The sequence below is a fragment of the Pygocentrus nattereri genome, chromosome 7, assembly GCF_015220715.1.
Source record: "Pygocentrus nattereri isolate fPygNat1 chromosome 7, fPygNat1.pri, whole genome shotgun sequence".
Taxonomy (NCBI): domain Eukaryota; kingdom Metazoa; phylum Chordata; class Actinopteri; order Characiformes; family Serrasalmidae; genus Pygocentrus; species Pygocentrus nattereri.
Genome location: NC_051217.1, coordinates 44,539,386 through 44,611,172, shown reverse-complemented (window position 1 = coordinate 44,611,172; position 71,787 = coordinate 44,539,386). Strand labels below are relative to the sequence as shown.

At 41.9% G+C, this 71,787-nt stretch overlaps 4 protein-coding genes and 1 long non-coding RNA gene across 5 annotated transcripts in view; 2 read left to right on the top strand and 3 right to left on the bottom strand.

Annotated features, from left to right (window-relative positions):
• Positions 1-18,006: 18,006 nt before the first annotated feature.
• Positions 18,007-19,890, top strand: LOC108444065 (ecto-ADP-ribosyltransferase 5-like). Its single transcript, XM_017725041.2, has 3 exons — positions 18,007-18,038; positions 18,461-18,542; positions 19,010-19,890. The coding sequence occupies exons 2-3, from the start codon at positions 18,462-18,464 to the stop codon at positions 19,688-19,690; spliced, it is 762 nt and encodes a 253-aa protein (XP_017580530.2). The 5' UTR covers positions 18,007-18,038; position 18,461; the 3' UTR covers positions 19,691-19,890.
• Positions 19,891-43,560: 23,670 nt separating this feature from the next.
• On the top strand, positions 43,561-46,263 carry LOC108444066 (erythroblast NAD(P)(+)--arginine ADP-ribosyltransferase-like). The gene is made up of 5 exons (XM_017725042.2): positions 43,561-43,612; positions 43,781-43,852; positions 44,821-44,917; positions 44,996-45,043; positions 45,280-46,263. The coding sequence occupies exons 3-5, from the start codon at positions 44,828-44,830 to the stop codon at positions 46,102-46,104; spliced, it is 963 nt and encodes a 320-aa protein (XP_017580531.2). The 5' UTR covers positions 43,561-43,612; positions 43,781-43,852; positions 44,821-44,827; the 3' UTR covers positions 46,105-46,263.
• Positions 46,264-49,520: 3,257 nt separating this feature from the next.
• On the bottom strand, positions 49,521-50,273 carry LOC108413871 (T-cell ecto-ADP-ribosyltransferase 1-like). The gene has a single exon (XM_017686571.2). The coding sequence runs from the start codon at positions 50,271-50,273 to the stop codon at positions 49,521-49,523; it is 753 nt and encodes a 250-aa protein (XP_017542060.2).
• Positions 50,274-50,702: 429 nt separating this feature from the next.
• On the bottom strand, positions 50,703-53,599 carry LOC119263669. The gene is made up of 3 exons (XR_005130442.1): positions 53,462-53,599; positions 52,666-52,774; positions 50,703-50,908 (listed from the first exon to the last, which is right to left on the bottom strand). It is a non-coding gene; the product is annotated as an uncharacterized LOC119263669 (long non-coding RNA).
• A 15,801-nt stretch (positions 53,600-69,400) lies between these two features.
• Positions 69,401-71,787, bottom strand: part of fam214a (family with sequence similarity 214 member A) — a 64,960-nt gene continuing 62,573 nt past the window's right edge. Inside the window, exons 11-12 of the mRNA XM_017725045.2 lie at positions 71,499-71,701; positions 69,401-70,319 (exon numbers count right to left, since the gene is read on the bottom strand). Coding sequence (XP_017580534.1) covers positions 70,166-70,319; positions 71,499-71,701 — 357 coding nt within the window. The 3' untranslated portion in view covers positions 69,401-70,165. The remainder of the gene's footprint in view (positions 70,320-71,498; positions 71,702-71,787) is intronic.

The following is a 71,787-nucleotide window of genomic DNA, read 5'->3' as shown; positions in this document are numbered from 1 at the left end:
TTGAGTTTATTTTATTTATTTATTTTTTACTGAACTATCTTCTTAAAGTTTACTATATTTTATTTATCTATCTCCCCCAATCCCAAAAAAACCCCCAAAAAACAAGAAAAGAAAGATAGAAAAAAAAACTAAGACGAACAATAATAATAATAATAATAATAATAATAATAATAATAATAATGGTGTACTTGATGAAAGGTTTCAATTTAAATTTCATACTCTTACATGAACTTTTACTCCGTTAATTTGCTGCTTAGTGCACTGGTACTGCAAATTCATTTACACAGAGGTTTAGACACTTTATGAGCAGCTTTATTCCAGCTGAAATGTATTCTGTTACGCAACTATAAATGATTTAAACGATAGTGTATTCAATTACACAATCATTGTGTCAGAATGATCAGGAAAATGTGATTGGTTTTAAATGCATTTGCACTCTCACAATATTTTTGAAAGTACATGATCATGGAGAACACCCGGCAGGAACGAGGGAAAAATTCAAACGCAAAAAGGGAAACACCAGCGGGTCAACTGACCCCCACCTGCCATAATCAAACACATACTACATAAAAATACATAACAGAAAGCATGGAAAACAATAGACACATGATAAAAGTCACGAAAAGGTCTTTGCCCACTTTATGAATGCATTTACTGTGATTGGTTTTGCTTGTTTTAAGAAATAATGCATAAAATAAACAAACTTTTCTGCCAATACAAAGACACTGGTTATATACCGAACCACCCAAACACCTTTCACACTTATATGGTTCTTTGCATGGTGAAATGGTTCTTCAGACTGATAGAGAATGTGTTGTAAATGGTTCTACGTAGCATCAAAAATGGTTCTCCTGTTGTTTGACGTTGTAATAATAGCTGAACCCTATTTGCTGCTGTTTAGAACCATAACACATTCTCCATTAACCTGAAGAACCAATGCTGTTCCTCTTCGGCTTTACTGCCTTTCTTTTTGAAGATAACAGGAAAGGCCTTGACCTTATGACAAGGGTTTCTCATGTCAGCACATCTATGAAACACATGCCTGTGTGTGGCTATAAATATATATATTCTGTACATTTACACTTTCGAGAGTGAAGTGAAAGCCAGAATCGATCCTGGGATCGTGATGGAGAAGCTTCAATCAAAACTCACTTGAACTTGTGAGGTTCTGTATTAGCAGAAGGTCCACCACACTAAACACAAGGGTTATGTTTAGGTTTATTTAAAGGCATTCATAGAGATACTGATAAAAACCAGCCATTAGGGGTGAACTTTGTGTACTTCTGGTCCCAAGAGCGGATAAATGGTGAGGCTTGCGTCAGGAAGTGCATCCGGCGTAAAACTTGTGCCAAAACTATCATGCAACTATCATCACAAATATACTTGCCATACCGGATCGGTCGAGGCCCGGGTTAACAACGACCGCCTCCGGTGCTGTTGACCAGCAGCGTGCCGGTGGAAATTGGACTACTGTAGGTCGAAGACCATCAAAGAGGAGAGGAGGAAGGCGGGTTAGACGGCAGCGAGAGAGAAGGAAAGGCAGGAGTGTGGAGGTTAGAGTAGGGACTCTGAACATAGGGACAATGACTGGTAAAGGCAGAGAGCTTGCCGACATGATGGAGAGAAGGAAGGTAGATATTCTATGTGTCCAGGAGACCAGATGGAAAGGAAGCAAGGCCAGAAACATTGGAGGTGGATTCAAACTGTTCTATCATGGTGTAGAGAGGAAGAGAAATGGAGTAGGGATAATCCTAAAGGAACAGCCTGTGAAAAGTGTTCTGGATGTAAAGAGAGTGTCAGACAGGATCATGAGCCTGAAGTTGGAGGTTGATGGTGTGATTTTGAATGTGGTCAGTTCATATGCACCACAGGTTGGTTGTCAGTTAGAGGAGAAAGAGGAATTTTGGAGTAAGATGGATGAAGTGGTAGATGGTGTCCCTAGAGAGGAGAGATTGGTGATTGGTGCAGACTTCAATGGACATGTTGGTGAAGGGAACAGAGGGGATGAAGAGGTGCTGGGTATGTATGGTGTGAAAGACAGAAATGCAGAAGGTCAGATGGCTGTAGATTTTGCAGAGAGAATGGAAATGGCTGTGGTGAACACGTATTTTCAGAAGAGGGAAGAACACAGGGTGACATACAAGAGTGGAGGGAGGTGCACACAGGTGGATTATATCCTTAGCAGGAGATGCCACCTAAAGGAGATTGGAGATTGTAAAGTGGTGCCAGGGGAAAGTGTAGCAAGGCAGCATGGGGTGGTTGTCTGTAGAATGAGATTAGAAACAAAGAAGAGGAAGAGAGTGAAGACAGAGCCAAAGATGGTGGAAGCTGAAGGAGGAGGATGGTTGCAGGCAGTTCAGGGAAAAATTGCAACAGGCCCTTGGGGGCAGTGAGGAGCTACCTGAGGACTGGGAAACTACAGCTAAGGTGGTGAGAGAAACTGGCAAGATAGTGTTGGGTGTTTCGTCTGGTCAGAGGAAAGAAGACAAGGAAAGTTGGTGGTGGAATGAGGAAGTCCAGGAGAGTATTCAGAAGAAGAAGGCAGCTAAGAAAAAGTGGGATAACCAGAGAGATGAAGGAAGTAGGCAGGAGTTCTGTGAGGCAAGTCGCATAGCAAAAAGAATGGTGGCAAAGGCAAAGGCTCAGGCCTGTGATGAGCTGTATGAGAGGCTGGACAGTAAAGAAGGAGTAAAGGACTTGTATCGTTTGACTAAACAGAGAAATAGAGCAGGAAATGATGTACAGCAAGTTAGGCTGATAAAGGATAGAGAGGGAAATGTACTAGTGAGTGAACAGAGAGTGTTGAGTAGATGGAAGGAGGACTTTGAAGAACTAATGAATGAGGAAAACGAGAGAGAGAGGAGGACAACGGGGGGAGAGATAGTGGATCAGGAAGTGCAGAGCATTAGTAAGGTGGAAGTGAGGGCAGCTTTAAAAAGGATGAAGAATGGAAAGGCAGTTGGTCCAGATGACATACCTGTGGAGGTATGGAGATGTTTAGGAGAGAAGGCAGTGGACTTTTTAACCGGGTTGTTTAACAAAATCCTGGAGAGTGAGAGGATGCCTGATGAGTGGAGAAGCAGTGTACTGGTCCCCATTTTTAAGAACAAGGGTGATGTGCAGAGCTGCAGTAACTACAGAGGTATAAAGTTGATGAGCCACACCATGAAGGTATGGGAAAGAGTTGTTGAAGAAAGGCTAAGGCAAGAGGTTCAGATCAGTGAGCGGCAGTTTGGTTTCATGCCCAGAAAAAGTACCACAAATGCAATTTTTGCGTTGAGAGTGTTGGTAAAGAAGTACAGAGAAGGTCAGAAGGAGCTGCATTGTGTCTTTGTGGATCTAGAGAAGGCAGATGATAGGGTGCCAAGAGAGGAACTGTGGTACTGTATGAGGAAGTCAGGTGTAGCTGAAAAGTATGTTAGGGTGGTGCAGGACATGTATGAGGATAGTGAGACAGTGGTGAGGTGTGCAGTTGGAGTGACAAATGGTTTCAAGGTGAAGGTGGGGTTACATCAGGGATCAGCTTTGAGCACCTTCTTGTTTGCAATGGTGATGGACAGGTTGACAGATGAGGTCAGGCAGGAGGCTCCATGGACCATGATGTCTGCAGATGACATTGTACTCTGTGGTGAGAGTAGAGAGCAGGTGGAAGAGAATCTGGAGAGGTGGAGGTTTGCACTGGAGAGGAGAGGAATGAAGGTCATTAGAGACAAGACGGATTACATGTGTGTGAATGAGAGGGAGGCAGGTGGAAAGGTGAAGATGCAAGGAGTAGAGGTCATAAAGGTGGATGACTTCAAATATCTTGGGTCAACCATCCAGAGCAATGGACAGTGCAGAAAAGAGGTGAAGAAGAGGGTGCAGGCAGGATGGAGTGGGTGGAGACGGGTGTCAGGGCTGATGTGTGACAGAAGGATAGCAGCAAGAGTGAAAGGGAAGGTTTACAAGACAGCAGTGCGTCCTGCTATGATGTTTGGTTTGGAGAACCTGTGGCTCTGTCTAAAAGACAGGAGGCTGAGCTGGAGGTGGCGGAGATGAAGATGCTGAGATTTTCGTTGGGAGTGACAAGGATGGACAAGATTAGAAATGAGCAGATCAGAGGGACAGTGAAGGTGGAGCAGTTTGGAGATAAAGCCAGAGAAGCCAGGTTGAGATGGTTTGGACATGTGTTGAGGAGGAATAGTGGATATATTGGGCAAAGAATGTTGGAGATGGAGCTGCCGGGTAGAAGGAGAAGAGGTAGACCTCAGAGAAGGTTTATGGATGTAGTGAAGGTGGACATGGAGATGGTTGGTGTGAAAGTAGAGGAGGCAGTGGATAGGGCAAGATGGAGGCAGATGATCTGCTGTGGTGACCCCTAAAGGGAGCAGCCGAAAGAAGAAGAAGATTAAATATTATCAAACATTGAATATTTTTCTTTTTCTTTTGTAATAGATCATATTTTTACCATCAGTGACTGAAAGCAACATTTCAGCTTTTTGAGAGAAAATTAAAAAAGGGAAACAAAACAAAAGAAAAAAATCATCACGTGACCTCATTTCATGCAAATTCCTGGAACACGTCAAGCTGTCAGTGTCTTATAAAGACCCAGAGAGGTCAGTGGAGCAGAAGCAGCTTCCACCAGAGTAAAAGGTAAGACTGACCATTTCACATGTTTCTTATAGAAATACAGCTGTGTGCGAATGTCTGTCGATGTTGTGTGTGAAAATGAGTTCACACAGTATTTATGACTAAATGATCTGCTGACCAGTAAAGTGATGTGATCAGTATGAAATGTTCCTCTTAGACACCAAATCTCAGCGAAACTGCAGACGATATTAGAGAATCCAGATTCAGGCGCTGTTCATGGGTCACTGTTGATCAGCCCTGTTGTCTTTAACTGAAACCAGTGTGGCCAAGTCCTGTGAGCTCTTATAGGTCCTTATTAGCTTCTTAGGATTTTGTGTTTCTTGTACTTTCATATGTACAAACAACAGTCAAAGCAAGTGCTTAACATCTGAGTTCATCTACACATTTTTTGTTTGTTTGTTTCTTGGACTGTTGATTACAGTGAGCCCACCTGTAAGCCCACCTATATCTGTTCACTTTAGGACAATAATGAAAATGCTGGACTCAACTGCAATGATGCGTCTCTTCATCCTCCTCATCCTCGCTGTACACACAGATTCTGCGGTGAGAAGTGGAATTTATAAATGTCGTCCAAATTATTTATTTTAATGCAAAGATTAATGTTTTTTTTAATTTCAGACTCCAGAGCGAAACAGCAGAGCAAGGCCACAAGAGCAGGTAGGGCTGTTATTCATCGTCTATGTTCCTATAGAAAATTATAACCTGATATTTATTTAATTTGTAGTCTTTAATTTGAGACCACAGTTACTACTGTCAAATTTTTAAACTATAGTGAAAGATGCTTGAAGGGGATTTACACCTTTTATATTTTTGCATAATTAAACAATTTAGATGTAAACTGAGCAGTTCAGAGCGGTTTGGTGTGAAACTGCTCACAGTGGTGGTGATAGGAACCAGACGTCCACCTCTAAAATCTCCTTCACAGACAATTATATGAAATGATTATGAATTTGCTGCCTGATGACTGAGACTCTGTTTTCTGATAGTTTTAACAAAAAATTGACTAAAATGCATTGTTTTTAAAATGAATGGTACAGCGACAGATGCAGAACATAACAGCATCCCATATAAACTCAGAAGACTCGTGTAGGTTCTCTGGTGGTTCTGGATGGTGAATAAAATGTCTATATCTGTGTTGTAGTCATGGCGACGCCTGGTTCCCATCACCACCACTGTAAAGACATCTGAGTTAAATGGTTTTATTTTCATCTCAACGATTTTTAATGGGGGAATTCCACTTTAGAAATGTGTCTTGAAATGACTTGGTAATGACTGGGCATGTAGCAGTTACTATATACATGATTATCATTCAAATTCATAATAAGATGAATGAGTTAATAATGACTTTTGCTTGTTTTCAGATCATTATGGATTTATATCTCAACTCCATTGATGATCAATTTATGGGATGCGAAGCAGAAATGTATTGCCTTGTTACTAAGCAGTTACTGAAAAATGAGTTGAACTCCAGTGAGAACTTCAGGAAGGATTGGAATGCTGCCAGAAAAAAACTTAAGTTAAATACACCGGACTCTGAGTTAACAGAAACAGATATGACAAACATAGCCCTTCAAGCGTACACCAGACAGATTTACAGGGAACTCAATAATAAAATGCGTGAGGGTAGAAGGACCTACAAGACCAGGTTTGGGTTGATCTCTTTACACTTTCTGATAACATATGGTATCCAAACTCGCAACGCTCAGCAATGTCCTAAGCACAGGTGCCGGATCACTTACCGTCGCACCGAGATTCCAATAGAGATAACAGACCCCTTAGTGCGCTTTGGTAGTTTTGCTTCTTCTTCACTCAAGACTACACTGACACAATTTAGAAGTGAGACCTGTTTCAAAATCACTACGTGCTACGGTGCAGGCATATCCGACATATCACAGCTACCAAAAGAGGCTGAAGTGCTGATACCCCCTTATGAAGTGTTTAAAAGTGAACCTGTCACTGAAATTCCAGAAGACTTCAAGGACTGTAAACGTGTTTACACGCTGCGCAGTGTAGGTAAGATTAGTATCATGAATTGTGAATATGTTAACAACGATAACATGTGCTGATTAGCTTTGACTGTCTGATGATTTATGTCCTGAAACAATCACACGATATGAAGATGTGAGAGATGAAGGCTTATACAGACCAGCACACAGGATGAGATGGAATTCTTGCTCCTTTCTGGACTCTCATGTGTAACTTCTACAAAAATGAATAAAAGACTGCAGCATGACTGACGACTGATCTTGTGTGATTATATTTGGTCTTTAGCAGCGTCACCATCTAGTTTTAAAGTTTTTTTTGTTTAAGAAAATGTCATTATAGTTAAAAAGTGGCATTTGACCAATACCCCATCAATTTTTCTGAGATACATCATAGAGAAAATCTCTGCTCTCTCTAAACTACACACCTCTGACTTATAGACAGAAAACTAAAAGATAACTCTGCAGCTGCAGAACCAATCACAGTGTCCATTTCAGCTGGGGGGGCGGGGCTTTTCTCACCCAGTAAAACCATGGTGAGCTGGTGTTCAGTGAGAGGAGCTGCAGCTCACTAATCCAGTAAATAAGCTCTTCCAGCCGTGCACTGACTAACTAAAGCTGATGGACTGTTTCTAACGTCACACCTACATTGTTTGGGTCCAGCTCATCACACTTTCTCTGTAGTTCGGTCCGTTTTGAAGTGTGAACGCTTGACCTGTGTTCAGGTCAAACACCGCAGGTCTTTGTCCGCTTTTTTGGGTTTTGGCGTTTCTTTTTTAAATGGTTCGTTTGGTCTCTCACATGGACAGTGTATATGAACTGGACCCAGTCGTCCCTGTTTTTATACATTTCAACACGTTTGACCTCCAGTTTTAGGACTTCTTATCTTTCTAACAGCACACAGCTAAAGCTCATTACACACATACACACTGAACTAAAGACGCACAACGGAGAGGGACACAAACTCAGACGGCTATGGGCTGAAATGATCCACCATCATGTAAACACTGTAAAATAGAAATGTCTTCCACTGATGATTGAAATGATTCTGATCACAAGGTTTAAAAAAACGTGAATTTATATGAAAAAATCTTTCATTCACTCATTTACTGTGATTGGTTTTGCTTGTTTTAAGAAATAATGCATAAAATAAACAAACTTTTCTGCCAATACAAAAACACTGGTTTTATACGGAACCACCCAAACACCCATTTCACGCTTATATGGTTCTTTGCATGGTGAAATGGTTCTTCAGACTGATGGAGAATGTGTTGTAAATGGTTCTCCTGTTGTTTGACGTTGTAATAATAGCTGAACCCTTTTTGCTGCTGTTTAGAACCATAACACATTCTCCATTAACCTGAAGAACCAATGCTGTTCCTCTTCGGCTTTACTGTCTTTCTTTTTGAAGATAACAGGAAAGGCCTTGACCTTATGGCAAGGGTTTCACTCATGTCAGCACATCTATGAAACACATGCCTGTGTGTGGCTATAAATATATATATTCTGTACATTTACACTTTCGAGAGTGAAGTGAAAGTCAGAATCGATCCTGGGATCGTGATGGAGAAGCTTCAATCAAAACTCACTTGAACTTGTGAGGTTCTGTATTAGCAGAAGGTCCACCACACTAAACACAAGGGTTATGTTTAGATTTATTTAAAGGCATTAATAGAGATACTGATAAGCTAAATATTCATTAAACCACAAGGAGGCGTTTTTCCTAAATTCTGAAAATATTTACATCTTTTTGTTTTCTGTAAAGTAGTGATCTCTTTCCTGTGCATCCTTCTTTTCTTGTTTGACTTTCAGTTTTTAGTCCAGTCGTTTGTAGATTTTGGCTTACTGTTTTTCCCCGTTTGATACTGAACTGTCCCTGGTTTTTGCTGTTTGCCTCATGTTTTCATATTACTGTGTTTGGAACTGATCCTGGCCTGTATCAGTGGTGTGAATTCCGATTTTCCCGTTTATAGTAAAAGTCCTTTCCTCAACTCAGATCAAATCAGATCAGATTTATTGTCACATCACAAGAGTACAGGAGTACAGGTGAGTGAAAAACTTGGGTGCAAGTTCCCACTGAATGCAGCGACAGTATTTACAAGATGGAGTAGAATGGTGAGAGAAAATAGTAATAATAATAATCATAATAATAAGTAGAAGAAGAAGAAAAAGAGAAAAAAAGAGAAAAAAATTATATATATATATATATATATATACATATACATTAAAATAAAAATTATATACATATATATATAAAAATATACAATATACAATATATAATAAACTAACTTAAACAATATACACAGACATACCTTATATACATAGTCTTATTGCACTAAATGTTAGGTAAAAAGTCATAAAATATAGATACTGCAATGCTGTGTACATGTGCAATAATCTATGTATGTGTGTAAGTGCGGAGATAGTCCAGTAGGTGACTTAGAGTAACTTAGAGTAAAGTGCATGGTAGAGAATGAGTCCGAACGTGCAGTATAAAGTAAAGTAAGTGGAGTGCAGGCTAAAGTGCAGAGTGCATTGAGTTCGTATGGGGTGGGTAGGGCAGAACACTGTTCTACTGTCTGTTCCACAGTCTGGTCGCCTGGGGGAAGAAGCTGTCTCGGAACCGGTTAGTTCTGGTCTTCAAGCTTCTAAGCCTCCTTCCATTTGGCAGCTGTGAAAACAGGCAGTGGCTTGGGTGGGAGGGGTCCTTCATAATCCTTCTGGATTTCCTCAGGCAGCGGCTGATGTATAAATCCAGAAGGTTTGGGAGCTGAACTCCGGTGATGTATTGCGCTGTGCGTACTACCCTCTGCAGGGATTTCCTCTCGAGGGTGGTACAGCTCCCGTACCAGGTGGTGATGCTGCCAGTCAGGATACTTTCCACAGTGCAGGTGTAGAAAGTCCTGAGGATGCTGGGGTTCAGACCAAACCTGCTCAGCCGCCTGAGGAAGTAGAGGCGTTGTTGGGCCTTCTTCACCACCCGTGTAGTGTGTTCTGTCCATGTCAGATCCTCGCTGATGTGAACACCAAGGAACTTAAAGCTGCTAACCCTCTCTACCGCAGTCCCATTGATGGAGATCGGGGGGTGTACTCTCTCCTGCTTCCTGAAGTCCACGATCAGCTCCTTAGTCTTACTGACGTTTAGAGAGAGGTTATTCTCCTGGCACCAGTTTTCCAGGATGTTAACCTCCTCTCTGTAGGCCGATTCATCGTTGTTGGAGATCAGGCCTACAATCGTTGTGTCGTCAGCAAACTTGATGATGACATTGGAGCTGTGTCTGGCTGTGCAGTCGTGGGTGTACAGGGAGTACAGGAGCAGACTGAGCACACAGCCCTGAGGGGCTCCAGTGTTGAGGGTCAGAGAGGAGGATGTGATATTGCCCATCCTTACCACCTGCCGTCGACCCGTCAGGAAGTTAAGGATCCAGCTGCACAGTGTCCTGTTCAGACCCAGATCCCAGAGCTTGATGTCGAGCCTTGAGGGAACGATGGTGTTGAATGCTGAACTGTAGTCCACAAACAGCATTCTCACATACGTGTCCTTCTTGTCCAGGTGGGAGAGGGCTGTGTGCAGGGTCAGGGCGATCGCATCGTCCGTAGATCTGTTCCGCCTGTACGCAAACTGGAGTGGGTCCAGGGTGGCAGGCAGTGAGGAGCAGATGATATCCCTGACCAGCCTCTCAAAGCATTTGCTTATGATGGACGTTAGGGCAACAGGTCTTCCTTTGCGTCTGTGTGCGTCTGACCTGATTCATCACACAATACCTGAACTGAATCATGGATTGTGGATGCAGCGGCCTTCCCGAGGGTCATAGCCAACCTTATCCAGCTTCTAGGCCAACACCAGCAGCTGCTAGAGGAGTAGTCCCAATCCCTAAACAACCTGGCTCATCAGCCAGGTGTGCAGGAAGATAGGCTGTCATGGCTGGTTATGAGTATGAAGGCCAAGGTGATAAACCTTTCAGAAGCTCCTCACAGTAGCCACCCTCACCATCAGCTTCAGAAGCAGGAGTTTTTCCAGTCAGAAAGCCTGACAGTACACCTGAAAAATGCTGAGGGGTATTGTTACAGTGCTCTATTATCAGAGAAGTTCATGTGCTAATCTAGTGAGTATTCCCACAAAGCGGCTGGTTCTGACATCTTTCTTTCTGCCTGTAACTATTTAGTGGTAAGAAAAAAGTCCGTCATTTCAGTCTTGATTTCCTGCGGCGATGACGGGAACTTCATTCATGCCAATCTGGTATCCCAGCTATGAATTCCTGTGGAACTCTTGAGGACACCAATACATGTCACTACCATAGATTGGGAACCGGTTGGTGGTGGCCAATCCCCTCACCCAGGAGAAGCAGTCAATGAAGCAGTACAAGAGTCCTTAGCAAAGGGGGTCCTTAGCCAGGCTCATGATGGAGAAGCTTTAATAAAAACTCATTCAGACTCACAGGTGAAAACAGCTGAATCCAGGGCAGTCACCCCAAATTGAAATGGAAGTAATTCCTTGTGCTGAGTGAGACACTCTAACTGGTTCTGGGATACTGACTCACCTCGGTGACAGGGTAGAGTCAGTTTTTACTCATCTGGAGTTTTGAGGCTTGGAACCTCGTTTTGAGGTCTGGTGCCTCAGTAGTATCAGGAACACTAGACAGGTGAGTCAGGGACTCACATTACTGCAGTAAGAGGTATTGGAAACCTAGAAGGGAAGTTCAAGCATATTGTCTGTCTTAGTTTTTCATACTGAGAGAAAGTCCAGGTCCTTTCACAGGTGCTTTCTTCTGTGCTCCAATATATATTCCCCTTTTGTTGTGTTGGCTATATTGTCTTACTGTTGTGTGTCCATTGATGTTTTACCTGTATTGTTCCTGCTGAGGTGTGAACATCTTCACCCTCCCCTGACCCCAGAGCTCCTTCGCCCTCTACCCCAACCTTTTGATTCTTCCCACTTCACCCGCTTCCCCTTCCCCTTTTAGCTTCCTCACCCAACCCACAGTATATCAACGTAAACCAGGTCAGACTGTGTGTTCAGGGGACTTGTGACAGACTGACGACCAAGCTGTACCTGTGCATGATCCTCTGCATGCACATGAATAAAACTCAGGTGACTGTATCTGGTAGAAAAGCGAGGTTTTAGGATCATTTAGGATTTAGTCTTTCATTTGAGAGAGTGGACTCTCCTGGAAGTCTAGTGTATGTAAGGAAACGTAAGATATGGACTGTGTGCATGTCTATTTTCCAATTTAAAAAAAAGAAATCAAACTGTGAAATTGTTTTTCTCAGGAGGAAAGAGAGAGAGAGAGAGAAAGTAACTGAGTCTGCATAATTATAAAAAGCTGCTAAAATGGGAAATGGAAGCTTAGAAAAGGGAAGAAGGAATTCTGGTCCCCCCCATAATAAAGACATGAAAAAGCAGCTGCAACGGGGAGCGAGGAGGCGGACGCACGTGCTGAGATAAGCGAGATTTAGAGTCATAGAGTCAATACGGATAGATCGGGGGGCAGACATGACAGACACCAGAATACAACAGAACAAGCAAAACAGACCATCCAACAAATCAAACAAAGATTCAAACAACAATGCACACAGAGATTCAAGCATCAAAGACCAGCAAACACAAGGGGCAAACACACAGCTTAAATACACAGTGAAAACAAGGGACAGGTGGGAAAACAGGTGGAGACAATCAGAGGCGGAGTCATGAAACAAGGGGGCTAAACCAAAACAACTGCAAAACAAACACATGGACAGGACTGGGAGGGGCCAATCGTGACAGCAGCAGTGGACGAAGTTCACAAACCATGCATTTGAGTTAAAGTTGAGACACCCAAGGTAAAATATTCCTCCAGTAAAAGTAGAAGCTCCTCCCTTTAGACCTCCACTTGAGTAAAAGTACTGAAGTATTTACCTTCAAATGTACTTAAGTATAAAGTAAAAGTACTAAAAGAGTAATTCTGATGCCCTGATATCATTTTTATAACCAGACTGGCTTCATGAACTCATTTTTATGTGAAAATCCTCCAGCGTCTCTCTTGGTAAACCATTGCACTGATGTTAAGCCGTGTGCTGCACTGGGTCAGTATGACCAACAGGTCAAAACAAGCTGGCTAGTACATACGATCCCACTGGACAGAAGTCCATGTCCAACCATCCATATCTATCTTCACTTTATATTCCTGAAATGAAGGCCATGATCAAGAATATTCAAGACCCAAAGACAAACACTGAAGGCTGCGTCAATGACATGAATGCTCTGGATGGCATACATTAACCAATGTGGAATGGACTCACAACAACAGAAAGGCGGACGGCTTGGCGGATCGCTGGACGGCTTGGCGGATCGCCGGTTCCACTTAGTCGAAGCACATTGTGGTATGGCTAACAAAGCCACAAAGGGCCAATATGGTTCACATGTGCTTTAGCAGGTAGGCCCAGTGATGGGACTCATTTTAATTATGGCAAACATGGTCAGAGGGCCAGAGAATGCCCTAATAATCAATAACAGCACCCTAACCTTCGTGTTTTCATTCATACGCCTAAATGGGATGAGACAGGAGAACAGACCAAACAATTACTGAAAGTGATCAACATCTCTACTGATGTTCCTAGTCGACACAGTTGCAACACAATCAGTTCTTAGAAAGGGAGCTGCTCTGAATATCTCCTGACACCTGAGCCTGTTTCCTTCTTTAACTCTTGCTTCCTCTTCTCTGACATACACATTGTTTGCAGATCTGTGCTACGGCTTGATTCCAGCAGGCATTTTCAACCTGTGCCACACAATGTTGTGACTCCTTATTGAACTAAACCCTGCCCAAGTTTTTCCTTGAAGAAAACAAGATGCAGTGGTTGTGGCAAGATGCCTCCTGATGGATGTTCTCCTGAGATGGGAGGTGCCAAGGAAAATTTCTTTGTATAATGGAACCCAAATTTCTTCAAATCACGGTGCCCATTTTGTGAATAGATTTATTTCACATCTTTCGCTCAAATTCAACCTGAGAAAATATTGTGCTTGTTGTTCCTGATCTGGTGCTGCGGTGAAGTCACTGAATCAAACAATCAGACAAAGACGGCCAAAGTTTCCCTTATTACAGGCCAAGAATTAGGGTACAATGTCTGTAGTACTAACGCACACACAAGGGCAGGCTAACCGACAGACAGTCATCCTGCCATATGAAGCGGTCACAGGACTCAAGAACTGATGATTCAGGAAGATTTCAGTTCCAGAGCGAGATCAAAACATCAGAAATTAAAGGGGATTTGGAACCTTGTCTGTAATAAAGGAGATGTTCTGATAAAGCAGGTCTCACTCCTTGAGATTACCCATTAAAGTGTGTCAGCAACACGTTCCCTCCTAAAATGCTGTTAAAGACAGTCTTACATGTACACTCGAATGAAAAGCTGAAACATAACTGAATAAGTAAAAATGAGAAAACACCTCATACACTATATTTCCAAAAGTTTTCACTCACCCATCTAAATCATTGAATTCAGGTGCTCCAGTCACTTCCACGGCCACAGGTGTATAAAGCCGAGCCCCTAGGCCTGCAGACCTGCTTCTACAGACATTAGTGAAAGAATGGGTCGCTCTCAGGAGCTCAGTGAATTCCAGCGTGGTACCGTGATCGGACGCCACCTGTGCAGCAAGTCCAGTCGTGAAATTTCCTCACTACTAAATATTCCACAGTCCACTGTCAGTGGGATTATAACAAAGTGGAAGCGATTGGGAACGACAGCAGCTCAGCCACGAAGTGGTCGGCCACGTAAAATGACAGAGCGGTCAGCGGATGCTGAGGGGCATAGTGCGCAGAGGTCACCGACTTTCTGCAGAGTCAATCACTACAGACCTCCAAACTTCATGTGGCCTTCAGATCAGCTCAAGAACAGCGTAGAGAGCTTCATGGAATGGGTTTCCATGGCCGAGCAGCTGCATCCAAGCTTTACATCACCAAGTGCAATGCAAAGTGTGGAATGCAGTGGAGTAAAGCGCCGCCACTGGACTCTAGAGCAGTGGAGAATTGTACTGCTATCACGCTTCTTCTTCTGGAAATCCGATGGACGAGTCTGGGTTTGGTGGTTGCCAGGAGACGGTACTTGTCTGACTGCACTGTGCCGAGTGTAAAGTTTGGCTTCAGCACCAAAAGATTCTGGACAATTTCATGATCCCAACTTCGTGGGAACATTTTGGGGACGTTGGCCCCTTCCTGTTCCAACATGACGGCACACCAGTGCACAAAGCAGGTCCATAAAGACGTGGATGAGCCAGTTTGGTGTGGAAGAACTTGACTGGCCTGCACAGAGTCCTGACCTCAACCCAATAGTACAGCTTTGGGATGAATTAGAGCAGAGACTGTGAGCCAGGCCTTCTCGTCCAACACCAGCCTCTGATCTCACAAATGCGAATTCCCAAAAATTCCCATAAACACACTCCTAAGCCTTGTAGAAAACCTTCCCAGAAGAGTTGAAGCTGTTATAGCTGCAAAGGGTGGGCCGACATCATATTAAAACCTATGGATTAAGAATGGGATTCACTCATAGTCAAGTTCATATGCGTGTGAAGCCAGACGAGTGAATACTTTTGGAAATATAGTCTATATTTATTTATAGGTTCTTCACAGAAAATGAGCCAAGGCCAAGACGTTTGAGGTTGAAATAATAATTAATCACATAATTTTCTTTTGGTACACATTGAAAACAGGTCCCACAGACCCCAATACCACACAAGAGTTACAATAAAATTAATATAGGGTCAGTTTCCTGGACTAAAATCCAATGCAAATGTGATTTCTCCATCAGAAATACCATTAACCTTAACCAGGCTCTGGGAGAACTGGCTTTATCCATCCATCCATTTTCTAAGCCGCTTCTCCATCAGGGTCGCGGGGGGTGCTGGAGCCTATCCCTGCAGTCTTCGGGCGGAAGGCAGGATACACCCTGGACAGGTCGCCAGTCCATCGCAGGGCAGACAGACAGACACAGACAGTCACTCACACCCAGGGGCAATTTAGCATGTCCAATTGGCCTGACTGCATGTCTTTGGACTGTGGGAGGAAACCAGAGAACCCGGAGGAAACCCACGCAGACACGGGGAGAACATGCAAACTCCACACAGAGAGGACCCTGATCACCCGGCCAGGGAATCAAACCCAGGCCCTCCTCACTGTGAGGCGACAGCGCTACCCACCACGCCACCGTGCCATTTGATATAGAAATTGGCTTTAGATATAGAAATTGTATCTATAACTATTTACTCCCTGTGACTCTGTACAAATGCAATTTTTTAGGCTTATTAAAGTATACTTTTAGGTACTTTACAGAAATCAAAATAAACTAGACGTCCTAATGCTTCACCTTACCCCTCTATCTCAACAAAAATCTGGACACCCTACCCCTAGACGTGAACGCACAAAACAGAGGGCTAAGGGCTCAGTGGTAGGGGCGAGGGGTGCAATGGGATTGGGCATTAGTCTGTCAGGCTGTTGCTCCTCATCCCTCTCTCTCTCTGTTCCCTCTCTGCTCTTTTTAAAAGGTGCTGAGCAACTGAGCTGAGAGGAGTTTTCCTGCCCACATTTTTACTTTGCTTTGAGGCAACTCTCTCATCCTCTGGGACAAACACCAACTGCATAGCAGCCAGCCAGAGGCTTGTGAGCATCCTCACAACACCCTGGCACCTTCTACCCTGTAGGAGAGGTACCAACCCATATTAAATTGGTTGGATGGAAATACAAAACTGTGAGTGGAGGTGAGCCCAACTATATCTTACTCTGGCTCCCTTCCCCAGCAAGGGAAGAACCACTTTCTGCCACAGGGGACCATGCTGCCAAGCCCTCCTACATTGCCTTTTTGTGCCTGGCCAAATTACATGGGCTGCCTGACCACCAGGCATTCACTGAAGGACACTACCTCCAGGCCTGGCTCCAGGGGTAGGTCCCAATAACCTTTTCCCATGCACATTGGATGGACATTTTGGATGAAGTTAGTCTGAGTCTTCACTCCAGACCTATTCACCTTGGAAGAGCCTACCAGGAGCAAACTGCTCCAGATGACTTAGCTCTGAGAATCCCTAGACCAAACAAGCCTCTCTGCCACAACTAGGCCCTGATCCCTAATCTTCACAGAAATTTACCAATGAAACCAGTTCAGCCTTAAAATTAGTTAAGGATGAACTTTATGCCGAACAATCAATATATGGGAAAACAGAAAAGTTCTAGATGTCTTAACACTGCAAAGGGAGGTGTGTGCCATCTTCTGAACACTTCCTGCTGCATTTTTTCAGTGGAGTTGACCATACAGATGTTTTAATTCTTCATGTTGCTTTTATTCCTATTTGTGTATTTTGCCTTATTGTTGGTCAAGATTGAGGAATGTGGTGACTGGTTTTGTGGTCTTCAGTTAAGGCCCTGGTCAAAAACAGTATGCTCAGAAAAGATCAGCAGACCATATGAGCTAATGTCCAGATAAATTCTTAGAAAAATGACTGTTGAATGTAGCAGCTTTAACTGCTGGGTTGTTTCTCTTCTGCTTTGTGAAGATAACAGGAAAGGCCTTAACCATATGGGGAGAATTTTCACTTATGGCAGCACATCTATGAAAAACATGCTTGTGTGTGGTTATATATGTATTCAATCAGAACATTCAGACCTGCGATAGTGGAAGTTCTCCAGGGCCAAAGCTCAGCAGCAGAACAATCCCACTCTGGGCAGCACATGATAAGATTGACTAAGTAATAAGCAATTCAATTAAATAATTCAATGTATCAATAACATTGCAGAATGAACTATGCTAAATGGTCAGGAGTGGTCAGCAGGGCCAGCACCCCATTCTTCTATAACGTAAAAGTAATTCAGACCAATTATATCACTCTGTCTCTCTATCTCTCTCTCTCTCTCTTTCTTTGTTTCTGCCTCTCTATCTCTCTCTCTCTTTCTTTGTTTCTGTCTCTCTCTCTCTCTCTCTCTCTCTCTCTCTTTCTTTGTTTCTGCCTCTCTATCTCTCTCTCTCTTTCTTTGTTTCTGTCTCTCTCTCTCTCTCTCTCTCTCTCTCTCTCTCTCTCTCTCTCTCTCTCTTTCTTTGTTTCTGTCTCTCTCTCTCTCACTCTCTCTCTCTCTCTCTCTCTCTATATATATATATATATATATATATATATACACATGTCACTCACACACACACCTAGCAGAATATTAATAATTCTTATTTATTGTTAAACATTAAGTCTTTTTCTATTTTTCTATTCTAGTGTGTAAAGATAACAACCTTTAACATCAGTAGCAACAAAGCAAACAGCTCTGTGAGATAAAATGCAAAAAAAGAGAAAAGGAAACAAAAAAATCATCACATGACCTCATTTCATGCAAATTCCTGGAACACGTCAAGCTGTCAGTGTGTTATAAAGACCCAGAGAGGTCAGTGGAGCAGAAGCAGCTTCCACCAGAGTAAAAGGTAAGACTGACCATTTCACATGTTTCTTATAGAAATACAGCTGCGTGCGAATGTCTGTCGATGTTGTGTGTGAAAATGAGTTCACACAGTATTTATGACTAAATGATCTGCTGACCAGTAAAGTGATGTGATCAGTATGAAATGTTCCTCTTAGACACCAAATCTCAGCAAAACTGACGACGATATTAGAGAATCCAGATTCAGGCGCTGTTCATGGGTCACTGTTGATCAGCCCTGTTGTCTTTAACTGAAACCAGTGTGGCCAAGTCCTGTGAGCTCTTATAGCTCCTTATTAGCTGCTTAATTTGAATTCTTTTACTTTTACATGTATAACAGCCAAAGTAAATACACCACTGTTTGTCTCGTGGACTGTTAATTACAGTGAGCCCACCTGTAAGCCCACCTGTGTCTGTTCACTTTAGGATGATAATGAAGATGCTGCACTCAACTGCAATGATGCGTCTCTTCATCCTCCTCATCCTCGCTGTTCACACAGCTGCAGCGGTAAGAAGTGGAATTTATAAATGTCGTCCAATTTATTTATTTCAACACAATGTACCTTTTTATTTCAGGCTTCAGAGCCTTAAAAAATAATTTAATTATTGGTAAAGCGATGGATGCAGGACAAAATGATTTCCACTATTTTCCCATCATCAACTCAGAAGACTCGTGTAGGTTCTCTGGTGGTTCTGGATGGTAATTTGTATTGTAGTCATGGCGACCCCTGGATCCCATCACCACCACTGTAAAGATCTCTGTGTCTCTACAATAAACCATTTCACATAAAATGATTTCTTTTCATCTCATAGCGATAGAAATGTGTAGATGTTTTGAAAAAATGGTGGCATTCCCCTTTAAAAATTGGATTGAAGTGATGTGCTGACTGTTTGGCTTTTGTTATTATCTACATCATTATGATTCATTTTAATAATACAATTAATAAGTTCCAAATGGGTTTTATTTCTTTTCAGATCACTATGAGTTTATATCCAAACTCTGTTGATGAAGAATTTGAATTTGAGGACTGCAAAAAAGAAATGTATCGTCGCATTACTAACCATTCACTGAATGAAGAGCTGAACAACAACGCAAAGTTCAAGAAAGCTTGGGATGAAGCCAAAAAAGATCTAATTCTAGGAAGAAAAGAGAACTCTAATTTAACACAGGATGAATTGAGAAAGATAGCCCTTCGAGTGTACACCGGAACTGATGTTTACCGTGAGCTTAATGATAAAATGCGTGAGGGTAGAGGGACCTACAAGACCGGGTTTGGGTTGATCTCTCTACACTTTCTGATAACAGATGGAATCCAAACTCGCAACGCTGAACAACATCTTCAGCGCGATTGCCGGACCACTTACCGTCGCACCAACATTACAATAGAGATAACAGACCCCTTTGTGCGATTTGGTAGTTTCGCTTCTTCTTCAGTCAAGACTACACTGACACACTTTGGAAACGAGACCTGTTTTATCATCACTACATGCTACGGTGCAGACATATCAATGAAATCAAAGTATGACCAGGAGGTTGAAGTGCTGATACCCCCTTATGAAGTGTTCATAAATGAAACTGTCACTGCCAACAAGGCACCAAATTGTACACGTGTTTACCAACTGCGCAGTGTGGGTAAGATTAGCACCATGAAATGAGAACTGGTTGAAAAGCCAAAGGATGAATTGGATCTGTGAGTATGTGATGATTTATGTCCTGAAACAATCACACGATATGTAGATGTGAGAGATGAAGGCTTATACAGACCAGCACACAGGATGAGATGGAATTCTTGCTCCTTTCTGGACTCTCATGTGTAACTTCTACAAAAATGAATAAAAGACTGCAGCATGACTGACGACTGATCTTGTGTGATTATATTTGGCCTTTAGCAGCGTCACCATCTAGTTTTAAAGTTTTTTTTGTTTAAGAAAATGTCATTATAGTTAAAAAAAGTTTACTTTTGTGGTTGGGGGGGTTGGGTTGGTGGCATTTGACCAATACCCCATCAATTTCTCTGAGATACATCAAAGAGAAAATCTCTGCTCTCTCTAAACTACACACCTCTGACTTATAGACAGAAAACTAAAAGATAACTCTGCAGCTGCAGAACCAATCACAGTGTCCATTTCAGCTGGGGGGCGGGGCTTTTCTCACCCAGTAAAACCATGGTGAGCTGGTGTTCAGTGAGAGGAGCTGCAGCTCACTAATCCAGTAAATAAGCTCTTCCAGCCGTGCACTGACTAACTAAAGCTGATGGACTGTTTCTAACGTCACACCTACATTGTTTGGGTCCAGCTCATCACACTTTCTCTGTAGTTCGGTCCGTTTTGAAGTGTGAACGCTTGACCTGTGTTCAGGTCAAACACCGCAGGTCTTTGTCCGCTTTTTTGGGTTCTGGCGTTTCTTTTTTAAATGGTTCGTTTGGTCTCTCACATGGACAGTGTATATGAACTGGACCCAGTCGTCCCTGTTTTTATACATTTCAACACGTTTGACCTCCAGTTTTAGGACTTCTTATCTTTCTAACAGCACACAGCTAAAGCTCATTACACACATACACACTGAACTAAAGACGCACAACGGAGAGGGACACAAACTCAGACGGCTATGGGCTGAAATGATCCACCATCATGTAAACACTGTAAAATAGAAATTTCTTCCACTGATGACTGAAATGATTCTGATCACAAGGTTTAAAAAAACGTGAATTTATATGAAAAAATCTTTCATTCACTCAGTAAGTCAAGGAGAAACTCATTTTATTTGGGAATGTTAACTATAAACATTCATTATTACAGCAACACACGACAGTTTGAAAGGACCACAAGAATGAACTGTCCTTGGACTGACCATATTAGTGTAAGAACAGCGACACCTGCTGTCTGTCCTGTTCCACGAGCCGTTCATAACTTCTTGTCCTGTGGAAGCTCATCAGCAGCAAAATTAAAATGAAAGTGTGATACATAAAAGGGAAATTTATTTCTATGTTTGAGTTTATTTTATTTATTTATTTTTTACTGAACTATCTTCTTAAAGTTTACTATAGTTTATTATATTAAATATCTCCCCCAATCCAAAAAAAACCCCCAAAAAACAAGAAAAGAAAGATAGAAAAAAAACTAAGATGAACAATAATAATAATAATAATAATAATAATAATAATGGTGTACTTGATGAAAGGTTTCAATTTAAATTTCATACTCTTACATGAACTTTTACTCCATTAATTTGCTGCTTAGTGCACTGGTACTGCAAATTCATTTACACAGAGGTTTAGACACTTTATGAGCAGCTTTATTCCAGCTGAAATGTATTCTGTTACGCAACTATAAATGATTTAAACGATAGTGTATTCAATTACACAATCATTGTGTGAGAACGATCAGGAAAATGTGATTGGTTTTAAATGCATTTGCACTCTCACAATATTTTTGAAAGTACATGATCATGGAGAACACCCGGCAGGAACGAGGGAAAAATTCAAACGCAAAAAGGGAAACACCAGCGGGTCAACTGACCCCCACCTGCCATAATCAAACACATACTACATAAAAATACATAACAGAAAGCATGGAAAACAACAGACACATGATAAAAGTCACGAAAAGGTCTTTGCCCACTTTATGAATGCATTTACTGTGATTGGTTTTGCTTGTTTTAAGAAATAATGTATAAAATAAACAAACTTTTCTGCCAATACAAAGACACTGGTTATATACCGAACCACCCAAACACCTTTCACACTTATATGGTTCTTTGCATGGTGAAATGGTTCTTCAGACTGATAGAGAATGTGTTGTAAATGGTTCTACGTAGCATCAAAAATGGTTCTCCTGTTGTTTGACGTTGTAATAATAGCTGAACCCTTTTTGCTGCTGTTTAGAACCATAACACATTCTCCATTAACCTGAAGAACCAATGCTGTTCCTCTTCGGCTTTACTGCCTTTCTTTTTGAAGATAACAGGAAAGGCCTTGACCTTATGACAAGGGTTTCTCATGTCAGCACATCTATGAAACACATGCCTGTGTGTGGCTATAAATATATATATTCTGTACATTTACACTTTCGAGAGTGAAGTGAAAGTCAGAATCGATCCTGGGATCGTGATGGAGAAGCTTCAATCAAAACTCACTTGAACTTGTGAGGTTCTGTATTAGCAGAAGGTCCACCACACTAAACACAAGGGTTATGTTTAGGTTTATTTAAAGGCATTCATAGAGATACTGATAAAAACCGGCCATTAGGGGTGAACTTTGTGTACTTCTGGTCCCAAGAGCGGATAAATGGTGAGGGTTGCGTCAGGAAGTGCATCCGGCGTAAAACTTGTGCCAAAACTATCATGCAACTATCATCACAAATATACTTGCCATACCGGATCGGTCGAGGCCCGGGTTAACAATGACCGCCTCCGGTGCTGTTGACCAGCAGGGTGCCGGTGGAAATTGGACTACTGTAGGTCGAAGACCATCAAAGAGGAGAGGAGGAAGGCGGGTTAGATGGCAGCGAGAGAGAAGGAAAGGCAGGAGTGTGGAGGTTAGAGTAGGGACTCTGAACATAGGGACAATGACTGGTAAAGGCAGAGAGCTTGCCGACATGATGGAGAGAAGGAAGGTAGATATTCTATGTGTCCAGGAGACCAGATGGAAAGGAAGCAAGGCCAGAAACATTGGAGGTGGATTCAAACTGTTCTATCATGGTGTAGAGAGGAAGAGAAATGGAGTAGGGATAATCCTAAAGGAACAGCCTGTGAAAAGTGTTCTGGATGTAAAGAGAGTGTCAGACAGGATCATGAGCCTGAAGTTGGAGGTTGATGGTGTGATTTTGAATGTGGTCAGTTCATATGCACCACAGGTTGGTTGTCAGTTAGAGGAGAAAGAGGAATTTTGGAGTAAGATGGATGAAGTGGTGTCCCTAGAGAGGAGAGATTGGTGATTGGTGCAGACTTCAATGGACATGTTGGTGAAGGGAACAGAGGGGATGAAGAGGTGCTGGGTATGTATGGTGTGAAAGACAGAAATGCAGAAGGTCAGATGGTTGTAGATTTTGCAGAGAGAATGGAAATGGCTGTGGTGAACACGTATTTTCAGAAGAGGGAAGAACACAGGGTGACATACAAGAGTGGAGGGAGGTGCACACAGGTGGATTATATCCTTAGCAGGAGATGCCACCTAAAGGAGATTGGAGATTGTAAAGTGGTGCCAGGGGAAAGTGTAGCAAGGCAGCATGGGGTGGTTGTCTGTAGAATGAGATTAGAAACAAAGAAGAGGAAGAGAGTGAAGACAGAGCCAAAGATTAGATGGTGGAAGCTGAAGGAGGAGGATGGTTGCAGGCAGTTCAGGGAAAAATTGCAACAGGCCCTTGGGGGCAGTGAGGAGCTACCTGAGGACTGGGAAACTACAGCTAAGGTGGTGAGAGAAACTGGCAAGAAAGTGTTGGGTGTTTCGTCTGGTCAGAGGAAAGAAGACAAGGAAAGTTGGTGGTGGAATGAGGAAGTCCATGAGAGTATTCAGAAGAAGAAGGCAGCTAAGAAAAAGTGGGATAACCAGAGAGATGAAGGAAGTAAGCAGGAGTTCTGTGAGGCAAGTCGCATAGCAAAAAGAATGGTGGCAAAGGCAAAGGCTCAGGCCTGTGATGAGCTGTATGAGAGGCTGGACAGTAAAGAAGGAGTAAAGGACTTGTATCGTTTGACTAAACAGAGAAATAGAGCAGGAAATGATGTACAGCAAGTTAGGCTGATAAAGGATAGAGAGGGAAATGTACTAGTGAGTGAACAGAGAGTGTTGAGTAGATGGAAGGAGGACTTTGAAGAACTAATGAATGAGGAAAACGAGAGAGAGAGGAGGACAACGGGGGGAGAGATAGTGGATCAGGAAGTGCAGAGAATTAGTAAGGTGGAAGTGAGGGCAGCTTTAAAAAGGATGAAGAATGGAAAGGCAGTTGGTCCAGATGACATACCTGTGGAGGTATGGAGATGTTTAGGAGAGAAGGCAGTGGACTTTTTAACCGGGTTGTTTAACAAAATCCTGGAGAGTGAGAGGATGCCTGATGAGTGGAGAAGCAGTGTACTGGTCCCCATTTTTAAGAACAAGGGTGATGTGCAGAGCTGCAGTAACTACAGAGGTATAAAGTTGATGAGCCACACCATGAAGGTATGGGAAAGAGTTGTTGAAGCAAGGCTAAGGCAAGAGGTTCAGATCAGTGAGCGGCAGTTTGGTTTCATGCCCAGAAAAAGTACCACAAATGCAATTTTTGTGTTGAGAGTGTTGGTATAGAAGTACAGAGAAGGTCAGAAGGAGCTGCATTGTGTCTTTGTGGATCTAGAGAAGGCAGATGATAGGGTGCCAAGAGAGGAACTGTGGTACTGTATGAGGAAGTCAGGTGTAGCTGAAAAGTATGTTAGGGTGGTGCAGGACATGTATGAGGATAGTGAGACAGTGGTGAGTTGTGCAGTTGGAGTGACAAATGGTTTCAAGGTGAAGGTGGGGCTACATCAGGGATCAGCTTTGAGCACCTTCTTGTTTGCAATGGTGATGGACAGGTTGACAGATGAGGTCAGGCAGGAGGCTCCATGGACCATGATGTCTGCAGATGACATTGTACTCTGTGGTGAGAGTAGAGAGCAGGTGAAAGAGAATCTGGAGAGGTGGAGGTTTGCACTGGAGAGGAGAGGAATGAAGGTCATTAGAGACAAGACGGAATACATGTGTGTGAATGAGAAGGAGGCAGGTGGAAAGGTGAAGATGCAAGGAGTAGAGGTCGTAAAGGTGGATGACTTCAAATATCTTGGGTCAACCATCCAGAGCAATGGACAGTGCAGAAAAGAGGTGAAGAAGAGGGTGCAGGCAGGATGGAGTGGGTGGAGACGGATGTCAGGGCTGATGTGTGACAGAAGGATAGCAGCAAGAGTGAAAGGGAAGGTTTACAAGACAGCAGTGCGTCCTGCTATGATGTATGGTTTGGAGACTGTGGCTCTGTCTAAAAGACAGGAGGCTGAGCTGGAGGTGGCGGAGATGAAGATGCTGAGATTTTTGTTGGGAGTGACAAGGATGGACAAGATTAGAAATGAGCAGATCAGAGGGACGGTGAAGGTGGAGCAGTTTGGAGATGAAGCCAGAGAGGCCAGGTTGAGATGGTTTGGACATGTGTTGAGGAGGAATAGTGGATATATTGGGCAGAGAATGTTGGAGATGGAGCTGCCGGGTAGAAGGAGAAGAGGTAGACCTCAGAGAAGGTTTATGGATGTAGTGAAGGTGGACATGGAGATGGTTGGTGTGAAAGTAGAGGAGGCAGTGGATAGGGCAAGATGGAGGCAGATGATCAGCTGTGGTGACCCCTAAAGGGAGCAGCCGAAAGAAGAAGAAGATTAAATATTATCAAACATTGAAAATTTTTCTTTTTCTTTTGTAATAGATCATAATTTTACCATCAGTGACTGAAAGCAACATTTCAGCTTTTTCAGAGAAAATGAAAAAAAGGGAAACAAAACAAAAGAAAAAAATCATCACATGACCTCATTTCACGCAAATTCCTGGAACACGTCAAGCTGTCAGTGTCTTATAAAGACCCAGAGAGGTCAGTGGAGCAGAAGCAGCTTCCACCAGAGTAAAAGGTAAGACTGACCATTTCACATGTTTCTTATAGAAATACAGCTGCGTGCGAATGTCTGTCGATGTTGTGTGTGAAAATGAGTTCACACAGTATTTATGACTAAATGATCTGCTGACCAGTAAAGTGATGTGATCAGTATGAAATGTTCCTCTTAGACACCAAATCTCAGCGAAACTGACGATGATATTAGAGAATCCAGATTCAGGCGCTGTTCATGGGTCACTGTTGATCAGCCCTGTTGTCTTTAACTGAAACCAGTGTGGCCAAGTCCTGTGAGCTCTTATAGCTCCTTATTAGCTTCTTAGGATTTTGTGTTTCTTGTACTTTCATATGTAGAAACAACAGTCAAAGCAAGTGCTTAACATCTGAGTTCATCTACACATTTTTTGTTTGTTTGTTTCTTGGACTGTTCATTACAGTGAGCCCACCTGTAAGCCCACCTATATCTGTTCACTTTAGGACAATAATGAAAATGCTGTCCTCAACTGCAATGATGCGTCTCTTCATCCTCCTCATCCTCGCTGTACACACAGATTCTGCGGTAAGAAGTGGAATTTATAAATGTCGTCCAATTTTTTTATTTTAATGCAAAGATTAAAGTTTTTTTTTATTTCAGATTCCAGAGCAAAACAACAGAGCAAAGCCCCAAGAGCAGGTAGGGCTGTTATTCATTCTCTGTGTTCCTATAGAAAGTTATAAACTGATATTTTTTCAAACTATAGTGAAAGATGCTTGAAGAGGATTTACACCTTTTATATTTTTGCATAAACAATTTAGATGTAAACTGAGCAGTTCAGAGCGGTTTGGTGTGAAACGCCAGAACGATGACCGAGACTCTGTTTTCTGATAGTTTTGACAAAAAAATTGACTAAAATGCATTGTTTTTAAAATGAATGGTACAGTGACAGATGCAGAACATAATAGTCCCCAAAGAAAATTTTTCCACTATTTTCCATCATCAGCATCCCATACAAACTCAGAAGACTCGTGTAGGTTCTCTGGTGGTTCTGGATGGTGAATAAAATGTCTATATCTGTGTTGTAGTCATGGCGACGCCTGGTTCCCATCATCACCACTGTAAAGAGATCTGAGGTAAATGGTTTTATTTTCATCTCAACGATTTTTAATGGGGGAATTCCACTTTAGAAATGTGTCTTGAAATGACTTGGTAATGACTGGGCATGTAGCAGTTACTATATACATGATTATCATTCAAATTCATAATAAGATGAATGAGTTAATAATGACTTTTGCTTGTTTTTAGATCACTATGGATTTATATCTCAACTCCATTGATGATGAATTCATGGGATGCAAAGCAAAAATGTATTGTGTTGTTACTGAGCAGTTACTGAAAAATGAGTTGAACTCCAATAAGAACTTCAGGAAGGATTGGAATGCTGCCAGAAAAAAACTTCACTTATTAAATACACCGGACTCTGAATTAACAGAAACAGATATGACAAACATAGCCCTTCAAGCGTACACCAGACCCAATATTTACAGGGAACTCAATGATAAAATGTGTGAGGGTAGAGGGACCTACAAGACCAAGTTTGGGTTGATCTCTTTACACTTTCTGATTACATATGGTATCCAAACTCGCAACGCTCAGCACGAGTGCCGGACCACATACCGTCGCAACAACATTAAGATAGAGATAATGTTCCCCTTAGTGCGATTTGGTAGTTTTGCTTCTTCTTCAATCTTTCCTAACATTAGCCAATTTGGAAGTGAGACCTGTTTCAAAATCACTACGTGCTACGGTGCTGACATATCCGACATATCAGTGCAACCACAAGAGGCTGAAGTGCTGATACCCCCTTATGAAGTGTTTAAAAGTGAGCCTGTCGGAGTTAAACCACCAGAACTTAGTGACTGTAAACGTGTTTACATGCTGCGCAGTGTGGGTAAGGTTAGCAACATGAATTGTGAATATTTTAAGAAGGATAAATGGGCTGACTGGCTTTGACTGCCTGATGATTTATGTCCTGAAACAATCACACGATATGAAGATGTGAGAGATGAAGGCTTATACAGACCAGCACACAGGATGAGATGGAATTCTTGCTCCTTTCTGGACTCTCATGTGTAACTTCTACAAAAATTAATAAAAGACTGCAGCATGACTGACGACTGATCTTGTGTGATTATATTTCGCCTTTAGCAACGTCACCATCTAGTTTTAACGTTTTTTTTGTTTAAGAAAATGTCATTATAGTTAAAAAGTGGCATTTGACCAATACCCCATCAATTTTTCTGAGATACATCAAAGAGAAAATCTCTGCTCTCTCTAAACTACACACCTCTGACTTATAGACAGAAAACTAAAAGATAACTCTGCAGCTGCAGAACCAATCACAGTGTCCATTTCAGCTGGGGGGCGGGGCTTTTCTCACCCAGTAAAACCATGGTGAGCTGGTGTTCAGTGAGAGGAGCTGCAGCTCACTAATCCAGTAAATAAGCTCTTCCAGCCGTGCACTGACTAACTAAAGCTGATGGACTGTTTCTAACGTCACACCTACATTGTTTGGGTCCAGCTCATCACACTTTCTCTGTAGTTCGGTCCGTTTTGAAGTGTGAACGCTTGACCTGTGTTCAGGTCAAACACCGCAGGTCTTTGTCCGCTTTTTTGGGTTCTGGCGTTTCTTTTTTAAATGGTTCGTTTGGTCTCTCACATGGACAGCGTATATGAACTGGACCCAGTCGTCCCTGTTTTTATACATTTCAACACGTTTGACCTCCAGTTTTAGGACTTCTTATCTTTCTAACAGCACACAGCTAAAGCTCATTACACACACACACACTGAACTAAAGACGCACAACGGAGAGGGACACAAACTCAGACGGCTATGGGCTGAAATGATCCACCATCATGTAAACACTGTAAAATAGAAATTTCTTCCACTGATGACTGAAATGATTCTGATCACAAGGTTTAAAAAAACGTGAATTTATATGAAAAAATCTTTCATTCACTCAGTAAGTCAAGCAGAAACTCATTTTATTTGGGAATGTTAACTATAAACATTCATTATTACAGCAATACACGACAGTTTGAAAGGACCACAAGAATGAACTGTCCTTGGACTGACCATATTAGTGTAAGAACAGCGACACCTGCTGTCTGTCCTGTTCCACGAGCCGTTCATAACTTCTTGTCCTGTGGAAGCTCATCAGCAGCAAAATTAAAATGAAAGTGTGATACATAAAAGGGAAATTTATTTCTATGTTTGAGTTTATTTTATTTATTTATTTTTTACTGAACTATCTTCTTAAAGTTTACTATATTTTATTTATCTATCTCCCCCAATCCCAAAAAAAACCCCAAAAAACAAGAAAAGAAAGATAGAAAAAAAAACTAAGACGAACAATAATAATAATAATAATAATAATAATAATGGTGTACTTGATGAAAGGTTTCAATTTAAATTTCATACTCTTACATGAACTTTTACTCCATTAATTTGCTGCTTAGTGCACTGGTACTGCAAATTCATTTACACAGAGGTTTAGACACTTTATGAGCAGCTTTATTCCAGCTGAAATGTATTCTGTTATGCAACTATAAATGATTTAAACGATAGGGTATTCAATTACACAATCATTGTGTGAGAACGATCAGGAAAATGTGATTGGTTTTAAATGCATTTGCACTCTCACAATATTTTTGAAAGTACATGATCATGGAGAACACCCGGCAGGAACGAGGGAAAAATTCAAACGCAAAAAGGGAAACACCAGCGGGTCAACTGACCCCCACCTGCCATAATCAAACACATACTACATAAAAATACATAACAGAAAGCATGGAAAACAACAGACACATGATAAAAGTCACGAAAAGGTCTTTGCCCACTTTATGAATGCATTTACTGTGATTGGTTTTGCTTGTTTTAAGAAATAATGTATAAAATAAACAAACTTTTCTGCCAATACAAAGACACTGGTTATATACCGAACCACCCAAACACCTTTCACACTTATATGGTTCTTTGCATGGTGAAATGGTTCTTCAGACTGATAGAGAATGTGTTGTAAATGGTTCTACGTAGCATCAAAAATGGTTCTCCTGTTGTTTGACGTTGTAATAATAGCTGAACCCTTTTTGCTGCTGTTTAGAACCATAACACATTCTCCATTAACCTGAAGAACCAATGCTGTTCCTCTTCGGCTTTACTGCCTTTCTTTTTGAAGATAACAGGAAAGGCCTTGACCTTATGACAAGGGTTTCTCATGTCAGCACATCTATGAAACACATGCCTGTGTGTGGCTATAAATATATATATTCTGTACATTTACACTTTCGAGAGTGAAGTGAAAGCCAGAATCGATCCTGGGATCGTGATGGAGAAGCTTCAATCAAAACTCACTTGAACTTGTGAGGTTCTGTATTAGCAGAAGGTCCACCACACTAAACACAAGGGTTATGTTTAGGTTTATTTAAAGGCATTCATAGAGATACTGATAAAAACCGGCCATTAGGGGTGAACTTTGTGTACTTCTGGTCCCAAGAGCGGATAAATGGTGAGGGTTGCGTCAGGAAGTGCATCCGGCGTAAAACTTGTGCCAAAACTATCATGCAACTATCATCACAAATATACTTGCCATACCGGATCGGTCGAGGCCCGGGTTAACAATGACCGCCTCCGGTGCTGTTGACCAGCAGGGTGCCGGTGGAAATTGGACTACTGTAGGTCGAAGACCATCAAAGAGGAGAGGAGGAAGGCGGGTTAGATGGCAGCGAGAGAGAAGGAAAGGCAGGAGTGTGGAGGTTAGAGTAGGGACTCTGAACATAGGGACAATGACTGGTAAAGGCAGAGAGCTTGCCGACATGATGGAGAGAAGGAAGGTAGATATTCTATGTGTCCAGGAGACCAGATGGAAAGGAAGCAAGGCCAGAAACATTGGAGGTGGATTCAAACTGTTCTATCATGGTGTAGAGAGGAAGAGAAATGGAGTAGGGATAATCCTAAAGGAACAGCCTGTGAAAAGTGTTCTGGATGTAAAGAGAGTGTCAGACAGGATCATGAGCCTGAAGTTGGAGGTTGATGGTGTGATTTTGAATGTGGTCAGTTCATATGCACCACAGGTTGGTTGTCAGTTAGAGGAGAAAGAGGAATTTTGGAGTAAGATGGATGAAGTGGTGTCCCTAGAGAGGAGAGATTGGTGATTGGTGCAGACTTCAATGGACATGTTGGTGAAGGGAACAGAGGGGATGAAGAGGTGCTGGGTATGTATGGTGTGAAAGACAGAAATGCAGAAGGTCAGATGGTTGTAGATTTTGCAGAGAGAATGGAAATGGCTGTGGTGAACACGTATTTTCAGAAGAGGGAAGAACACAGGGTGACATACAAGAGTGGAGGGAGGTGCACACAGGTGGATTATATCCTTAGCAGGAGATGCCACCTAAAGGAGATTGGAGATTGTAAAGTGGTGCCAGGGGAAAGTGTAGCAAGGCAGCATGGGGTGGTTGTCTGTAGAATGAGATTAGAAACAAAGAAGAGGAAGAGAGTGAAGACAGAGCCAAAGATTAGATGGTGGAAGCTGAAGGAGGAGGATGGTTGCAGGCAGTTCAGGGAAAAATTGCAACAGGCCCTTGGGGGCAGTGAGGAGCTACCTGAGGACTGGGAAACTACAGCTAAGGTGGTGAGAGAAACTGGCAAGAAAGTGTTGGGTGTTTCGTCTGGTCAGAGGAAAGAAGACAAGGAAAGTTGGTGGTGGAATGAGGAAGTCCATGAGAGTATTCAGAAGAAGAAGGCAGCTAAGAAAAAGTGGGATAACCAGAGAGATGAAGGAAGTAAGCAGGAGTTCTGTGAGGCAAGTCGCATAGCAAAAAGAATGGTGGCAAAGGCAAAGGCTCAGGCCTGTGATGAGCTGTATGAGAGGCTGGACAGTAAAGAAGGAGTAAAGGACTTGTATCGTTTGACTAAACAGAGAAATAGAGCAGGAAATGATGTACAGCAAGTTAGGCTGATAAAGGATAGAGAGGGAAATGTACTAGTGAGTGAACAGAGAGTGTTGAGTAGATGGAAGGAGGACTTTGAAGAACTAATGAATGAGGAAAACGAGAGAGAGAGGAGGACAACGGGGGGAGAGATAGTGGATCAGGAAGTGCAGAGAATTAGTAAGGTGGAAGTGAGGGCAGCTTTAAAAAGGATGAAGAATGGAAAGGCAGTTGGTCCAGATGACATACCTGTGGAGGTATGGAGATGTTTAGGAGAGAAGGCAGTGGACTTTTTAACCGGGTTGTTTAACAAAATCCTGGAGAGTGAGAGGACGCCTGATGAGTGGAGAAGCAGTGTACTGGTCCCCATTTTTAAGAACAAGGGTGATGTGCAGAGCTGCAGTAACTACAGAGGTATAAAGTTGATGAGCCACACCATGAAGGTATGGGAAAGAGTTGTTGAAGCAAGGCTAAGGCGAGAGGTCCAGATCAGTGAGCAGCAGTTTGGTTTCATGCCCAGAAAAAGTACCACAAATGCAATTTTTGTGTTGAGAGTGTTGGTATAGAAGTACAGAGAAGGTCAGAAGGAGCTGCATTGTGTCTTTGTGGATCTAGAGAAGGCAGATGATAGGGTGTCAAGAGAGGAACTGTGGTACTGTATGAGGAAGTCAGGTGTAGCTGAAAAGTATGTTAGGGTGGTGCAGGACATGTATGAGGATAGTGAGACAGTGGTGAGTTGTGCAGTTGGAGTGACAAATGGTTTCAAGGTGAAGGTGGGGCTACATCAGGGATCAGCTTTGAGCACCTTCTTGTTTGCAATGGTGATGGACAGGTTGACAGATGAGGTCAGGCAGGAGGCTCCATGGACCATGATGTCTGCAGATGACATTGTACTCTGTGGTGAGAGTAGAGAGCAGGTGAAAGAGAATCTGGAGAGGTGGAGGTTTGCACTGGAGAGGAGAGGAATGAAGGTCATTAGAGACAAGACGGAATACATGTGTGTGAATGAGAAGGAGGCAGGTGGAAAGGTGAAGATGCAAGGAGTAGAGGTCGTAAAGGTGGATGACTTCAAATATCTTGGGTCAACCATCCAGAGCAATGGACAGTGCAGAAAAGAGGTGAAGAAGAGGGTGCAGGCAGGATGGAGTGGGTGGAGACGGATGTCAGGGCTGATGTGTGACAGAAGGATAGCAGCAAGAGTGAAAGGGAAGGTTTACAAGACAGCAGTGCGTCCTGCTATGATGTATGGTTTGGAGACTGTGGCTCTGTCTAAAAGACAGGAGGCTGAGCTGGAGGTGGCGGAGATGAAGATGCTGAGATTTTTGTTGGGAGTGACAAGGATGGACAAGATTAGAAATGAGCAGATCAGAGGGACGGTGAAGGTGGAGCAGTTTGGAGATGAAGCCAGAGAGGCCAGGTTGAGATGGTTTGGACATGTGTTGAGGAGGAATAGTGGATATATTGGGCAGAGAATGTTGGAGATGGAGCTGCCGGGTAGAAGGAGAAGAGGTAGACCTCAGAGAAGGTTTATGGATGTAGTGAAGGTGGACATGGAGATGGTTGGTGTGAAAGTAGAGGAGGCAGTGGATAGGGCAAGATGGAGGCAGATGATCAGCTGTGGTGACCCCTAAAGGGAGCAGCCGAAAGAAGAAGAAGATTAAATATTATCAAACATTGAAAATTTTTCTTTTTCTTTTGTAATAGATCATAATTTTACCATCAGTGACTGAAAGCAACATTTCAGCTTTTTCAGAGAAAATGAAAAAAAGGGAAACAAAACAAAAGAAAAAAATCATCACATGACCTCATTTCACGCAAATTCCTGGAACACGTCAAGCTGTCAGTGTCTTATAAAGACCCAGAGAGGTCAGTGGAGCAGAAGCAGCTTCCACCAGAGTAAAAGGTAAGACTGACCATTTCACATGTTTCTTATAGAAATACAGCTGCGTGCGAATGTCTGTCGATGTTGTGTGTGAAAATGAGTTCACACAGTATTTATGACTAAATGATCTGCTGACCAGTAAAGTGATGTGATCAGTATGAAATGTTCCTCTTAGACACCAAATCTCAGCGAAACTGACGATGATATTAGAGAATCCAGATTCAGGCGCTGTTCATGGGTCACTGTTGATCAGCCCTGTTGTCTTTAACTGAAACCAGTGTGGCCAAGTCCTGTGAGCTCTTATAGCTCCTTATTAGCTTCTTAGGATTTTGTGTTTCTTGTACTTTCATATGTAGAAACAACAGTCAAAGCAAGTGCTTAACATCTGAGTTCATCTACACATTTTTTGTTTGTTTGTTTCTTGGACTGTTCATTACAGTGAGCCCACCTGTAAGCCCACCTATATCTGTTCACTTTAGGACAATAATGAAAATGCTGTCCTCAACTGCAATGATGCGTCTCTTCATCCTCCTCATCCTCGCTGTACACACAGATTCTGCGGTAAGAAGTGGAATTTATAAATGTCGTCCAATTTTTTTATTTTAATGCAAAGATTAAAGTTTTTTTTTATTTCAGATTCCAGAGCAAAACAACAGAGCAAAGCCCCAAGAGCAGGTAGGGCTGTTATTCATTCTCTGTGTTCCTATAGAAAGTTATAAACTGATATTTTTTCAAACTATAGTGAAAGATGCTTGAAGAGGATTTACACCTTTTATATTTTTGCATAAACAATTTAGATGTAAACTGAGCAGTTCAGAGCGGTTTGGTGTGAAACGCCAGAACGATGACCGAGACTCTGTTTTCTGATAGTTTTGACAAAAAAATTGACTAAAATGCATTGTTTTTAAAATGAATGGTACAGTGACAGATGCAGAACATAATAGTCCCCAAAGAAAATTTTTCCACTATTTTCCATCATCAGCATCCCATACAAACTCAGAAGACTCGTGTAGGTTCTCTGGTGGTTCTGGATGGTGAATAAAATGTCTATATCTGTGTTGTAGTCATGGCGACGCCTGGTTCCCATCATCACCACTGTAAAGAGATCTGAGGTAAATGGTTTTATTTTCATCTCAACGATTTTTAATGGGGGAATTCCACTTTAGAAATGTGTCTTGAAATGACTTGGTAATGACTGGGCATGTAGCAGTTACTATATACATGATTATCATTCAAATTCATAATAAGATGAATGAGTTAATAATGACTTTTGCTTGTTTTCAGATCAGTATGGATTTATATCTCAACTCCATTGATGATGAATTCATGGGATGCAAAGCAAAAATGTATTGTGTTGTTACTGAGCAGTTACTGAAAAATGAGTTGAACTCCAATAAGAACTTCAGGAAGGATTGGAATGCTGCCAGAAAAAAACTTCACTTATTAAATATACCGGACTCTGAGTTAACAGAAACAGATATGACAAACATAGCCCTTCAAGCGTACACCAGACCCAATATTTACAGGGAACTCAATGATAAAATGCGTGAGGGTAGAGGGACCTACAAGACCAAGTTTGGGTTGATCTCTTTACACTTTCTGATGACATATGGCATCCAAACTCGCAACGCTCAGCACGAGTGCCGGACCACTTACCGTCGCAACAACATTAAGATAGAGATAATGTTCCCCTTAGTGCGATTTGGTAGTTTTGCTTCTTCTTCAATCTTTCCTAACATTAGCCAATTTGGAAGTGAGACCTGTTTCAAAATCACTACGTGCTACGGTGCTGACATATCCGACATATCAGTGCAACCACAAGAGGCTGAAGTGCTGTTACCCCCTTATGAAGTGTTTAAAAGTGAGCCTGTCGGAGTTAAACCACCAGAACGTAGTGACTGTAAACGTGTTTACATGCTGCGCAGTGTGGGTAAGGTTAGCAACATGAATTGTGAATATCTTAAGAAGGATAAAATGGGCTGACTGGCTTTGACTGCCTGATGATTTATGTCCTGAAACAATCACACGATATGAAGATGTGAGAGATGAAGGCTTATACAGACCAGCACACAGGATGAGATGGAATTCTTGCTCCTTACTGGACTCTCATGTGTAACTTCTACAAAAATGAATAAAAGACTGCAGCATGACTGACGACTGATCTTGTGTGATTATATTTGGTCTTTAGCAGCGTCACCATCTAGTTTTAACGTTTTTTTTGTTTAAGAAAATGTCATTATAGTTAAAAAGTGGCATTTGACCAATACCCCATCAATTTTTCTGAGATACATCAAAGAGAAAATCTCTGCTCTCTCTAAACTACACACCTCTGACTTATAGACAGAAAACTAAAAGATAACTCTGCAGCTGCAGAACCAATCACAGTGTCCATTTCAGCTGGGGGGGCGGGGCTTTTCTCACCCAGTAAAACCATGGTGAGCTGGTGTTCAGTGAGAGGAGCTGCAGCTCACTAATCCAGTAAATAAGCTCTTCCAGCCGTGCACTGACTAACTAAAGCTGATGGACTGTTTCTAACGTCACACCTACATTGTTTGGGTCCAGCTCATCACACTTTCTCTGTAGTTCGGTCCGTTTTGAAGTGTGAACGCTTGACCTGTGTTCAGGTCAAACACCGCAGGTCTTTGTCCGCTTTTTTGGGTTCTGGCGTTTCTTTTTTAAATGGTTCGTTTGGTCTCTCACATGGACAGTGCATATGAACTGGACCCAGTCGTCCCTGTTTTTATACATTTCAACACGTTTGACCTCCAGTTTTAGGACTTCTTATCTTTCTAACAGCACACAGCTAAAGCTCATTACACACACACTGAACTAAAGACGCACAACGGAGAGGGACACAAACTCAGACGGCTATGGGCTGAAATGATCCACCATCATGTAAACACTGTAAAATAGAAATGTCTTCCACTGATGACTGAAATGATTCTGATCACAAGGTTTAAAAAAACGTGAATTTATATGAAAAAATCTTTCATTCACTCATTTACTGTGATTGGTTTTGCTTGTTTTAAGAAATAATGCATAAAATAAACAAACTTTTCTGCCAATACAAAAACACTGGTTTTATACGGAACCACCCAAACACCCATTTCACGCTTATATGGTTCTTTGCATGGTGAAATGGTTCTTCAGACTGATGGAGAATGTGTTGTAAATGGTTCTCCTGTTGTTTGACGTTGTAATAATAGCTGAACCCTTTTTGCTGCTGTTTAGAACCATAACACATTCTCCATTAACCTGAAGAACCAATGCTGTTCCTCTTCGGCTTTACTGCCTTTCTTTTTGAAGATAACAGGAAAGGCCTTGACCTTATGACAAGGGTTTCTCATGTCAGCACATCTATGAAACACATGCCTGTGTGTGGCTATAAATATATATATTCTGTACATTTACACTTTCGAGAGTGAAGTGAAAGCCAGAATCGATCCTGGGATCGTGATGGAGAAGCTTCAATCAAAACTCACTTGAACTTGTGAGGTTCTGTATTAGCAGAAGGTCCACCACACTAAACACAAGGGTTATGTTTAGATTTATTTAAAGGCATTAATAGAGATACTGATAAGCTAAATATTCATTAAACCACAAGGAGGCGTTTTTCCTAAATTCTGAAAATATTTACATCTTTTTGTTTTCTGTAAAGTAGTGATCTCTTTCCTGCGCATCCTTCTTTTCTTGTTTGACTTTCAGTTTTTAGTCCAGTTGTTTGTAAATTTTGGCTTACTGTTTTTCCCCGTTTGATACTGAACTGTCCCTGGTTTTTGCTGTTTGCCTCATGTTTTCATATTACTGTGTTTGGAACTGATCCTGGCCTGTATCAGTGGTGTGAATTCTGATTTTCCCGTTTATAGTAAAAGTCCTTTCCTTTGCATCTGTGTGCGTCTGACCTGATTCATCACATAATACCTGAACTGAATCATGGATTGTGGATGCAGCGGCCTTCCCGAGGGTCATAGCCAACCTTATCCAGCTTCTAGGTCAACACCAGCAGCTGCTAGAGGAGTAGTCCCAATCCCTAAACAACCTGGCTCATCAGCCAGGTGTGCAGGAAGATAGGCTGTCATGGCTGGTTATGAGTATGAAGGCCAAGGTGATAAACCTTTCAGAAGCTCCTCACAGTAGCGGCCTTCACCATCAGCTTCAGAAGCAGGAGTTTTTCCAGTGAGAAAGCCTGACAGTACACCTGAAAAATGCTGAGGGGTTTTGTTACAGTGCTCTATTATCAGAGAAGTTCATGTGCTAATCTAGTGAGTATTCCCACAAAGCGGCTGGTTCTGATGTCTTTCTTTCTGCCTGTAACTATTTAGTGGTAAGCAAAAAGTCCGTCATTTCACTCTTGATTTCCTGCGGCGATGACGGGAACTTCATTCATGCCAATCTGGTATCCCAGCTATGAATTCCTGTGGAACTCTTGAGGACACCAATACATGTCACTACCATAGATTGGGAACCGGTTGGTGGTGGCCAATCCCCTCACCCAGGAGAAGCAGTCAATGAAGGAGTACAAGAGTCCTTAGCAAAGGGGGTCCTTAGCCAGGCTCATGATGGAGAAGCTTTAATAAAAACTCATTCAGACTCACAGGTGAAAACAGCTGAATCCAGGGCAGTCACCCCAAATTGAAATGGAAGTAATTCCTTGTGCTGAGTGAGACACTCTAACTGGTTCTGGGATACTGACTCACCTCGGTGACGGGGTAGAGTCAGTTTTTACTCATCTGGAGTTTTGAGGCTTGGAACCTCGTTTTGAGGTCTGGTGCCTCAGTAGTATCAGGAACACTAGACAGGTGAGTCAGGGACTCACATTACTGCAGTAAGAGGTATTGGAAACCTAGAAGGGAAGTTCAAGCATATTGTCTGTCTTAGTTTTTCATACTGAGAGAAAGTCCAGGTCCTTTCACAGGTGCTTTCTTCTGTGCTCCAATATATATTCCCCTTTTGTTGTGTCAGCTATATTGTCTTACTGTTGTGTGTCCATTGATGTTTTACCTGTATTGTTCCTGCTGAGGTGTGAACATCTTCACCCTCCCCTGACCCCAGAGCTCCTTCGCCCTCTACCCCAACCTTTTGATTCTTCCCACTTCACCCGCTTCCCTTCCCCTTTTAGCTTCCTCACCCAACCCACAGTATGTCAATGTAAACCAGGTCAGAATGTGTGTTCAGGGGACTTGTGACAGACTGATGACCAAGCTGTACCTGTGCATGATCCTCTGCATGCACATGAATAAAATTCAGGTGACTGAATGTTCAGGTTTTGACTCCTCCTGCCAAGTTTCTGACAACACGACCAGTCTTTTCTGTGATGATGGACTGTATCTGGTAGAAAAGCGAGGTTTTAGGATCATTTAGGATTTAGTCTTTCATTTGAGAGAGTGGACTCTCCTGGAAGTCTAGTGTATGTAAGGAAACGTAAGATATGGACTGTGTGTGTGTGCATGTATTTTCCAATTAAAAAAAAAGAAATCAAACAGTGAAATTGTTTTTCTCAGGAGGAAAGAGAGAGAGAGAGAAAGTAACTGAGTCTGCATAATTATAAAAAGCTGCTAAAATGGGAAATGGAAGCTCAGAAAAGGGAAGAAGGAATTCTGGTCCCCCCACATAATAAAGACATGAAAAAGCAGCTGCAACGGGGAGCGAGGAGGCGGACGCACGTGCTGAGATAAGCGAGATTTATTAAGGGCAAATCCAAAATCAGGGTTGAGACAGTCCAGGGTCATAGAGCCAATACGGATAGATCGGGGGGCAGACATGACAAACCAGAACACAACAGAACAAGCAAAACAGACCAGCCAACAAAGCAAACAAAGATTCAAACAAAGATTCAAACAAAGATTCAAACAAAGATTCAAACAAAGATTCAAACAAAGATTCAAACAAAGATTCAAACAAAGATTCAACAAAGATTCAAACAAAGATGCACACAGAGATTCAAGCATCAAAGACCAGCAAACACAGGGGCCAAACACATGGCTTAAATACACAGGGAAAACAAGGGACAGGTGGGAAAACAGGTGGAGACAATTAGGGGCGGAGTCATGAAACAAGGGGGCTAAACCTAAACAACTGCAAAACAAACACATGGACAGGACTGGGAGGGGCCAATCGTGACAGCAGCAGTGGACGAAGTTCACAAACCATGCATTTGAGTTAAAGTTGAGACACCCAAAGGAAAATATCACTCCAGTAAAATTAGAAGCTCCTCCCTTTAGACCTCCACTTGAGGAAAAGTACTGAAGTATTTACCTTCAAATGTACTTAAGTATAAAGTAAAAGTACTAAAAGAGTAATTCTGGCTCTGATAACCTGTTATCATTTTTATAACCAGACTGGCTTCATGAACTCATTTCAGGTGAAAGTCCTCCAGCGTCTCTCTTGGTAAACCGCTGCACTGATGTTAAGCCGTGTGCTGCACTGGGTCAGTATGACCAACAGGTCAAAACAAGCTGGCTAGTGCATACGATCCCACTGGACAGAAGTCCACGTCCAACCATCCATATCTATCTTCACTTTATATTCCTGAAATGAAGGCCATGATCAAGAATATTCAAGACCCAAAGACAAACACTGAAGGCTGCGTCAATGACATGAATGCTCTGGATGGCGTACATTAACCAATGTGGAATGGACTCACAACAACAGAAAGGCGGACGGCTTGGCGGATCGCTGGACGGCTTGGCGGATCGCCGGTTCCACTTAGTCGAAGCACATTGTGGTATGGCTAACAAAGCCACAAAGGGCCAATATGGTTCACATGTGCTTTAGCAGGTAGGCCCAGTGATGGGACTCATTTTCATTATGGCAAACATGGTCAGAGGGCCAGAGAATGCCCTAATAATCAACAATAGCACCCTAACCTTCGTGTTTTCATTCATACGCCTAAATGGGATGAGACAGGAGAACAGACCAAACAATTACTGAAAGTGACCAACATCTCTACTGATGTTCCTAGTCGACACAGTTGCAACACAATCAGTTCTTAGAAAGGGAGCTGCTCTGAATATCTCCTGACACCTGAGCCTGTTTCCTTCTTTATCTCTTGCTTCCTCTTCTCTGACATACACATTGTTTGCAGAGTTGTGCTACGGCTTGATTCCAGCAGGCATTTTCAACCTGTGCCACACAATGTTGTGACTCCTTATTGACCTAAACCCTGCCCAAGATCTATCATACTGTTTGGTGACCGTCTGCATTAACAGTTTTTCCTTGGTTGCAAACAAGATGCAGTGGTTGTGGCAAGATGCCTCCTGATGGATGTTCTCCTGAAATGGGAGGTGCCAAGGAAAATTTCTTTGTATAATGGAACCCAAATTTCTTCAAATCACGGTGCCCATTTTGTGAATAGATTTATTTCACATCTTTCGCTCAAATTCAACCTGAAAACATATTGTGCTTGTTGTTCCTGATCTGGTGCTGCGGTGAAGTCACTGAATCAAACAATCAGACAAAGACAGCCAAAGTTTCCCTTATTACAGGCCAAGAATTAGGGTACAATGTCTGTAGTACTAACACACACACACAAGGGCAGGCTAACCGACAGACAGTCATCCTGCCATATGAAGCGGTCACAGGACTCAAGAACTGATGATTCACGAAGATTTCAGTTCCAGAGCGAGATCAAAACATCAGAAATTAAAGGGGATTTGGAACCTTGTCTGTAATAAAGGAGATGTTCTGATAAAGCAGGTCTCACTCCTTGAGATTACCCATTAAAGTGCGTCAGCAACACGTTCCCTCCTAAAATGCTGTTAAAGACAGTCTTACATGTATACTCGAATGAAAAGCTGAAACATAACTGAATAAGTAAAAATGAGAAAAGGCCTCGTCTTTCAGGGACATTTACAGGGTTTCCTGAAGGATCCCTTCAACAAATTGATGACTGCATGATTAAACATGTCTCTTGCAAAACTGTCCAGTCTTCACAGGTTCAAGCTGCTCTTCACAAGCCAGCTGAGGGATAGCTTCACGGCCTAGAAGGGGACAACTGGGTGGTAGTGGGGGATGTGATTAGAAAGGCCTGGAACTGGCCTGGAAAGCAGGGCAGTCCGAGTAGCTGAAAGCGAGACGTGAATCCACTGCTCACACTGTCCTAAGTTCATCAGACCAGATCTAGGTGTGCCCCTAAAGGAGGCAGGGCCAGAGGAGTTTCTGGTGGGAAACCAACTTGAGTCAGAAGTTTGAAGAGGCTGGCAGGACGGTGAAGTTGTCGAGTTGAGCTAAATGAACAGTTCTCTGAGGTTACAACAGCCATATTGTAAGCTCTGGTAATAGTTGTTTTGTTTGTCATGCTTCACATCACCTGTCATGTTTCCGTCTGGCTTGGTTGGTTCAGAGGCTGACCTCCTACAAATTACTTCCCAGGATGCAACAGTGAATCATGTGACCAACACATCAGAGACATCGGCCAATCATGAGCCATTCCAGAGATAAAGCTCCCCTTGTATTGCCAAGCGCCAGCTGCTTGTTATCTATGGGCTTTTTAAACACGGTGGGCCGACCTACAGTTAGTTAAGGATGACCAACAGGGGGGAATGGAAAATTCTAGATGTCTTAGCTCTGGAAGAGGGAGCTGTGTGTCATGTGCTCAATATGTCCTGCTACATTTGTATCCCTAACAGTGATTTTGACTCTACTGGTGTTCAATAGTTTTTCTTTCTTTATATTGCCTTTTTCCTCAGGTATTCTGCCTTATTGTCGAGGAAAGTGTTGAGTGGTGATTTAACCTCCATTATATTGACCATATGTAACCATTATGCTCTGACAGGCTGACTCTGTCCTGACTGGCTTTGCGATCAACACTGAAGGCCTTGATCGAGAAGAGCATGGTCTGACACATTAGATCAGAAAAGGCCAGGAGCTTATATGAGCCAATGTCTTGACAGATTCCAGAAGAATTAGAGTTTTTGAAAGCCTCAGTTTGCAGTCAGGGTCCTGAGCTGTTCCTCTTCCGCTTTACTGTGTTTTTCTGCTTTTTGAAGATAACAGGAAAGGTCTTAACCTTATGGGGAGAGTTTTTACTTATGTAAGCATATCTGTGGAAAAACATGCTTGTGTGTGACTATATATATATATATATATATATATATAGTGTGTGTGTGTGTGTGTGTGTGTGTGTGTATATATATATATATATATATACCGTTTTATTTTATTTTTATGCTGTCAAATTCATTTTATGCTGTCCTCCACGTTGCGGTGCTGAAGGTGGTGTTTGTGGCAGATTTTCTCCACATACACAATTTGTTTGAGATGACCCCAGAGATAAAAGTCAATAATAAAATAAAAAATCAAATAAAATAAACGTGTCCTGTGACTTTTTACTCAACTGCAATTGTAGCAATTAATAACAAGGCAGAATGAACCCCTTAAATGGTCAAGAGTGGTTGGCAGGTCCAGGCTTCCGTTCTTCTACAACAAGACTTTAAACGATTCATCCTGTTTATATTGCTTATCGTAGAATCACTGAATAATGTGCTTTAATAAGCCTGGCAAATTCCATATTTACACAGTTCTAAGGATTTTCTGGCTATGGATACAGTTTTTATGTCTAAAGAGCGGCTTTCCCAGACTCCGATTTTGACTAAGACTAAAATGCTAAATCATATTTCCCATTATAGTATTTCTATTGGAGAAATATCACTGCCATTACAATCTAGTCCAGGAAACTGACCCTAAAGTTATCTTGGCTTAGACAAATAACTCTAAATAACTCAGCACTCATGTAAAATAAGACAATGTGCTGACATCAGCTGGAATCCAAGTTCGACTTTTGTGTAAAAACTTTCTTTCTCTCTTTTTCTTACTTGATCTTTTCCACCAAAAAGGCACTTCAACTATCTTTCTAGCTTGACCCAAGTCTCCAGATTAATACAGTACAATACATCAACTCTTATTCAGAGGAAAGGTTTTTCTTTTTTTATGTTCAAGTCATCATTCTTAAAAAAAAAAACTTTTTATACCGACAAACAATTTAGCTCTGTGAGATAAAATGCACAAAAAAAGGGAAACACAGAGAACGATCAACATGTGAGATCATTTCCTGCAAACTCCTGAGCACGTCAAGCTGTCAGTGCCTTATAAAGACCCAGAGAGGTCAGTGGAGCAGAAGCAGCTTCCACCAGAGTAAAAGGTAAGACTGACCATTTCACATGTTTCATGGTTCTCACAGCTCTTTATTAGTATGTTATGATTTTGTGCAGCCAAATAAGAGAATTTAGAGTTTCAGAACATTTTAGTTCACCACGCAAGTTCAGTTCCATGTGAGCGAATGCCAACAATGGAAAACTCTATTTTTCAGACTGGGCTGGACTGTGGACTGCACAGAGTCATCACTGGCTGGACATTCATTTCAGTTTAAGACAAATAACAGGTGATAGAACTGTCTGTTTAGCATCTACTTCAGCTTCTTCCGTCTTCATTTAAGCCGAAGCAGCAAAGGACACATGCATGTTTGTTATGCTACATTAAAAAGACTCTAGTCCAGGGTCGGCAACTCAACATTTTGTCCCTTCAACAAAAATGAAACCACCTTGGGAGCCTCAATATTTTATGCCCAATTTTCCACTGTGGCTGTGAATATGTCTCAATACTAGCTAATTTACGAGTAAAGGCTAAAATATATAATATAAATGAAAATACAGACTTACTTTGCTCTGCTTTGAGCTTTAGCTCAGGTATCGCCGCTTTTCTCACATCTCTGGCAGGAAACTTTCCCAGTTTCTTGTATGTTTCTCAGTGTTCACTTGTTTACGAGGGCGAAGTCGCTTCTCATTCGCCAGCTTGTTGTTTGAATTCTCCTGTTCCACCTTAAATACCTTTAGGAAAATTAGAAGGAGAAGATGAATTCAGCTTCACAACATTTTGACAGCTTCTCGATGCAGATTAAACGTATCAGGGAGCCAGCTGGAGTGATTATAAACACAAATCCATTAATCTCCAAACCTTCAATGTTCCTCTTGAACTTTCTCTTTGCCGTTTCGTAGCTACTCGCTGGGTAAGATTGTCGTCTGTGTTGCTATGGTGACCAGCAGTCTGTCTGCTGATCTTCAGGGTTAAAGGGTGAATTTGCATTCATACATTAACTCCAGTGTTTAGGAATAAAGGAGGACGGAAAGGGCTATTGTTTTGTTTTTACGTACCAACCTAATTCTGCTATGGAGCCGGAAAAGAGGGCAGGAAAAGAGCCGCATGCAGCTTTGAAGCCATGTGTCGCCGACCCCACAAAGACCATTTGACTGCATTTGAGTAAAAGTATAAGGCAAATTTAAAAATCACACTCAAACTCTCTTATTTAACAGTAACCCCACCGATAATCCCACCTGTTTCTGTTCACTGTAGATCAACAATGACGATGCTACAAGCAGCTACCACGATACGCCTCTTCCTCTTCCTCATCCTCACTGTACAAATGACTGCGGCAGTAAGAAGTGGAATTGTAAGCAGTTTTATCGGCTTTGTCCTAATTTATTGTTTTGGTGCAGAAAAAGTAACACAGGTTATTTTTTCCTCATAGGCCCCAGAATGCAATAGGGCACGGCCCCAAGCACCTCCTGGAACTCAGGTTAGGCTGTCATCTACTACCATAGGACTGTAGAATGTAAACTGACATTATCAGTTCATTGTAGTTATTATTTTAAAGGATAGTTACTAGAACTAATCACTGCTAAAAGACAACCTGAAAAGGGTCTCTAAAAATATGTTATAAGATCTCTGCTAGACAAGTAGTACTTATTACATTTATTATTATTATTATTATTATTATTATTCATTTATAATGGGTTTTTCATTACGTTTCAGGTGGAAATGAACGAATATCCAAACTCTATTGATGATGAATTTGATACATGCCACAGACAAATGTACAGGAATATCACAGCTAAAAATTCAAAGAAGAATTTATTGGAGATTGAATTGAATGGCAATGATCGCTTCAGGGAAGCTTGGAATAATGCCAAACTTGAACTTCATTTAGGAAACAAAGAAAACTATAAATTATCACACGAACAGCTGAGAAAAATAGCTCTTCGTGCTTACACCAGAAATGAAATTTATCAGGAACTGAACCGTAAAATGCGTACTGGTAAAGGAACCTACAAGACTGATTTTGGGCTGATCTCTTTACACTTTCTGATAACAGACGGCATAAAAAACCTACAAATCCATCGTCGTGAAGAATGTATAACCACTTACCGTACCATGAATGATGCAGTTTCCATATCAAGCCCGTATATCATGCGATTTGGCAGTTTTGGTTCTTCTTCACGTTCAGCCTCAGTGAAATTTGGAAACAAGGCATGTTTTATCATCAAAACTTGCCATGGTGCAGATATATCCCAATTCTCAGCTGTTCCAGAGGAGGAAGAAGTGCTGATACCCCCTTATGAAAGGTTTCAATCACATGTATTAGATATTCGAAGGGAACATACAAATCGTATTCCACAAAGGGAATGGAATCGTATTCCACCGATATTTAATCAATGTAACAGTGTTTTCAAGTTGGACAGTAAAGATAAGATGAGCAACATGAAATGTGAACTGATTGGTGAGAAAGAGAATAAAATACTTGCTTTTTTTAAAAAAATAAAAGCTTTGTTTGGTCAGAAAAAACCACTAGTTGCCTGATTGTTTGTTATGAAACAATCACAGGGTAGAAACGTGTGAGCAGGTTATGCCCAAAGCTCTGAAGACCACTTAACATACAATAATACAACTGTATTGTTCTTGTTGTGAGCCTTTGACTGACTGACTCTCAAAAAAAATAAAGAATTGCAGCAAATCTGACCCGTCATGTGTGTTTTTGACCATTAATGACAGCAGCAAAAACCAAAGGTACAGAACTGCAGTGGAATGTCTTATACATACGTACACATTGGGTATTAGCATTTGAGAAGATCCAGGAAGCTACAAATGCATCAAAACTTCAAAATGACCTGAAAATCATAGGTGGAGCACCTGGGAGAGCAGGAGGGTCAATCCCTATTGGCCAAACCTGCATTCTTCTGACTGTATTATTCTAAATTATGTCAACTCGATTAGTCTAGTTTTATCTTTTGAAAATACTATTAGGCTGCACTGTTTTCATGTTTGTTTGTATTTATTCTGATGTTACAAAGAGTTTTACAGGCAAAAAGCCACTTACTGCCCAGATCAATGATTTTAAACAGATTTCAATACAAGTGTGACACAAAACTCCACCTGTGCTGGAAATGAGTAAATAGAACCATCAATCTTTGGATACAGTGCTGTGAAAAAAAGTATCTGCCCCCTTCATGATTCCTTCTGTCTTCACATATTTATTGAGCTTATGTCAGTTCTTAAAACAAAACTTAATATAATAGAAAAAAGATCTGAATAAAAAAGTCAGAAATTACTATTTTTAAATATGCAGTATTGAGTTCCATACAGAACTGCAGTGGATCTTCTCAGTACGTCCAGCATCTATAAGTACAGGACGTGAAGTTTGTAGCTCTGTTCTTCTGTTTCTGGATCATTTTGGTCTAAAATGAAATGTTTAAGCTCCAAAGTGAGATGTGATGAACAATAAAGCAGAAATGAAGCTGAACCACCACAGCAGAATGAAATTTAACTAAAGAAAGAAAAATAACAATATAATATAATATACACTATATTATACCATCCAGATCACTGAATCCAGGTGTTCCAGTCTCTTCCATGGCCACAGGTGTATAAAGCCGAGCCCGGCGTTTACGACGTTCTGTGTAAATTTCATGAGGAATTGACCGAAATAAACTGCCCAAAATGACTTGGAAAAAAATCTGGTTCCATTGACTTACATTAAGGGTGAAGTGTGTTTTTTCCTTCTCTTATAAAGTTACCATTTTGGAGATAAGAGGTTTTCTTCCAACGACAGCAACGTAAATCGGACTAATCGCTTTGCAGCACTCAGTCACTAATTATCATTATAATGTGAACTGACACTTTTATGATTGGTGCAATATTTAAAAGTCAGCTTGTTACATTGTTTCATTTTCTATGTATATGTATATTATGTATATCTTGATATGTATATTTTCAGGTTCTAACATTTTAAAAGACATGAAAAATTTGAACTACTCTTACACACACACACACACACACACACACACACACACACACACACACACACACACACACACACACACTTTGCCTGTAAGGGAGCTGTATTTTTGTTCTTACCCCTAAAGATAACTCTAACTCTAACTCTAACTCTAACTCTAACTCTAACTCTAACTGTAACTCTAACTGTAACTGTAACTGTAACTGAGAGTAAACTATTCAGCTCTATCAGTTAAAATGCAAAAAAACGTGGACATGAGAATTAACTTGATGCAAATTCCTGAAAGAGGCACCAAGACTGACTAATAAAAACCTCAGACAGCTCCACGGCTCAGAAGCTCCTACCTGATTACAAGGTGAGTGTGACCACTTTACACGTTTCATAACGAGGTTTATTAGTTGGAATTGAATGATTGGTCAAGGGGGGAAATGCATCGATTTATATAGTAATTTTAGAGTTCCTGCACAATTCAGACGTAAACAGAGAGATTCAGAGGTTTTGGTGTGAACTGGTTCAGACGTCTTTACAGTGGCGGTGATGGGAATGAGGCATCGCCATGACGACAACACAGATATAGACATTTTATTTACTATCCAGAACCTCCAGAGAACCTACATGAGTCTCCTGAGTTTTTAAATCTGAAATAATAAGTTTAGTTTGGGGACTATTTTTTTCGGACAAAATATTTTTAAAACTCCTGTAAAACAGCGTCTCAGTCATCAGGTAATGAAGGAATAATCATCTCATGTAGGAACTTTCTGTGTGGAGCTTTTAGAGGTGGACGTCTGGTTCCTATCACCACCACTGTGAACAGTTCTGACTCATTACGTTTCTCCAGACCTGAGCGTTACACACCAAACCTCTGAATGACCTTGTGGGCTGGTGTTGGGCTGGTTTATGGGTGGGGGGGCCATTTGACCCAACACTTTTTATAACAACAGACATCTAAAGCTCATTACACACATATACACTGAACTACACCTGAAGATGCACAATGAAAATAGACACAAACTCAGACGGCTATGGGCTGAAATGATTCACAGCTACACCACGGACTGAATCTCCAATTCCTAAAGCTTTCAGCTGGACGTTCAACAGTTCTCTCCTCTCACAGGATTGTTCAGTCATCAGTGGAAGACATTTCTATTTTACAGTGTTTACATGATGGTGGATCATTTCAGCCCATAGCCGTCTGAGTTTGTGTCCCTCTCCGTTGTGCGTCTTTAGTTCAGTGTGTATGTGTGTAATGAGCTTTAGCTGTGTGCTGTTAGAAAGATAAGAAGTCCTAAAACTGGAGGTCAAACGTGTTGAAATGTATAAAAACAGGGACGACTGGGTCCAGTTCATATACACTGTCCATGTGAGAGACCAAACGAACCATTTAAAAAAGAAACGCCAAAACCCAAAAAAGCGGACAAAGACCTGCGGTGTTTGACCTGAACACAGGTCAAGCGTTCACACTTCAAAACGGACCGAACTACAGAGAAAGTGTGATGAGCTGGACCCAAACAATGTAGGTTTGACGTTAGAAACAGTCCATCAGCTTTAGTTAGTCAGTGCACGGCTGGAAGAGCTTATTTACTGGATTAGTGAGCTGCAGCTCCTCTCACTGAACACCAGCTCACCATGGTTTTACTGGGTGAGAAAAGCCCCGCCCCCCAGCTGAAATGGACACTGTGATTGGTTCTGCAGCTGAGTCATTTTTTTGTTTTGTGTCTATAAGTCAGAGCTGTGTGTTCTCCTTTGTGATGCGTCTCAGACAGTGGTGGGGTGACCTGAAAGGTGTTGGGTCAAATGCACCAAAAGTAAAGGACAAATACAGTCACACATGCTAACAGCCATGCTTCAGTCTTTTATTAGTCTTTCAGGAGTTACACATGCGAGTCCAGAGAGGAGAAAGAATTACACAATTCATTTCGTCTGCTGGTCTGCAGACGTCTTTCACACAGAATGATTGCTGAATGCTTGAATGATCAGCCACTCAGCCAGGGTGACTCGGCCCTGCAGCAGCCATTCCCCTAAAAAACTCACATTTCATGTTGCTCTTCTTATGTTTGCTGTCGTCACGTTCACTGTGCAGTTTATAAACACGCTTACAGTCACTAAGTTCTGGTGGAATATTAGTGACAGGCTTGCTTTCAAACACTTCATATGGGGGTATCAGCACTTCAGCCTCACCATCTCCAAACCATGATATCATTGATATGTCTGCACCGTAGCATGTAGTGATGATGAAACAGGTCTCACTTCCAAAGTGTGTCTTGTCAGGAAAGAGCGAAGAAGAAGCGAAACTACCGAATCGCACTGAGGGGCCTGTTATCTCTGTTGTAATGTTGTTGCGACGGTAAGTGTTCCGGCACTCGTGCTGAAGATATTGTTCAGCATTGCGAGTTTGGATAACATCTGTTAGCAGAAAGTGTAGAGAGATCAACCCAAACCCGGTCATGTAGGTCCCTCTACCCTCACGCATTTTATCATTAAGCTCACGGTGAATAGGGCTCCCGGTGTACGCTAGAATGGCTAACCTTTTCAGCTTATCTCTCAATTTCTTCTCTGTTAACTTAGAGGCTGATTTTGACGATTTTACTGAACGATGACTTTTGGCCTTATTCCAAGCAGCCATGAAATTCCCATTGGAGTTTAACTCTTCATCCAGTAACGTCTGAACCTGCTTGTACATGTCTTCTTTGCATCCCTCAAATTCGTCATCAATGGAGTTGGGATAGTCAGTCATAACGACCTGAAACCAAACAAAACCAGTTATGAACTCATTCATCTCATTATTAATATGAATCTCATTATTAATATAAATGTTAATGATGTGTATAAAAGCTGCTACAGGCAAAGCAGTTAGCTCATCATTTCAAGTCACAGTTTTGGAGGGAAACTCCACCATTTTTCCAAAATATCTGCATAACTCAGTCCTCCAAATGTAAACAAAATCATTTTAGACGTCTTTACAGTGGTGGTGATGGGAACCAGGCGTTGCCATGACTACAACACAGATATAGACACTTTATTTACCATCCAGAACCACCAGAGAACCTACACGAGTTTGTATTTGTATGCTGATGATAAAAAAGTGAAAAATCTATTTTGTCCTTCATTGTAGATTAAAAAAGGCATTTGGGGCCAAAATCTCCTGAAAACTATGATAAACCAGCGTCTCAGTCATCAGGCAGTGAATCCATAACCAGGTCCTGTAGGAACTTTCTGTGAAGGAGCTTTTAGTAGTAAATATTAACTCTAAATTAAACCAGCATGAAGTCCCTAAAGTCAGTGTGCAGTGTTCTCTCAGACTGTGTGACAGTGAAGCTCAACCTCAGCTGAAGTCCTTTGTTTGTTTGCCTCGTTGTTTCGTCCCGGAACCTGTGGGGGGAAAAAGAGTCACAATTTGAGGGGCAGGATGTGGCTTGAGTTTCTTCCCTGTTGATCTGAGAGATGAATTAAAGGGTCCATATCATGGAAAATCAAATATTACCTGCTGTTTAAAAAATAAAAACACTTAAAGAAGAACGTAAACACTGTTAAAGTTTCAGAGCACGCTGTTGTCTCTCCAGTCTATACGGTCTATATATATATATACACTGTTTAGTTTTGTGATGTCACAAAATCAACAGACTGTCCACTTTATTAGCTCCACTCATAAAATTTTCTTCCTTCTTTTTTTTTCTTCTTGATTGATCCTGTGGTCAGGACCCCCACAGGACTCCCACAGAGTAGGTATTATTAGCATTGTGGGTCATTCTCAGCACTGCAGTGACACTGAGGTGGTGGTGTGTTGCACTGGTGCGAGTGGATCAGACACAGCAGTGCTGCTGGAGTTTTAAACCCTGTGTCCACTCACTGTCCACTCTAGTAGACACTCCTGTCTTGTCGGTCCACCTTGTAGATGTAAAGTCAGAGATGACAGCTCATCTGCTGCTGCACGGTTTGTGTTGGTCATCCTCTAGTCCTTCATCAGTGGTCATAGGACGCTGCCCACAGGACGCTGCCCACAGGACGCTGCTGGCTGGATGTTTTTGTTTGGTGGACTATTCTCAGTCCAGCAGCGACACTGAGGTGTTTAAAAACTCCAGCAGCACTGCTGTGTCTGATCCAGGGATGAATTGGGCTACTCACTGTCCAACAAGGATCATGTGGGATCATTCTCAGCACTGCAGTGACACTAATGTAGTGGTGGTGTGTTAGTGTGTGTTGTGCTGGTCTGAGTGGATCAGACACAGCAGTGCTGCTGGAGCTTTTATACACCTCAGTGTCCCTGCTGGACTGAGAACAGTCCACCAATGAAAAAAAAAATCCAGCCAACAGTGTCCTGTGACCACAGATGAAGGACTAGAGGATGATCAACACAAACCGTGCAGCAGCAGATGAGCTGTCGTCTCTGACTTTACATCTACAAGGTCGACTGACAAGGTAGGAGTATCTAATAGAGTGGACAGTGAGTGGACACAGGGTTTAAAAATGTGCTCATGTGCTAGATAAGAACTAGATAAGATCTAGAAGCCACTGAAAAGTGACCAGTCTTTGGCTTCTGGTTTTCGTTTGTATTGTATATGAAAACAAAAAGGCTGAGTGCTGCCCCGTCACTCCTGCCTCCAGTGTCCTTCCTTCTCTCGGGGCAGCACAGGGTGTGCTATAAAAACACACTGCAGTGAAAACGAGGCGGTGAATTTAAAACTAGGCGTGACTAGATAAGAGACACGGCCGCCTGGAGAGAGCAGAGCAGGGACAGGGGAAACAGGCTGAAAGGTAAATCTCTAATCTCCGTCTACATAATAATGGTTTAGGCAAAGCTCAGAAAGGTGCCGTTAATGTCTGGCCTTAAAATGCTTTAGGTTAATTCACAGTAACTGTAAATGTCAGTAGGCTGTGAAGCTCCTTCAGCTGTTCCAGGTTCTCCTCACTGTGCTGCTTACTCAGTGGAGAACACACTGTTATAACACATTTATAAAGTGTTACCAATAGGCGTCTGTAATTCTGGCATCTCAACAAACATCAGTGAGTCAGTTGTCATCTCACTGCAGTTCTAACCAGGAGCTGCTGTGTTTTAAAGCAAATCGCCTGATGAGTTCTTATATCGTCTAAATGTATATATACATTTAAATGAATTATCACTAAATTACCTTACTGCCCGTATTTCCACTTCTTACTCCAGGAGCCATGTGTACAGTGATGACGAGGATGATGAAGAGGCGTATCATCGCAGCTGCGTTCAGCGTCTTCATTGTTGACCTAAAGTGAACACAAAGCAGGCGAGACTGTAATAAACAGTAAAGAAGAGAATATGAGCTCTCTGTGACCCTGGTCTTTCCTTTATCTTAGACATAATATCTCAAACTAGACTGAAGATAGAAGCTCTGGCAGCTGCAGGTACGAGAACATCCAAGATCATGAAGTCTGATAAAAAGCTTCCAGAGCACACAGAGACTTTTCCCGCTGGTTACGCCGTGTTCAGGCTTTAAAGGGAATCCCACTAACATTTCAAAACCTCTGCGTAATAGAAAGGTCATTCAGAGGTTTGGTGTGAAACGCTCAGGTCTGGAGAAACTTAATGAGTGATAGGAACCAGACGTCCACCTCTAAAAGCCCCCTCTAAAATAGTTCCCAAAGAGAACTTCTTATTTCACATTTTGCACAATTTTTCCATATGAAGACTCATGTAGGTTCTCTGGTGGTTCTGGATAGTAGATAAAATGTCTATATCTGTGTTGTAGTCATGGCGACGCCTGGTTCCCATCACCGCCACTGTAAAGACGTCTGAACCATTTCACACCAAACCCTCTGAATCTCTCTGTTTACGTCTGAATTGTGCAGGAACTCTAAAATTACTATATAAATCGATGCATTTCCCCCTTTGACCAATCATTCAATTCCAACTAATAAACCTCGTTATGAAACGTGTAAAGTGGTCACACTCACCTTGTAATCAGGTAGGAGCCGCTTCTGAGCCGTGGAGCTGTCTGAGGTTTTTATTAGTCAGTCTTGGTGCCTCTTTCAGGAATTTGCATCAAGTTAATTCTCATGTCCACGTTTTTTTGCATTTTAACTGATAGAGCTGAATAGTTTACTCTCAGTTACAGTTACAGGTACAGTTAGAGTTAGAGTTAGTTATCTTTAGGGGTATAAAAGGTAAAAGGCCAACGGTGTGTGTGTGTGTGTGTGTGTGTGTGTAAGCGTGGATCAGCTTTTCATCGTTTAAAATATAAGAACCTGAAATTATAAATATTAGGACTAAATTGAAATGGAGTTCATTTCTAATTCTTACTAGAACTTTGTAGAAACGCCACAACAAGCTGACTTCAGGTGAATTTCTCTACTGTATCCATCAGAAAAGATTTGACTTACATGTCAGTTACAAAATATTCCTGTCCAGCTGGTCTGAGCCAGTGTAAGTACATGACCATTACCAGGACGTCATTCTGTGGTGGGCATTTGGTCATGTAGGGGGGCAACATGAAAAGAGGTCGACTGCCGCACTAAAGGCTCTGTTTGCCTCTTCAACCAGAAACAAAGTTATTAGGAAAAACGTTCTTATAAAACAAGAACAGAAGCTGTTTAAAGTTCCTAAAGTAATGAAGAATTTCATCTTTAGATATCGCTGATACCTCGTATCTCCATTTTAGCCGATGTTCAGTTTTTGACATCATTTGAAACTGCATGTTGGCCTTTATACTGTGTGTAAGTTTCATGAACGATGGATCAAAATAAACGGCCAAAAATGACTGGGATAAAACTCTGGTTCCATTGACTTACATTGAAAGTAAAGTAGGTTTTCTCCTCCTCCTGTAAAGTCGCCAGGTTTTGGCGTTTGGGTGTTGAGGTGTGCAGAACTGTCGTGTTATTATGTAAATCTCTGGATTTGCTGATCTCCTGCGATAACTCAGCTTATAGCGTTTTTCTCTCTGGCCTCCATAAAATTCAAAGCAGTGAGTTTAGTGGCAGTAGAAACTAGTAATGGTCAGAAACGGGTCAGCTCCAACACGCCGAGCTTCATTGACCGCAAATTACTTCATTAAAAAACGTCCTGGTTCAATATGGAACGCTCTACCGAATGAATGAAACATCCGTCTCACAGGAAAAAAGAAAAGGTTTTCAGGTCACGACGGAAAGTCAAAGTGTTTTAGTCCGTAGGTGGAGCCTTATTTTAAACACCGTTTGTCAGCAGTGAGACAGTTTTGGAGTAAATGTGTCCCAAAGCCTAAAAATCAATGTGGAACATTAAGAATCTAAAATAAAAGAGGAAAATAAGATAATAATATTAATCAAAAGTATAAAAACCTAAAAGAAAACTAAGATAAATAAGGCTTGACCCCTTAAAGGGCCAGGGCCTGCCCAAGGGCCCAAAGTCTTATTACACTGTATTACAACGGCTCCACCAGCTGACGTCCCTGTAGCTGCTGAATAATAAGACTGGGGGGATTTAATGGGTTGAGCTGCTGTTTAACTGTAGATGCTCTCAGTTTGTCTTGTGGGAGGCAGTTCTACACTTTGGGTGAGGGAACAGTAAAAGCAGCCTGGTGTGGACGGGAACAGCGATTACAATAGAAGCGTATTTGTTCTGTCACTCAGCTCAGATGGTGCGAGTTGGCCGTTAACGTCTCTTTGCATAGTCCATATTAAAGTTTAACTCCTGGCCATCTGCACAGACACACACCTGTATTTCAATATTCACTGAATGGTTTTGACTGAGTTTTAAAGAAGCGTCCACTGAGCATCTTTAGGAAACTAAGAATGTTTTTCTGCTCCAAAGCAGAACAAAGAACCCTTTTGGCTCTGTTACATTAAAGAGCAGGTGGACATGTAGGCTTTGATTTTGACATATTCGCCAACAAAATGTTGAATTTTTATCAAAGAACCGTTTGTTACCGATCAACATTCGTGTTTAGTGCCATGTTTTCCTGGTCGGCTTAGCAGGTTGCAGATGGAGCAGCCCCAGGTCATGGAAAGGCATAGCAGTAGCAGTTTAGTGGACCCAAAAAAACAGATTCTGGAGTTTTCTGTTAGTGTAAAGATGCTGGAAGATCAGCAGAACTGTGGCCTGGAAGGATATTTTCATCCAGGTTTCCTGTAAAGACGACATTTTCAGTCAGTAGCTTTAGGAGCGGCAATAGTGCTGGTTTATCAGGTTTCGTGCAGCAGCTTGAACGTTGCCATTTATAAGATTTCAAAGTTTTTCTCGGTGTTTGAAAAATGTCTTGACTACAAAGAATGAGTTTCATCTCTAATGTTGGGTTTAATTCCATTCAGTGTCGATTCCATTCGGCTCTCGTTCTGCTTTGCTGTTGTTCACTCCTCTCACTTTGGAGCTTTGGTGCTTTATTTTTGACCAAAATGATCCAAATGAGAAGAACAGAGCTGTGAAAACTTCCGTCCCTAGAAAGATCTAAAAATTAAAGAACTGGACTGAGGACCTGAACTGTAGGTGACCCCATAATATCAGAGAAACCTGTAGAGCAATAAGAACTTCTAATAAAATGAATTTGCTGGTCTTGTGAGCAAACTCAGCTTCATAACGGTCTGAGTTTTCATATCTGGCCTCCATAACATTCAAAGCAGTGAGTTTAGTGGCAGTAAAAACTAGTGATGGTCAGAAACGGGTCAGCTCCAACACGCCGAGCTTCATTGACTGCAGATTACTTCTTTAAGAAAATGTGTGTGTAGATCTTCTTGTAAGTCGCTCTGGATAAGAGCGTCTGCTAAATGCTGTAAATGTAAATCTTGCTGGTGTTTCATTCAGAAGCCTGGTGTATGTGCGCGCGTCCTTGTGCTCGTGCGTTTGCGCAGTAATGTCATCGGGACTGTTTTGAATTGTGCTTCAGTTGAACAGCAAAAAGAAGGAGAAAAGCAGCCACGTCAGCAGAAAACGAAGACCGTCAGACTGTGGAGACGGTGGAGGAGCAGAAAGTGAGTCGACGCGATTAAAAGAAAGACAAATCTCGAGTCGTGTCTGTTTTATTTCGCTTAATGGACAGTTGGTCAGTTTCTACAGTGTCCCTTCATCAAAACCTTGGAAGTGTGTTGGTACATTCGTCCCCAAATGGCATCACACAAAGGTCAAAATTTGCCTCCCGATGTGGAAAATGTTTTTCTCCAGTAGCATCGGCCTCTTTCACGAGCAATAAAGAAAGCTCCCTGGAGAGAACTCCACTTACCCAGGGGACTGGGCACTGATTCGAGATAAAGCTGTAAAGGTGCTGTGTCCCTTCACTCTGTCCACCTCCTAAATGACCTGCTGGTGAGACCCCAAATCCAGAGAACACAACACATCCCAGCTTCTGCAGCCATCCTGAGCCGGATTCAGGTGGAGGAGGCTGGTGTCCTTTAAGCCCACGGGCCCACAGAACAAGCACCTGCAGAAGCTGAGGTCAGTTTGAGATGCTGCTGCGTATGTTAGGTCTGACTTTTGTAGCTTGACCAACTATAATGTGTGTGTGTGTGTGTGTGTGTGTGTGTGTGTGTGTGTGTGTGTGTGTGTGAGTGAGAGAGAAAGATGTGAGAAAAATTCCTGATCTAAGCATTTTCATCATTCTAGGTTGCGGCCGGTAGCAACAAACAGAAGCTCTGTGAGGTGTGTGGACCCAAGATGGACAGAAGGACTCAGTGTTCACACGTCATGCGCAGGAAACACACATAAAACAGAATCAATGACCTCATCATACCTATCGCCCCACTGCTGCCAGATGTGTCAGCTATTTTGACGTCTATTCCAGCAAATCATAATTTTTTTAGTCTTGTGGATATTTGCTCTGCATGTTTCTCTGTACCAGTGCATCCAGACACTCAACCTCTTTTGCTTTCACCCTTCAGGGTAGGCAATATACGTGGTGTCGCCTCCCTCAGGGGTACCGGGACTCCTCGGGTGGGTTCTCTGCTGTCGTAAGAGACGCTTTGGCCTCTTGGGGTCCACAGCCGGATTGCGTGGTCATTAGCTATGCAGACAACATTCTGCTGTCTTCCACTACTGAGGACGGCTGCCGTAAAGGGTCCCGTATGCTACTGGAACACTTGATGACATGTGGCCTTGAGGTCTCACCCACAAAACCTCAATGGTGCAAACCCTCTGTCACCTATTTGGGGTTTGTGCTTGCTGCTGGAGAACGCCGTCTCTCAGATGACTGGCGTTCTGTCATACATGACGTCCCTCCTCCAGTCACGAAACAGGCCATGCTGAGTTTTCTGGACCTGGTGAATTATAGTCGTCAGTGGGTGCCGGACTGTTCAAAGTATTGAGACAAGCTTGCGCTAAAGACTGCCCTGGTAAGCTTGTATGGACTGAACCTTTGTACCACGCATCCAGAACTCTAAAGGCTGCAATGTGCGCCGCTCCAGCCCAACTATGGCCTGCCCTTTCACCACTGTGTCTCTGAAAACGGCACCACAGCAGCGAGTGTTCTGGCCCAAGAGCATGGGGGCAAATTCAGAGCTGTTGCATACCTGTCTATATCTCTAGCTCGCCTGTCTTAGAGCTGTGGCTGCTTGTGCCCTAATGGTCTCTGATGCAGAGAAACTGGTTGTCACATCCACTAGTTTTGCACACCTCTCATCAGGTGATGACTATTTTGAATAACATTGAAACACAACACATGACTGCTCAGCGCCGTTCAGGTTATGAGGCCATTCTGTGTGCAACTCAGAATCTCTCCGTTAAGTCCATTACTGCTCATAACCCTCCCGCTTTCCTTGACAATCCGTGACAGCGTCCGCTTGCTCCAATGCACCAGCTGATCATGACTGTCTTAAACTGATTCAGGAGTCATCTAGCGTTACATCGGATCTTTCTAGCATTCCATTAGAAGGTGGTTTTCATGTCTTTGTGGACGGCTCCTGCTTTAAGTCTTCCGATTCCCAGTTCCATTGTGGATACTCTGTATGCTGCCTTCTACACTATTTGGGAAGCCTTTTCTCTGCCTTTTAAATCAGCTCAGGCAGCAGAACTGATGGCACTGGTAAGAGCTTGTCAAATCTTCCGTGATCAAGTTGTAACTGTCTATACAGACTCTCGTCATGCTTTTGGGGTAGCTTACACCTTTGGTAACATCTGGCACTCACGTGATGTCAAGACCTCTGACGGTAAGCCCATTTCACACTCGGAACTGGTGTCTGCACAGTGAGTTCTTTTGCAGGTGCCATGGACACCATGGACATGGCAGGACACACCCAACTGTTGACTGAGAAACTGAACAGTGTGCATGGTAATGTCTCTTGTTCTCTCGCTGTTCCCGCAGACAAGCGGTGTATACAATACTGTGTATTACTAATTACCTGGACTGGCGTCCTGTCCAGGGTGTATCCTGCCTTCTGCCCGATGACCGCTGGGATAGGCTCCAGCACCCCCAGCATCCCCCCCCCTTGCCCTCCCCCAACCCTGAGGGAGAAGCGGCTTATAAAATGTCTGTGTGTGTGTGTGTGTGTGTGTGTGTGTGTGTGTACTATTTTGACCAAGGGAGGGCCCCTTGGCTTATTGTTGTTATTGATCTACTTGTCTTTGTGTTTGATTTGATGATTCATTTACGGTTGATTTGCATCTCATCATATTTTTAAATAGCATTGAAAGGTACTGATTTTCTATCTTATCCCATCCTGGACTGATTGAATATAACATTAAGTGCACATCTAACATTGATTGATTTTTCTGATAGTTGATTTATGAGATTAGCTGACCATGTGGCCTTTACTTCTCTTTATAGCTTTATAGCTCCTATAATCAGAATCATTTTTGGAAGATTGCCAACTACACAGCTCACTCACCGGGTCCAGTACCTGGTTATGTTTGCTCTGTATTTCCGCATAGCTCTGATAATTCCCAAGCACATCGTGTTGCTAGTGTCAGCTTACCCGAGTCTCTTTGTTCCAGTGTTTATGGTAAAGTGGGAACATCAGGACAGGCACCGAGGGGAGGGTCTTATACTGGGTGGGTAAGGAGTCCTTATCTCAATGAGACGCATAGGTTTGAGACTTTAGGTAATGGGTCAGTTGATAGTGATGCTTGTCGGGAGTTTGGCCACGTTGCTTGATCTCTACCTGTGTTACACGCTCCTGGTCAGGTCTTTCCCTTTTGTTTTGAATGCACTGGTAAGGTGCTAATGGGCAAGTTGAGTAACAGCATGTGCAGGGTTATCTATGTTGAATGTAGAACTAAGCTAGATGAGTGTAAGTCTGTAATGTGTGGTTATAGAGCTTCTTGAAACTAATTACGTAGTTGATTGGTATTGGATTTGCGGTAGCCCAGCTTATGATTCACTTCATAAGTTTTGGGATGGTTGTGTGCCTTTGCACCACTAATTTCTCCTATGAAGGTTATTAGCGGGTCATCTTATATCTTAAGGAGTCCCGGTAAGTCTGTAGTCCGTAGTCGTAAATCCTTAGACTACTAAATGGCACCAGAGGTTGGTTTTGGACATCAGTCCTTTCTCCATTTGGTACTGTAGAACAATGGCACATCATAGAGAAGCTGCATTATAATTTAGCTAGATTTATAAATGGCATTAACAGTGAGTTAACTGCTTTAAGGTTGACTTGTTGTTGGCGAGGGAAGGTGCAGTGTCATGTCATAGGCACAGAGTGTTGTCCTCTTGTCCCAGATAACAACGCTCTGGAAGGTAACATTACTGAAAGATGTTGCTGAGTCAATGGCTAAGGGTGATGTTATGAGTTGTGTGTGGGGTAGTTGGTATGATTTGTTTGGATCTTTAACTCCTTACTTGTCTTTGATTGCACCTGTTGTTGAGGTTTTGATGCTGTTCATTTGTGTTCCTTGTCTACTTTCTTGTTTACTTTCTTTTATCATGCAAATTGCAGATTGTAGCTTTACCTATACCTTTGTTGTCATATCTGACCCTGCTATGTACACTGATGTTGCTTGGGCTGTACTGTATCATATGCGCTGACCCTATGATTCCTTTGGAATCAAAGGAGGGACTGTTAGGTCCTAATGACAGTGCATACTGATCAATGCACAATCCTGGGTTCATGGCTATATCATGGACTATGGGGTTCAGGCCTATGGTACGCATAGGGCCTGCGTCATACTGAGGCCTCAGCTACCTTCCTCTGCTCATACCACAATATCATGATGTATCTACATGGTTCTACATATACTCTTATCCACTGGTGGCATATCCAGCAAACTTTTTCTTGAAGAGCTGGACTTGCTGTGTAAACAGACGCTGTGTTGAGTTTTACGAGTGTTCTCGTCCAGTGACCAGTCTCCTCTTTAACATCATAACATCATGGGCATTGATTACTTACTGAAGCACGTGTTGATAGTAACAGGTGCTAAACTGTGATCGAATCGCTGAGAAAATTCGGCAAAGCTTGGTGGATTTTAAGGAAACAAAAAACAAATAAAATTTAATTACAACCCCAATTCCAATGAAGTTGGGACGTTGTGTAAAACATAAATAAAAACAGAACACGATGATTTGCAAATCCTTTTCAACCGATATTCAGTTGAATACACTACAAAGACAAGATATTTAATGTTCAAACGGATAAACTTGATTGTTTTTTGCAAACATTCACTCATTTTGAATTTGATGCCTGCCTGAAACGGTTCAGGAACCCTTTAATTGTGCTTTAAGTGTCCATGGCTTAATGTAGTTTCTATGTGATTACAGAACAAAAGGAGCCAGTCGTTTAGGACCACATGGCCTGTAAAGCTGGGATGGTCAGCAAGTTGACTCCTTAATTGTGACGACTTTATCTTGGGTGACGACACCTGTACATTCATTAAGTCATGGTTTTAGGCCAATCACCACACTGATAAGAAAGGCTGGAAATGCTATGCCGCGTTCTCTTAATATTGATGTGCATGAATTTCACTTAATTTCACATTCCGGTGAAATTCCAGTCTTTTAATGAGAAATAAACTACGGCTTAAAAGAGCAGATGAAACTAAAAGAACTCATTTTTCTCCATTTCCATACCAGGAGTCTCCACTAGAGGTCACTGTTTCCTCAGTATTAGTATCAGTCGGAATGCGTCTGTGTCTGCTACAGACAGTCATCAGCTCATCACACCTGGTAGTTCTGGTGGGTTCTCTAGCTGGGTTCTTAATGAAGTCAGCACTGACTTAGCACTGTTACTTTAGTTTGTGCGGTTTGTGCTGTTCAGTAATAAAACCCTGCACTTACATCCCGTCTGCTTCCTCATTAAGTCCTAATATCACACACACACACAGGGAAGACTGGGACTGATTGTCACACTTTCACTATTTTTTTTTTCAGAAACGTTCCACACAAACGACAGACATTATGAGCTAAATGTGTGTTGATTGTCTAAAAATTATAACCCACTTTATTTTTGGCTGAACCATCGCTTTTAAAAGGGCTCTTATTTTGTCGTCTCAGTAAGGCTGCAGCTGTATCCCAGCACACCTGTTCCAGGTGATAAAGATCTGTACAGGTTTATTAACTGACAAAAGTGGGTGGACGATGAGAAATCAAAATGTGGACTTGTTGAGGGATCAATCACCTTCTATGTGCTATATTTATGAAATAAATTTCAAGGGAGAATCATTTACAGAACAGCTGTTGTGTTTGGACTACAGCTTATAGCATTTGCAGACCAAAGATCAAACGGCAGTGCCACAACAAAAAATAACGAAAAATACTGGACTGTAGACACTCAAGGATCACGTTCTGATCTATTCAAACTCAAGACATTAGAGATGGTAATAAGCTACATATGCAAATCGTTATTTATAGGGTACTTTCTGTTGGGAGGTGTCCATCCCAAATCTTCACCCCTAAATTCTAAATTTACACTTTTTAAAATATATATATTTTTATTTTTTTGAATCCTTTAATTATTTTTTCATTATTTGTGTTTCATTTTAAAAGAAAACTTTATTCTGAAAATATTCCATGTTTTCATGTCACTAATGAAACAAAGTTTTAGTCTGTATATAGGCAGAGCCTTATTTTAGCCACACACACACATTTTATATATATATATATATATATATATATATATATATATATATATATATATATTCACATGATCAGGCACTCCACTTACTGTATAGCTGCACTTTGTGGCCATTTGAGTGGGGGATCATTCTCAGCACTGCAGTAACAGTGACGTGGTGGTGGTGTGTTAGTGTGTGTTGTGCTGGTACAAGTGGATCAGACACAGCAGTGCATGCAGAGAAACAGATGGACTTCTGTCTGTAACTGTAGAACTGCAAAGTGCTCCTATAGAGTAAGTGGAGCTGATAAACTGGACCATATGGTCATTATGTCATGCCTGATCATGTATGTATGCATGCATGTAGAAATTGCCTTCCCATGTTTTCTTGTCACTTCTGAAACGGAGTTTTAGTCTGAAGGCTTATTTAAGCCACACCCTCGCATTTTAGAGTCAGAAGTGAGGCAGCATCCCAGGCCCGTCGTCATGGCCACATAGTGAGCAGATGGATCCCATCGTTCTGCAGTAAATGTGACCCAAATTCAAATTAAGTTGCGTACTCGTGTTTTAAAGAAAACCATGGTGATTTTGGGCGTTTCCACGACTGAAAGAGTGTTACGGACAGCGGGGAGACGGGCCCAAGTCCAGAACTGAAAGGAAACGCCATAAGCAGCGTGCTCAAATAAAGGCTGCCTTAGAAAAAGTGAAATAAAAGCTAATCAGAAAACACTTCCTCTGAGATTATGAGAGGAAGGTCAGCTCTAGGTTTCGCCAGTTTGCTCTTTGAGGAGCAAACACTTTCGCATGGCTTGGAGTCTCTTGTTCAAGCCTTCTTTTGAGCTTTTAAGCAGTTTGGGGCAGTTTCTCTCTTTTGGTTTTCCTCCTCTCCCCTCCCCTCCCCTCCCCTCCTCTCCTCTCCTCTCCTCTCCCCTCCTCTCCTCTCCTCTCCCCTCCTCTCCCCTCCTCTCCTCTCCTCTCCTCTCCTCTCCTCTCCTCTCCTCTCCTCTCCTCTCCTCTCCTCTCCTCTCCTCTCCTCTCCCCTCCTCTCCCCTCGGTCACCCCTCTACAAAGGTGTGACAAACACTGGCGTTTGCTGCAGCCTTAAATAGGGGAGCTCACAGGTGTCTCGGGTTAGCCTGATTAGTCTATGGCTGGGCGGCTTGCTGCTGTTGCCCCCTGCTGGCAGCAGGCGGCACAGGCTGGACCCTTACAAAGACTCACTACTGAAACATTTGGCAAGTTTAGGTCGGCTTGTGATTGTGCTGATATTGACAAAATGGAACGTTCAATCGTTTGTTTTAATCTAACAAACATAATTAAGGTAGAAAGTCACTCAAAGCAGAAGATCAAATCAGTTAAAAGCCTGAATTGTGTTTTAAGTCTGAGTTTGACTTTGAACCCTTACACATATAGAATGAAAGGAGGGATGAAGGAAAAGCACTAAAGGAATGAACTGAAGAAAGTGCGGTCAGCCAGGTGAGTTAGTTGACAGTGCAGGTTAACACTATTGCTAGAGTGGTTGGTTAGTGTAGTGGATAACACCTCTGCCGTCTACACTATAGACTGGGGTTCAATCCTTACCTGGGTGAAGACCCTACACTGTACCAATAAGAGTCCTTGGGCAAGACTCCTAACCGTACCTTCGCCTACTTGTGTAAAATGGTCAAATTGCAAGTCGCTCTGGATAAGAGCGTCAGACAAACAACGTAAATGTATTGCACACACAGTATTCAAAATCCAGAACTTAGCTTTTAACGTTTTTTAGAGGGCAGAGAAAGACATTTTTCATGTTGCTAAACTTTCCAGTACTTTCCAGTGAGTAAACAACACCTCACCCCAGCTTGTTTCCTTCAACAGACTTTAAACTTCTCGTAAGGAGGCATCAGCACCTCCTTCTCGTCTGGGTGCACAGAGAGTTTGGAAATGTCCGCACCAAAACACGTCTTGATCTTAAAGCAAGAGCTCTTTCCAAACTGCGCCAGATCGTCTCTAAATGAAGACGACGCGATGCTGCTGAACCGCATCTCCTGGCCTACAGGAGACGACGTTCTGTTTGTCTGAGTATATTTTCAGGGCTCTTCCAAGCCTCTTCCAGCTTTTTATTGGTCTGCAGCTGTACTTTAACTAAATCGCCCAAAATATCTTTGAGGTTTTCAATTTTGCACCCTTCAAAATCATCATCGGTGGAGTCTAGACTCAGGTTTAACGGCAGCAGCTCATCAGGTTTCTGCAAAAAAAGGAAATATGTACGATGTCCACTTGTGCAGCCTCTCACTGACCACTTAATGAGCTTCACCAGCCTTTAAAGCCCACTATGTGTTTGTACAGCTACAGACTGTAGCCCATCCATTGCTGTTTATCAGCCCCCTTGTATACCATTCATCATCGGTCAGTTTCTGACCACAAGAACACTGCTGACCAGATATCATTTGGGCACTGGTCCTGTCACCCACAGACCATTTCAGACACAGCAGTGTTGCTGGGGTTTTACACACATCAGTGTCACTTCTAAGTTGAGAATGGACCACCACCCAAAACTGTCCGGCTCTGTGGGCAGAAACTGACCGCTGATGAAGGCCTAGAGAACATCTAACACAAGCTGCGCATCAACCGATGGGCTACAGGCTCTAACTGTACACCAGCAAGGTGGAGCTATAAGAGCGGAGACCACAGCTGATATATAGAGGGAGCGCTTAGAGGTGGACGTCTGGTTCCTATCACCACCACTGTGAATGATTCTGACTCGGTAAGTTTATCTAGAACACACCAAACCACTCTGAATGACTCTGTTTACATCTTAACGATTAAAACGATACCGAACATTTGAAAAAGTGGTGGAATTTTTTACGATTTTCAATTTTAGTAAAGAAAATGCTTCTACATTGAACCATGAACACTCAGAGAACCCATTGCATGATTAAAGGGTTCTTTGCATCATGAAAGGGTTCTTTGGCTGGCTGGAGAATGTGCTGTAAATGGTTCTATAAAGAACCTTTTTGAAAAGGGTTCTATATCGCACCAAAAAGTGCTCTGTTGTTGTTACAATGTCATCAATAGTAGAACTCTTGTGGGTGCTATTTAGACACCTTTTCAAAAAGGTTCTTTATAGAACCATCTACAGCACATTCTGTATTTCACCATGACTACAACACAGATATAGACACTTTATTTACCATCCAGAACCACCAGAGAACCTACACGAGTCTTCTGAGCTTATATGGAATGTTGATGATGGAAAATAGTGGAAAATCTGGAATAATGAGTTTTCTTTGGGGACTATTTTGCCGCACAGCGCCCTGCATGTCTCCCTCCACCATGAATGGAGTTTTAGGCCAAAATCTTCACAAAACTACCGTAACACAGTGTTTCAGTGTAACAGTGAATTCACTGTTATTAACTATTTCATGTCATAACTTTCTATGAGATTCAGATTTCAATATTTCCCACATTACTAAAAGGTTAAGATGTAAACAGAGCAGTTCTGAGCGGTTTTGTGTGAAACGCTCTGTTCTAGAGAAACTTACAGAGTCAGAACCGTTCCCAGTGGTGGTGATGGGAACCAGACGTCCCCCTCTAAAAGCTCCTCACAGAAAGTTCCTACATGAACTGGTTCTGAATTCACTGAAATAGAATGAATTGTAAGAAATAGAAAACTCTTTATTCCAGATTTTCCATCATCAGCATTCCATATAAGCTCAGAAGACTTGTGTAGGTTCTCTGGTGGTTCTGGGTGGTAAATAATGTGTCTATAGCTGTGTTGTAGTCATGGCGACCCCTGGTTCCCATCACCACCACTGTAAAGATGTCTGAATGACTCTGTCCTCAATTTAAAAAAATGAGTGGAATTCCCCTTTAAATAAAATGTTGGAGCTTCAATTTCATATTTTGTCTTTTATGTTGTAGCTTTTTGTATACAGTACATTTCGGGCCAATTTCTATCACGGGCCACGACCGCAGCCTTCTCACCTTGCACCTCTTTCCGGATGATGAACTCAGTGACGAAGAGACTCAGATGTCCATTCATGTAAAGAGTGATAACAGTGTTAACGAGGACTGGAAGGTGTTTTAACAGCAATCCGTAACGAGAAACGTCTTAGACAAGAAAACTTTCACGATCACTTTTCCAAAAGTTCATTTTTTATCCTGTTGTGCTGCGTGGTGTGCAAAAGTTTGGGCGCCCACTGGTCATGTTGTCGATTTTCTAAGTGAAAAGAAGTTTAAACATCCTCTACAGAGAACACGTTTCAATGCACCTGTTCTGTTTATTTGATGAATTTGACATATTTCAGGGGGAATGAACTTCAAATGTGGCCTGTGCATGAGTTATAGCCCATTTTACATGTTATATGTGGTTTGTTCTAGTATGCTAAACTCAGCAGAGGTTGTGTTCACTTACGTTCAGTCAGTGAACATGTCATTTGATTGTCATTTGATTGGAGGTATTTAAACAACTGTATATTGCTGGTGTTGGGACGAAATAGGTCAAAACAGTAACTTCAGAGGAGAATGTAAGAACTTTCTTTACTTTTAATGGATTTGAAACTTTAAGATTTTTTTTCCAGGTCATTTTGGTGACAATTCTATCGATCCATTCATGATAAAATATTCGCAGGGTGTAAAGAAAAAAATACAAAAAATGGAGATGCAAGATTTGTTCCAACAGTGATAGGCATGCACTAATTATACGTCCAGACATATAATTATGTGCATTCATATTTAAGCAACAGGGTATCACGATTCCTGAGAAGGAGAGCTATTATGTGAAAATGCTTTTAAATATGCATATAAATATAAGTGACCCTTATTAGTCCCACAACAGGAAATTACACCTCTGCATTTAATCCATCCATGCAATGAAACACCACATACACATTCGTGAGGACACACACACTAGGGGGCAGCGAGCACACCTGCCCGGAGCGGTGGGCAGCCCTATCCGCAGCACCCGGGGAGCAGTTGGGGGTTAGGTGTCTTGCTCAAGGAAACCTCAGTCATGGACTATTATGATTAATTATCATAATAACATCACTCAATTACTTTTAAAAGAAAAAAGAATATTAAATTGAGACTCTATATAGTTACTTGCTGCTACAGAACAGCTTACAGTATCTTCTACGTCACAATACAACACATCATATTGTATAATTATATATTAGCCTCCTAAATACAGTTGACATTGAGCAATACAGTCAACAGACTGGAGCAAATAAAGTGCTCAGTTTAAAACCTTAAGCGTTTATTATATCATGACTGTTGCATTATAATAAGGTATTGTGCTTTAGTAGTGTCACCCTAGTAAACTGAAAATAGAAATGTTAACACATCAACATTTAAGGAAAACGATCAGACGCTCCTTATTGTTGCTGAATAGAAAAAACGTATAGAATCCAGACATCAAACGGAGATACGAGTTTTGTAAATTGTTCATCAGTAAACAAAATCGAGGAATGAACAAAGAGACAAAGCTGGACATCCTGGCTGTAGACATATACATTAGAATATATCAGTTAAGTTAAAAGTCACTTTCTTACTTCTTACTGCTGCTAGTGCTTGTACAGGTATGCAAACTTCAGTATCTGTCACAGTGAGCTGAGCAGCTTTGTGAGTGCAGTGGAAAGTGAGGGCAGATTAATGATGCATATACGCTGAGAGCGTTTTACTATCGGTGTACGTTTATAATATGGCCTCTGTGGTGACGCCTGTCTGATAAAGAGCTATGCAAAGCCAGTTTGTTGAGCAATGTGTCCCTTGAATGCTACAATTCACTGTGGATCAGGCTTAGTTACTCAGATTAAAGCTTGATTGAGGTCCTTTAAAGCACAATATGAAGGTGTGTGTGTGTGATATACCTATCTATATACATACATATATATACACATACACACACACACACATATATACATACATATATATATGTATAGATCAGAGGGACAGTGAAGGTGGAGCAGTTTGGAGATAAAGCCAGAGAGGCCAGGTTGAGATGGTTTGGACATGTGTTGAGGAGGAATAGTGGAGATATTGGGCAAAGAATGCTGGAGATGGAGCTGCCGGGTAGACGGAGAAGAGGTAGACCTCAGAGAAGGTTTATGGATGTAGTGAAGGTGGACATGGAGATGTTAAACATTAAATTCATCTTTGTAGTAAGTTGCATTTTTGAGGAAATATTGAGTAAATTTTTCAGGTCTAAAGCAGGAACAATTTTAAAGACTCGGGTTCAAAACAACCAACTTCTAGTATTAGTTTTACAACTTTACAACTTTTATTTAGTTTAAAATGGCAGATTTTATCGTTTAATTTATAAAACGTGAGGCACCTAGAAATACACGTGCACTATAGTGTATAAAAGTATTCACTTGTCTGGCTTCACACGCATATGAACTTGAGTGAGATCCCGTTTTTAATCCATAGGCGCGAATACTTTTGGAAATGCAGTGTATATATTTCTTGTATCTTTAATTCGATTTTTTATTATTAGTTTTTTTAAAGCAAAGTTGAAAGATTGATTTAGCATGAGCTTATTTTTTAAACAGAAAAAACACTTTCATGTCACCACCGAAAGTTTTAGTATGTAGGCAGAGCCTTATTTTAGAAACACCCCAGTATTTTAGAAACTCCCCAGTATTTTAGAAACGCCCCAGTATTTTAGAAACGCCCCAGTATTTTAGAAACACCCCAGTATTTTAGAAACGCCCCAGTATTTTAGAAACACCCCAGTATTTTAGAAACGCCCCAGTATTTTAGAAACGCCCCAGTATTTTAGAAACACCCCAGTATTTTAGAAACGCCCCAGTATTTTAGAGCAGGAAGGGAGGCTACATCCCTGGCGCTCAAGAAGTAGAGCCTTGAATGAAGTGTTGCCACCTCACGTTGAATCCCACAGTGACAGACATGGTTATAAACAATGAAACCGATGTGCATAAAAAAAAAAAGAGACAATTTGACGTCTTTCAAGATCGTTTCATAGATATATATTTCTTTTATTTCAGATCTGAATATTAAAGTCAAAAATACATAGTATGATTGAAACATATTGCACTACGTCATAATGCTGAGCACGACAGGCGTCACATGTGCAGTAAATGAAATATCAATTTAAATATTAAATAACTGACAAAGTAAATATGTAAACACTAAGCTATTTAAGATATTCTTTTTCTCTATTGCAACACTTCCGATTAAAGTGGTTCGGTAACAGTACAAAAAGAAAGAAATTACTCATTTCTTTTCCAGTTCTGGTGGAGGTACACAGTGCTCTATCCACAGTCGTTTATTCTTTCAGGGTTGATCCGTTTGTTGTCGTTACTGTTTTTTTTTTTTTTATTATTATTTATTTATTTTTTTTCTTCTTGTCTTTAGAAAAAAAATGGTCCATGTTGGTTTTTCTCCACTTCGGTGTCTTCTCTCTGCACCAAAGCTCTGAAAACGAGCTTTAAAACTGCAAGAAAATCTGTCGAAAAAAAAACAAAAATGTGTGTCCACTGCTTTAAAATGAGGGGACAACGAAGCACCGATGGTCTGAAGATGCAGGTTTCGTATTTCTTCCTTTTTCGTTTGGGTGAAATGCGGCTGGCGGTCTGCATGTGCATGTGGGAGTAAATCTTACTTGTTTTTTTTTTTAGGTTTTCCCTAACAAGCAAAAAATAAGAGGGATTGTGACTGAGTAAGGCCCCTACGCTGGAGTGAGATTACATTTAGATCAGATTAGATCAGACTGGATTAGCATCTGGGGGAGAAAGGGGGGTCGGTGGGGGATTCTGTGAAGGATTTGAGCTCGTAGGCAGCACCACTGTCCACTTCCATGGATTTGCGTGAGAATAGAAGCCGGATGTCCCGATGGAGGTAGATCTTTCCAGATTTGGAGCTCTGGAACCTGAGAAGGGAAAAAAGAAGATATAAGGAATGATGAGCCATAAATTCAGAGAAAAATGTTCACCTCCAAATGCATGAAGGTAGAAGAGGTTTACGTGAGATGAACGGCAGGTGAGACAGGTGTAAACACCCTGAGACAAGTTAAAGTCTCTCTGCTTGGCGGCCGCCCTGGAGTCATTCTCCATTTATGGGTATATTTATTTACTTTTTAAGTTCTTGATACATTTTCATCACTTTTCATCGCGTTACTGCTACTGGGAGCTGATTGGTTAGCAGAAACGCCAACCAATCAGCTCTCAGTAGCAGAAACGCCAACCAATCAGCTCTCAGTAGCAGAAACGCCAACCAATCAGCTCTCAGCAGCAGTAACGCTAACCAATCAGCTCTCAGCAGCAGTAACGCTAACCAATCAGCTCTCAGCAGCAGTAACGCTAACCAATCAGCTCTCAGTAGCAGTAACACTAACCAATCAGCTCTCAGTAGCAGTAACGCTAACCAATCAGCTCTCAGCAGCAGTAACGCTAACCAATCAGCTCTCAGTAGCAGTAACTCTAACCAATCAGCTCTCAGTAGCAGTAACTCTAACCAATCAGCTCTCAGTAGCAGTAACGCTAACCAATCAGCTCTCAGTAGCAGTAACTCTAACCAATCAGCTCTCAGTAGCAGTAACACTAACCAATCAGCTCTCAGTAGCAGTAACGCTAACCAATCAGCTCTCAGTAGCAGTAACTCTAACCAATCAGCTCTCAGTAGCAGTAACGCTAACCAATCAGCTCTCAGTAGCAGTAACTCTAACCAATCAGCTCTCAGTAGCAGTGACACTAACCAATCAGCTCTCAGTAGCAGGAACACTAACCAATCAGCTCTCAGTAGCAGTAACACTAACCAATCAGCTCTCAGTAGCAGTAACGCTAACCAATCAGCTCTCAGTAGCAGTAACGCTAACCAATCAGCTCTCAGTAGCAGTAACGCTAACCAATCAGCTCTCAGTAGCAGTAACACTAACCAATCAGCTCTCAGTAGCAGTAACACTAACCAATCAGCTCTCAGTAGAGGCTAAATAGAATGAGCTTGTATCAGTGTAAGAATAAGGACTGGCTCTTTCCCACAAAGAAGAGGATGAGCATCCCATTCAGACCCAGCCACCACCCAGCCGATGGTGTCCTCCTGTGATGTTTACCTCAGGTGAATGAGGTAGCGCAGGGTCCGCCCCTGGCCCAGCGTGAGGAGGGGCTTCTTGTTGTTGTGGCCGTTGGATTCACGTTTGACGGGGACGGAGAAGGTCCTCTGCCTCAGGAATGTCTGATGGCTGGCCGGCATTTCCCTCAAATCATACATCACCACGAACATTTTCACCACCGTCTTATTGGGGTTGAATAAGGTCTGAAACGAACAGGATTACCAGGATTAATACTCCAGAAACAATCGGTCAGTTGTAGTACATCAAGAAGACTTCCACTTAACAAATG

Bases quoted from the DNA above. Each gene is read 5' to 3' on its own strand.
- LOC108444065 (XM_017725041.2), top strand. From the start codon at position 18,462: ATGATAATGAAGATGCTGCACTCAACTGCAATGATGCGTCTCTTCATC. The intron at 18,543-19,009 runs GTAAGAAGTGGA...ATTTCTTTTCAG, and splicing joins CTGTTCACACAGCTGCAGCG to ATCACTATGAGTTTATATCC.
- LOC108444066 (XM_017725042.2), top strand. From the start codon at position 44,828: ATGACGATGCTACAAGCAGCTACCACGATACGCCTCTTCCTCTTCCTC. The intron at 44,918-44,995 runs GTAAGCAGTTTT...TTTTCCTCATAG, and splicing joins CGGCAGTAAGAAGTGGAATT to GCCCCAGAATGCAATAGGGC. The intron at 45,044-45,279 runs GTTAGGCTGTCA...ATTACGTTTCAG, and splicing joins AAGCACCTCCTGGAACTCAG to GTGGAAATGAACGAATATCC.
- LOC108413871 (XM_017686571.2), bottom strand. From the start codon at position 50,273: ATGACTGACTATCCCAACTCCATTGATGACGAATTTGAGGGATGCAAA.